At 36.1% G+C, this 72,089-nt stretch overlaps 1 protein-coding gene across 1 annotated transcript; it reads left to right on the forward strand.

Annotated features, from left to right (window-relative positions):
* Positions 1 to 23,084: 23,084 nt before the first annotated feature.
* On the forward strand, positions 23,085 to 47,954 carry LOC141301369 (spondin-1-like). Its single transcript, XM_073831610.1, has 6 exons — positions 23,085 to 23,774; positions 25,369 to 25,475; positions 37,362 to 37,495; positions 44,211 to 44,284; positions 44,598 to 44,714; positions 47,734 to 47,954. The coding sequence occupies exons 1-6, from the start codon at positions 23,546 to 23,548 to the stop codon at positions 47,952 to 47,954; spliced, it is 882 nt and encodes a 293-aa protein (XP_073687711.1). The 5' UTR covers positions 23,085 to 23,545.
* The last annotated feature ends 24,135 nt before the right edge of the window (positions 47,955 to 72,089 follow it).

Genomic DNA, 72,089 nt, shown 5'->3' on the forward strand with positions numbered 1-72,089 from the left:
AATTGTGAGATATAAACTCACAAATACCTTTTTTTCAGTGGTGGAAATGGGCTTCCATAGAAAACAGATTTGCAAGATTTAAACTAAGAATTCTGAGAAAAGTCATAATTGCAAAATGTAAACTCTGAGTAACCAGTTGCAATTGCAGTTGCAGTTGGAAAGAGCTTACTATAAAAAAGTTATTTGAAAGGCAACAAAAATGCAAGCATCTTATAATGCAAAGACAAACAATAAAATCTACTAATTGTAATAAAAATGAACTGCTAGGACATAAAAGTGCCTGAAGTTAAAGAAACCCATAAATGCTTCCTTACTGAGCCATAACATTGTGCCAAGCTTATGAATAATAGACAACATAACAGAATGTTTTCATTTCTGCAACAATTTAGGAAGTATTAGTAAGAATCAGAAATAACAAGAAAAAAGCTATCATAAATCCAAACAAAACGCCATTCCCATTTGCTGAGCATTTACTGTTAAAAATAGAAAAAGATTTTCTCATGCAATTGGAAAATTGCTTCACTTTTGAGCTTTAGTGGCTTCCATTGGGGTTTGTTTATTGTTTCTTGGCAGTGTTAGGGCCAAATTCAATAGATTATGAAGGGAAACGTTTAATCATTTATGGGGGGAGAAATTGCTTTTATAGCTGCACACAGTTAAATGAAAATGAAGCAGGAGACAGCCTGCACAATTACGTCTTACTTAAGAGGCCAGATATATAATCATACATTCGTAAGACATCCAAACGAGAAGTAAGAACTATCAAGGCGATTAGTAAAGAATAGCATAAAATATACCTTTTCCCCCCAAATATGAAATACATGCCAAAAGTCTGCAAGCCTTATGTATTGCCAGAACCTCCCTAGTATTTTTAAGGCAGGTGGAGTTATCTAAACTCAATGAGTAATGATTGTTGGCTCCGTCACAAAAATACTGCAGACGTGTTTGTTTAGCAGGAGTCATCCCGTATAAGTGAGTGCAATGTAACAAGTCACTTAGGATGAGATTTCCACTTATCTATGAGAAGCACCGTAGTCTAAAGCTCAGAATGTGACGGCAACAGAATTTGTAACTGCCATTTTTCTTTTGTGTTCAGATATGGGATGTTTTCAGAAGCGTAATTTAATGACAAAACGTTTGGTTGTTTCAAAGTTTCTCTTGCAAATTTGTGCATGTGTTATAATGATAAAAAAAATGGCCCTATCAAAATGCATTAGACACAAGGTTATAGTAGCCTCTATGGGTTTCCAAGTTCATCTGTGGTGGTGGTGAACTGAAAACCTGCTTTATAACAAATGTTTTTTTAATTCTTCTTATGAGAAGATTTTGCTTTGAAAGTTAAAGGTTTTGTTTGTAATTTTAAGTTGAAGGGCAACAAGAGAAGTGATGTAAGTCTTTGCTGCTTTCCTAGCGATAAGAAGTGGAGAAAAGAATGGGAATTGTTTAGTGGTAGTTGTTCATGAGTCCCTTGTTTGTCCTGAACAGCTAAACTGCCAGCTGTTCTTTAGAAAAATCCTTTAGGTCCCATAAATTCTTAGGTTTTAGGTGCACTGTAACAAATTGCTGTAAAAATTACAGCAATATTTTACAGCAGCAGGTTGTATTTCTTATAATACAGCATATTGCTGTAAACCGCAATGCATTCTGGGGTGATGCAGTGGTTTGATGCAAACATACAGCTTATTGCTGTAAAATTTCAAATCTAAATAGGCGGGATTATCTTCAACGGTCGACATTCGGGAGCAGCAAGAAGAGCCATTCACAACTGTGGTAAGTGACTTATTTCTGTTTTATTTTTCACATTTCATAACTGTAGTGGTATATTAAGGTGTTATAAACATTCGCGGTAACCGCAGATTAACGAATCCTCCGTCCGCGGAGCGCGAGAGAGACTTGTGCGGGGATTCGGCACCGCGGTCGCGGGAGGTTTGACACATTCCCCGGCCTTATATCGGCTATAGGTGTAACATCTCTGGGTTCCTACATTAAGAATTACAAGCTTCATTGACAAAAGTTATGATTCACGGCGACGTCGTGCTGATCAGCACACTTTTTCATGATTATTTTATGATGTAAAACAAATTTGCACAGGCAGGCATCTGTTAACATGGGCGCCGAAATAAAACGCGTACTGAAGGCTCGCAACTCGCAGTCAGCCGCTCACGGAGGATGTGTGTGTCACGTAAACTCTGAACGGTGCTGTTAAAGCGGTTAACGTAAGCAGCTAGATGTGCTTGGACCTTTGATAACTTGCTAATTCGCTTATTGTTTGAATGTAACGTTAATGCTTTTTGCTAACTTTTATTTAAAGAATGAGTTAATCCAGCCTATCTTCCTGTCTGGCCTGTTTGCAGCATATTACATATCCTGGACTAACGTTATCAAGAGGAGACAGACGGAGCTTTGGAGTTCATTCAAAGGTAATAGTTGCATTTTAACAATCTGAGTACCTGCATTTTACATGTAGATAAGATTAGGGTTACCACTTTTAATACAAAAAAATAAGGGACGCATACTGCAGCGGGGGCCACATCCCTTGGGGGCCAAGACTACAGTGATCACAGGCCCAATGGCATGCCAGTGGTGGTAAATCGCAACTTAAAATATGTTTTCAGGGAAAGTATGAACACTTGGACTTTATAATAAACAGTCTTTCATTGAAAACTGTGTAAACAGGTGCAGTCAGTCTTAAAAGACCCGCCCTCCTCACTGGACAGTTAAAAAGACCAATCAAACTAACGATGACATCAAGTATTACCCAGTCAAAATTAGGAAAGGAGGCATCTTCATAAAATGCATGTGGGATGATTTGCATGAGACGCTGCTTTAAAAAAAGGATAAAAAATACGGGACAAAACCCGTCCCGTATTGATTCAAAACGGGACGCGCAATTTCGTTCTCAAATACGGGACGATTCCGTATTTTAAGGGACGGGTGGCAACCCTAGATAAGATAGAATATGTTTCTCAACTCAAGAAGAGAGATGTTTTTTTAGGGAGAATAATTCAGATGTACAAAAGCTAAAACTAATGTGAATAACATATTGTCTGCTTCCTGACTGTTTTGTAGATATTTATCCAGAGAGAGAAACAAAGAAGTTGAAAGGCAAAGACCCATCTAAAACGACAGGACACAGAAGAAACCAGTTAAAGTGAGCCCAAGTTACCAGTCTTCTTTGCAATGCGAAGGATTTTCTGACATGTAAGTACACATACACCAAGATCTTCTTCCTTTTATTATTTTCTTTTATCCTTTATCTACACTAGCATTCAAAAGTTTGTGATCAGTAGGTTTTATGTTTTGAAATAAGTATCTTCTGCTCATCAAGGCTGCATTTAATTGATCAAAAATACAGAAAAAAATATAATGTGAAATATTATTACAATTTAACATAATGTTTTATCTATTTTAATATACTTTAAAATGTCATTTATTTCTGAAATTTCAGCATCAATACTCTAGTCTTCTAATTACTCCAGTGTCACATGATCAATGAAATTATTGTATATGCTAAATTATTATCAGTGTTAGAAGCAGTTGTGCTGTTTAATATTTTTAATAACCTGTGATACTTTTTTCAGGATCCTTTCATGGATAAAGTGATTGTAAAGACTTACATGTTTAGATAAAAGTTACTGTTCTCCTTTTTTGATCAGAAGTTTTGTTGGACTCACTTGAGGCCTTGTTGTTTGGCCATGTTGGACTGTTCATGAAGTTCAAAATTCATCACTGTCTTTGTGGTCAGGGGCGGAGTGGCAATCGGGACGACCGGGACTTTTCCCGGTCGGCCGGCCGAAGGATTTACACAGCGGATCACAAATTGAGTGGGCGCCGAGGCGAACGCGACCGGCCTGAGCTTATTAGAATCATTGACGTTACTAAATTCTCCGCGAATAGAGGCCAAATACTCCCACATACTCCCCCTAAACGTCCAACCAATATTTATATCAGTTGCTCACTCTCTATCAGTGCCGGCCCTCCCTATAGGCAAACTATAGGGAAAAACAGCTATATATAAAATAAATAAAATAAAATAATTTTCTAAATAAATTATGAATTAACAAAACGAAAGAAAAAATGTGAAACAATTAGCAGCCTATATCAACCTATGCAGAATTTAGTTTCATTTTTCTGATGCGCTCTTGAGGCATCTTGTTTGTTTCCTTTTTACAAAAGCACACTGTTTGTTTTTATTGTGAATGTGCATTAATAAAATAAATATTTAGAATAGTTTGGAACAATGTCTTACTCTTATATGACCACAAACGAAGGAGTAGGCTATTGTAAGTTGTTTCCACTTTTACAAGGGGGAAAAAAAAACAAATGATCGTGTCGGCGCCTCCTGCGCGCAGTTAAGCATTACTACAACGCAGCTTCATTGTCATAATAAAATACAGTCAGCCAAACATATTGAAAAACTATGTATGTAAATAGTAAATAAATAAATAAAATAAATAAATGCTATTTCCCCCTTTTATTTCAGAACAAACCCTTTAAATTTAATGGAACAATACTCATAACACAAGAAGAACAAAAATATAAAAAGCTAACAAGCCAACAAGTTGAAAAATGTTGTACTTATCATTTCAATATACACGTAAAACAAGATCTTCTTAACAAAATGAATGAATTTTAACTTGCAACGTAGCAAAGCCCCTTTTCTCTACAAAAAAAGTGTTTCCAAACAGATTTTTGCGACATTTGAAGTATGGATTTAGAATTTATGCGCTAAAGTTAAACGGAAAAAGATTATGTCGACACATGATATATTTTATCGATAAGACATTTCCATCAGCTATATTGGTAAAAATTCTGAAGCGCTAAATTGTTTTGTGTTTTTTTTTTTTTCATCCAGATAAAAAAAAAAAAGATTTAGTATTATATTAAAAGGGGGGCGGGCCGGTGCGGTCAGAATTTTCCCGGTGGATTTTAGTGCCCCACTCCGCCCCTGTTTGTGGTATTTAGAACCATTTAATTATGACCATGTTGGTTAACTTGATGTTGGTTAAACTTTGGCTAAATATTGGTTAAACTTAAAGTTTTGCAGGGTAATATATGTTTCAAGTAAATATTTTCATGCCCAATTTATTTTGGAATTCAGAATAATACTAAATACACTGCTCTATGACATTTCTTTCATGCAAATTTGAGAGTTGTTTGTTAAATAAAATTGGACCTGTTTTTCAAGATTAAGATGTGTCAAATTATTATTATTTTTGTTTTTATTAAGTAGTAGGTGCACTGAGTTTACATACTATACAACACTTTATGCAGTTAAATAGTGTTTAAAGCTTATGCAGTTAATAAATTGTTTAAATTGCTAGTCATTAATATTCAGCAATCTGAAAAATAAATACTGCAAATACAGAATACTCAAATTAAAGTAGTATACTGTAAAAAAAACTCAACAATGTAAAAAAATACAGTTATTTGGTGTAATCAGGAAATACAGGATGATGCTGTAAATTAAATTTACAGCAATGCTGCTGTAAATATTACAGTAACCGGCTGGCAACCTTGCTGCCAGTATTTTACTGTAAAATTTACATCAAATTTTTTACAGTGTGTGTACATGCCTTTTATATAAAATATCTTATTCAGATCAGTACTAAATAAAAAATAACATGCATTTTGTGTGATCCCTCTTGCTTTGGTCAAATAATCAACATTTTGCAGATTCTGCAAGGTGTATGTAAACTTTTGACCTCAATTGTATAACTTCATATTATGTTATATTACTTTTTAAAAAGATACTAGAGTTTACCTTGTTTGTGGAAATTGACAGTTTTCTTGCCTGGGGCAGGAAACAGACATTTCTTGCTTAAAAATAAAAGGCCAAGTGTCAATTTGGCATATATTAGCTGTGGAGCGCAAGACATATTTTGTTTCATTTGACCAAATTAATATCCACTCCATGGAATTTGCATATATATTGGATGAGGCCGCAAAACTGTCCAATTATGACAAAGTATTTTTTAGCATCATTATTTGGTCAATTTATGCACAAAAGCTTAATCAGGATACTGTCTGCAGTTGCCATGGAAAATTTTTGGCAAATGAGGACTGTTGGCATTCGTGAAAAAGATTCAGTGACATATTATCATATAACATTCCGACACTGAGCCAACCCAATACTGATGCGAATTAATTGCATAATAAATTTGAATTAATTTTTTTTTTGTCTTTAGGGACAAGACCGTGCCTCTGGGATTCTGCCGAGCGCCCACAATCCGGATTTAATTAAAAGTCTATTCTCCATCTGATATCCAATATACATTTAACCACGTCTGTTTGGTTTGCAGTTTTGATTAGTCTTCCATCCAGGCTTTTTGTCCGTTCCTGCATGATTCCATGCTTCATTGAGATGGATTATTCTGCTCTTCATTGAGGTTTCAGTACTTTGTTTTGTCTCTAAGAAAATTTAGATTAAAATGATGAAGTGTGTGTGTGCATGTTTTAGTTTTGCTTTTAGAGTATAACAATGTTAAACCACTAAAACACTGACATGCTCAAAGCTAATTTATAAATTTGTTTTTAATAGGGTAAGGTATATTTCATGTTGGCTAAAAAACATAGCTGATTCATCAAATTGGAGATGCAATTTAAGAGCAAAATGTCTCTCCAAATAAAAATTTGCACTATATACTGCACTGCGATAGATAGTTTACAGTTTTTTTCGTAGGGCACTACTAAGTATATCTGCTGTAAATCAAAGAAACTTGGCATACAAATTCGTCATATATACTAATGGAGGTGATGTTGATTTTCTTTTCTGCTGTCAGTGGATTTTCCTTGCACTTATCCGCTCAACACAATTTGTGCCATTTGTAGGTGCCATACGTTGCTTACATTACAGCCTTGACGCTTCATTTCTCTGAAGAATCTTTCCATCTCACCCTGAACTGCCATTAGATGGCAGACCATTTAGAAAAATTATGCATGAGCCAAAATACTTCAAGCAAACCGACTCTATCTGACAGTGTGTGTCACATGCAGTGCAACGTGTATATTAGGTAAGCATCTGTTATTTGTTTTTGTATGTGTACATACAAATATATCTCTGAATTTTATTTCATTTCAAATACCAATTTTTAGAATTTGGAACACTCCTTTCTCTTTTTTTGAGAGTGAAAAAGAGCAAAGATCTGGCAACCCTAACTGGCTGGTCCTCTATGTCTCTGTTGTGTTGTTAGTATGCACTCTGATGTCTGATGGAATAAACACTTAAGCTTTGGCCCTTGTTGCATGTTAGAAGTGTGTCCTGCATCAAGGGCGCATCAAAGCGTACTTCACAAGCACAGAGTGCTCATTAATTTCCTTCTCTCTTGTCGGATGCAGTTGCACCCAAGCCACACTTCTGAGTTAAGTGTCATCCTTTGGCTGTGTTCTACTGACCCTCGAGTCCTCTAGAGTTGACTATGAGAGGAAAAGGTTTCAGTTGAACCACTGTGCACATAGGAGTTGAAAAGGAGTGTTTTTGAAAGCTATATTTTATAGCGGTTCAAGATTTTACAGTATATAGGTGGCCATACATTTTTATGGTTGTCTTTCTTATTTGGCATTAAAGCAGTATCACATTTATTTGAATTACTTTTTTCCCCACTGAGCTGTGTTAAAATATCAGTTTCTTAAGATTCAGTATTCTTAAGATCCCATGATCAATCTTTAACTCTTAAAGGGATAATTCACCCAAAAATGAAGATTACCCCATGATTTACTCAACCACAAGCCATCCTAGGTGTATGTGACTTTCTTCTTTCAGACAAATACGATAAGTTATATTAAAAAATGTCCTGACTCTTCCAGGCTTTATAATGGCAGTGAATGGGTGTTGAGATTCTGAAGTCCAATAAAGTGCATCCATCCATCATAATAAGTACTCCACACAGCTCTGGAGGGTTATCTGAAGTAAATCGAAGAACTTAGTTCTTGCGAGACTTGTATATTTTTACTGGAGCTTACGTTACGTCTACATTTTACATCATCCACTGGAATGCCACTCTCTCGTGAATGCGTGTACGACAGTTAGCAGAAGGTAGAGATAAAGGCTTATATACAATAAGGTTCATTAATTAAACATTAGTTAATGTACTAACTAACATGAACTAACCATGAGCAATACATTTGTTACTGTATTTACTAATCTTCATTAACGTTAGTTAACGAAAAATACAGTTGTTCATTGTTTGTTCATGTTAGTTCACACTTCATTAACTAATGTTAACAAGATTTTAATAATGTATTAGTAAATGTTGAAATTAACATGAACAAAGATTAATAAATGCTGTATAAGTGCAGTTCATTATTAGTTCATGTGCACTAATGTGGTTAACTAATGTTAACTTAAAGAACCTTATTGTAAAGTGTTACCTAGGTATATTTGGATTATCTATGGATATTTTTCTTACACAAACTCTTTATCTCTTTAAGTTCAGTGGCTGCATAAAAACGTCTTTGTACTGATTCAGGAATGATAAATGATTTATATAATTTGGTACTTTATAGTGAGGCAGTATGGAAGCCCGTTTTCACCACTGAATAAAAAAATAAAAAAGATAAGTAACTTTCTGTCTCACAATTCTGACCTTTTTCTTGGAACTGCATCAAAGAAACTCACAATTCTGCCTTTTTTTCAAAATTGTGAGATATAAACTCACAATTGTGTGTTGAAAAGTCAGAATTGCAAGATATACAGACAGATTTACGGGATATAATCTCACAATTGCGAGAAATAATGTCAGAATTGTGAGATATAAACGTACAATTCTGACTTTTTTCTCACAATTACGAGTTTACATCTTGCAATTCAGACTTTTTTTCTCAGAATTGTCACAATTCTGACTTAACTCGCAATTGCAAGTTTATATCACACAATTTCAGACAAACTCAGACTTTTTTTCTGGGAAATAAAGACACAGTTGCCTCGCAATCTCGCAATTCTGACTTTATAACTCGCAATTGACTTGACTTTTTATCTCACAATTCTGAATTTATATTTCACAATCCTGAGGAAGAAGTAGTCAGAATTGCGAGTTTATATGAGTCAGTTCCTTATAGTGGATTAAATACATGCATGCAATCAGTGTAGCCTGATTCCTGAAGAAAGTTATTCTTTTGAGTTATTTTAAGTGAAATAAATACATGCAGGTACAGTGCCTTGCGATAGTATTCATACCCCTTCATTTTTTTTTCACGTTTTATTTTGCTGCCTTATGTTAAACTGTTTTAAATTACTTTTTTTCCACATCAGTCTACCTCACCTCTTCATCTCTCAATCTCTGTCAGCTTGGATGGGGTCATTGCTCTGTTGGAAGGTGAACATTCTGCCCAGTCTGAGGTTCTGAATGATCTCGACTGGGTTTTGATTAAGGCTTTCCTTTAAACATGATGCTTGGAATTGAAGTTCATCAGACCACAGAATCTTGTTTCACAGAGTCTGAGGGTCCTTTAGGTGGTTTTTGCAATTTCCAACTGTGTTTTCATGTGTTCACTGAGAAGAGGACCATAAAACCCAGTTCGGTGGAGTGTTGCAGTGATGTTTGTCCTTCTGTAAGTTTCTCCCATCTGCATATATGATCATGGAGCTTAACTAGAGTGACCATTAGGTTCTTGGCCATAACTCTAGCCAAGGCCCTCCTCCATCAATTGCTCAGATTGGCCAGGAGGCCAGCTCTAGGAAGAGTCGTGGTTGTTTCAAACCTCTTCCATTAAGGGTCACAGAGAATACATGCTTCTGTGAACCTTCAATGCAGCAGAAGTGTGGCTTGATGCAATCCTGTCTCTGAGCTCTACAGACTGTTTTTTTTTTTTTACCTCAGGGCTTGGTTTTTGCTCTGATAGGTCTTTTTGCTTAGACCTTTTATTAAGACGTGTGCCTTTTCAAATCATACTCAATTAAATATTCAATTGAACTTGCAACAGGGTTGACTTCACTCGAAATGTAGTAACATCTACAAGCAATATGAATGCTCCTCAGCTAAATTTAAACTGTCCTAGATAAGGGTATGAATACTTATGCAACAAAATCATTTAATCATGTTTTTTTATTTTTTAATAAATATATGTTCATGTTAAAAACCTGTTTTTGCTTTGCCATAATGGTGTATGTAGTGTAAAATGATTTTGAAAAAAAAAAGTAATTTAAAGCAGTTTAACATAAAGCAGCAACATAACATAATGTGAAAAAATGAAGGGGTATGAATACTTTTGCAAGGCACTGTATCATTGATAACAATAACTGACTCTTTCAAAGAATAGTTCAAAAAGACAAGTATTTAGACACCATTTAATTATATATTTTATTATAGACACTTCAGTTATAGCTTAGTGTATGTTATTACTAGGCAAATAGTAAAACTAACCACTTCTAGTACATGTGTTAAAAGTGCAAAAAGCAAAGAGTTCTTCTGTTCTATCCTTATCTCATGCAGTTACACTGTAGTTAGAATTAATAAAATTTAATTTGAGTCATATTTCCTCTCGACAGCACATTTATATTCAAGAGATACGATTTGCTGTTCCAGTCATAATGGACTTTGATTGTATTCTGCTGCTTGGAGTCACAAACACAAACCGAAGCGAACGGGGGCAGCTCGTCTAGTTTCATTCAGAATATTAAATCTTTCTGAACACAATACTAAAAGCAGTGTCTGCTCAGACCTTGTTTTTTTGTAACGTGACATACAAAGTGGCTGTTTTAGCAGAAGGAAATGGCCTAAGCCCTTTCTTTTCAGATAAGAGAGGTAATTACAGTGGTTTGGACAAGGCCGGCGCTGTCGGGCGAATTCAGAGCACAAAATGGGCAGATTAGAATACGCACAAAGCGCCACTGGGATTTCAGATTACAGGTGGTCTCGCACAAAACCACGTTATTTCAGAATGCATTGTTTCATGTAATATTCTGACAGGTTTTGCAAGAGCCTGCTTGCATCCCATTCTTCTTTTATCATCACTTTTGGGTCTCAAAACTCTTGTTTTGTTTTGTTTTTATGTTAGGTAGCTGCTTCATCCCTTCTTAAAATCAGCTTTCTGGAGGCTGCAATATTTATTAGCTTTTTAAAACACTAATACGACGTTTAAATTACATCCAGAGCTCATTATTCTGACACATGGTGCATCAAACGGATATATCTGAAGCAGTTTCCTCAATGATAGCATGAGTACATTAAGCTCCAATTAAAACAGGAAGGCGAAATCTTGCGCCGTTCGCCATGACATCATTTGGAGTCAAGTGGCTCTGTACATCAGAAATCAACAAAACAGGCTTGAATTTACTGCCCATTTTAAAACAATTAAACTGGATTTATGGGACCTTCAAATTGCTTGCAGCTTTTTAAAGATGTTTTAGCAGCGCCATAAAAAGCACTCTCGCAAATAACAAAAAATAACTTTGGCAGGGAAATGCGGTATTAAACTTTTTATTGGCTTGTTACGGTAGTTTCCTCGCACCCTTTTGTTGTTTCATATTAAAAGAATGGTTTGCTCTTATGTCGTTCCAAAGCTGTTTGACTTCATTTCTTCCGTGGAATATCCTGGCCGCTCGCTTGCGTGTAATAAAAGTGAATGAATCACCATAAAAGTGCACTATATTCCATCCGATAGCTTTCAGTGAGGAAAACTTAAAATTTGATTCGTTATTTATTGTGTTCATGATGTCTGATTCATGAATCATTCTTTTCAGTGAGAGCTTTAAAATGAATCCTTAAATTTAGTTCATAAAACTTGTCTAAATGATTCATTTGCAAATGATTCATTTATGAACTTACTGAATCAAAGATCCAGTTTCAGCCGTTGACAGCTAACTGGAGGGAAAGATTTGCATTGATTGCATCTGTTTATCATACAAAGCTGTTATTTGATTATTATAACACTTTATTGGTGTTTTTTGTCTCTTTAGAGCTTGACAGTCTCACAAATTCACCTTTTGTGTTTTACAGAAAATTGTAAGTCATAGAGATCTGAAGCAACGTAAGGGTAAGTAAATAAATACACATTTTTTTCTTATAATTTATTAAGTTTGTCTGGGTTGCAATTACTTCAGAACTGTTTGTTTGAATAGAAACTTGGCTGCTTACATTTTTAAAACTACATTCATTTCTCATGACATTTTTCATGAGTGCAGACAGTGTACCGAAATGACTTTTCAAACCAACTTTGATTAGAAATTTATTTTAAAGACAATTTAGAGAAGGCTCCATCCATTCTTGATAAATCAGAAGAAAGCAGGCAGCACACTCATCAAGTGCAAAGTAAAATAATGACTCTCTTTCTACAATAGATGAATTTATCATTGTCAAAGCATATTCATTTTGCCATGCTTTGACCTCAGTACATGTTGTTGACAGTCTAAAATGATGATTCGGATGAGAAACAGCAGACATTGACCCTATTTGTCACTGCACATTTCTGCCATGCATGATTGCATGCTTGTACTGCAGTTTTACAAGGCCATATGACGGACTGGAAGAGGAAATAATGGTTGTTTTTTTGGGACTCAAGTCTAACATTGTTTGTCAGGGAAACTACCACCATCTGTGACACAAATTGCACTAACCTTTTCCTGAAACTATTCTCATACATTCATGATTCACAGTTAGCAAAATCTATGAATATCATGTTATATATCAGAAAATATCTGCAGCAAAGTTTTCAACCAACTTTTGTACAGAAACCCTGATCCATAAGGTAACAATATATCATAAGGGCTGTTTCCTCCAAGGAGGCAAGGGAGCCAGTGTCTTCTCAACAAATTGGATGAGAAAAAATTCATAGTACAAAAATAAAATAACGCAAATACTACAAAATATGACATAAAAAAGCGTATAAACAGATCCCCTAAAGTGTGCGGTAGGTTCGGTGGGGGGTAGTTGAGCTGTGATCCGCTGTGATTGGTTCATGCGATAAATCCCCGCCTCTTGTGTTTGTGCGTGTTCTGCGTTCATGAATTAGTCTGAATGAACAATATAATGGCGTTAATGGGTAGACTGATTTTAAAAAACAAGTAAACAGCTCACTTATACACACTTATATGTTACCACTTTGTCAAGTCAAAATCAAACTTTAAATGGCCTGAAAACATGATCTGTGTGTTTTTCCAGTGGTATTACCAGACATTTTTAGGTAATTTTGTTTAGAAATGCTGTTTAGGAACCGTAGCAATGAAGCAGAAGACCACCGAAAGTCACAGAGTGGGGTACCAAATGCTGAGCCTTGTGGTGTGTAAAAGTCACCAACATTTTGTTTATTCCATAGCTGAAGAGTTTCAAACTTGCATTGGCACTAATATCAGCACAAAAACTTTGCTTTATGGAATGGGTTTCCATGGCTGAGCAGCTGTATGGAAGCCTCACATCACCAAGTACAGTGCCAAGCGATGATAGAGTGGTGTAAAACGCCACCACTTGACTCTGGAGCAGTGGAAACCTGTTTTGAAACAAATCACGCTTCCCTGTCTGAGTTTGGAAGATGCCAAGAATTTGTTACCTGCAATACCAAGACATTTTGGACATTGCTAAACAGTATGGGGAAAGCCCTTTTCTATTCCAGCGTGACTGTGCCCCAATGCACAAAGCAAGGTTCATAAAGACATGGTTGGATGAGTTTGGTGTGGAAGAGCTTGACTGGCCCACACAGAGCCCTGACCTCAACCCCATTTAACACCTTTAGGATGAACTAGAAAGGAGATTGCAAGCCAGGCCGTTTTGTCTAACATCAAGGTCTGACCTCACAAATGCTCTTACTGGATGAATGGGCAACAACTCCCACAGAAATGTTCTGAAATCTTGTGGAAATCCTTCCCAGAAGAGTGAAAGCTGTTAGAACTGCAAAAGTGGGAGCAACTCCATTGTAATGTCAATGTAGTTAGAATGTGATGTCATTAAAGTCCTGCATCTTTCTTCTACAGAAGTTTTTACCCGCAAAACCAAGAGATTTTGGACATTGCTAAACAGTTTGGGGAAAGCCCTTTTCTATCCCAGCATGACTGTGGCCCACTGCACAAATCCAGGTTTATAAGACATGGTTGGATGAGTTTGGTTTTGAAGAACTTGACTGGCCCACACAGAGCCCTGACCTCAACCCCATCCAACACCTTTGGGATGAACTGGAACGGAGATTGCAAGCCAGGCTTTCTCATCCAACATCAGAGCTTGACCTCACAAATGGATGGATGGGCAAAAACTCCCACAGAAACACTCTGAAATCTTGTGGAGACGTCTGCATTTACATCTGCAAGACGTATTTTTTAGAGTGTTTGCTCATCTGCGATACCTATCAGATGTCAAGTAGATGTTTATTAGATGTCTTTAAGATGTTTATGATTTAGAATGTATGTAAAACTGACATCTGAAAGACGTCCCAGATAGCACACATACGTCTACAAGATGTCTATTAAAGATCACTTGATCTGGAAAGCATCTGCTGTGTACAAACGTCTGAAAGACATCTTTCAGATGTCAGTTTTACATACATTCTAAATCATAAACATCTTAAAGACTTTAATAGACGTCTATTTGACATCTAATTTGGAAACGTCCAATATACGTACTAGGTGTGCTATCACACAAACAAACCCTGATAGCACATACAACATCTATTTGACGTCTGCATTTACATCTAGAATACAATTTTTTAGAGTGTTGCTTATCTGCAATACATCTATAGGACGTTTCCTATTAGATGTCAAATAGACGTCTATTAGATGTCTTTAAGATGTTTATGATTTAGAATGTATGTAAAACTGGCATCTTGCAAACGTCTGTCAGATGTTCGTACAAAACAGATACTTTCCAGATCAAGTGATCTTCAACAGACATCTTGCAGACATACATGTGCTATCTGGGATAACACCCTACCCTGATAGCACATGTACATCATGGAGACGTCTATTTGACATCTGCATTTACATCTGCAAGATGTATTTTTTAGAGTGTTTGCTAATTTGCAATACATCTATAGGACGTTTCCTATCTTTATAGATGTCTTTAAGGTGTTTATGTTAATGCAAGTAAAATTGACATCTTACAGACGTCTGTCAAATGTTTGTACAGCAGATGCTTTCCAGATAACGTGATCTTTAACAGACATCTTGCAGACATACGTGTGCTACCTGGGTAAATTAAAAAACAAAGATGTTTCAGTACTGACAATTTTAGATACTTTTGAACCTAGGAATATTTTCTGATCATAAATGTAGGGATGTAGTTAGCATGTGGTACCTACTTCACCCACTGGGGGCACATTGTTTTTCTTTATTTGCAAAATGATTTAAAAACATTAACATTTAGACATTTTCATTTTATAAAATGAACACATGATTGTATTCCTTTTTTCAATTCTTATTTGTAACACAATAAGCAGTGATTGTTGACTTTTTGCTCTGAGATGCTTAGGAACAAGTTGTTTCATTGTTTCCCTTTGGAAAGACTTTAAAAGGTCAAGGAAAATAAGTCAATACAATTACGAGACTCTTCTGTTTGTTTTATTTAACTGAAATCTTGTCTCCAGGTTCAGAAAGCCGCTCCAGCAATCTGTGTTCAAATGTGTTCCAGTTGTCCGAACTATATCTGCGCCGGTTCCCAGACGGCGGCTTATCAAAAGAGTAGAGGCAGGCTTTAAATTTCAAGCCAGAAAGCACAAAACACCTTGTAAATCAGCTACAATGAAAGTCTAAAACCATCACCTATACGAAAAAGCCAACTGAGGTAAGAGAAAACGCAGACCTCATGGTCGTTCTTCATAGCTACGCCTACTAATTATCAAGGGAAGGTTCGAGGATAGAGGGTGTGTCAGGGGAAATGGGCATATGGACTTTCTTTGCATCACTTGCCTCTCAGTCAATTAGAATGCTACTAAGAGAAAAAGTCCCCAGCACAGTACATTAGCCACCAGTGATTTGAACATTTATCACTTTAGGACAAGAGGCCACTGCGCTTGCCTGCATAATGGTCCTTACCACTTTGGGGGCCAAGCACAATGCTCTGTGTGGACATAAACACCCCTGTGCTCATCTAGTACAGACAGCCAAAACTTTGGATAATAAAGCCAATAAAGGCATGCGTAGGTGCCTCTCCTGCAGAGTGACATTGTGTATTATCATTCTAGATAATGTGAGCTGGTTAAATCTAGGGATGCACCAAAATGAAAATTCTGGGCTACAAAGCAAACCGAAAATTCTGGATGCACTTGGCCGAAAACTGAAAATGCTTTTTAATAATTATTTTACATTTTATGAAATAATGGCACAGTTTCATAGACAGGGCTTAGCCTAAGCCAGTATTAGGCCATAGGTCAGTTACAGTTCAGTCAAAAACCGAAAATGCCATTTTTCGACCAATAATTTCCAGTGGCCACAATTTCTGTGCATATATAGTTCAGTCTGTTTAGATGAATGTCTAATATTTCTCTTATTCACAATTGCGACTTTTGACTATTCGTAATTATGACTTTTTTCAAATGTACACTTTCTCACATTCGCGATTTTGTATTCAACTATTGCAACTATTTCTCACAATTGCAATTTTTATATCTTTTCGACTGTTTCTCATAATTGCGACTTTTTATCTCACATTTTCAACTTTTTCAGAATTTCATGCTTTTTATATCTAACATTTACAAACATTTCTTACAATTGTGACGGATTTCACAGTTGTGATTATTTCTCGCAATTGGAGCTTTATATCTCACATTTGCAACTATTTTTCACATTTATTATTTTTATATCTTTCTTATGTCTTATGACTCATAATCAGTCGTAAGGAGCACGGGTATATTTGTAGCTATAGCAAAAAATACATATTAAGGAAGTTTGCTGCAGTAACATGGCCGAAGCAGGCGCAGTAATATCACGCAGCACATCGTGACCAACTGCATGCACAGGGAGCGCTCCTCGTTGGAAGTTACCTAGCTGGGAACTAATTTCAGGCGCTGCGTGATATTACTGCGCCTGCTGCATCCATATTACGGCAGCAAATTTCCTTGACTATTACACTGGAATGGGAGTGTAGTTCCTAATCTTATCAGCCTAGAAAATTGCATCTTTACATTTTCCGCCGGTCTTAGTACACGATATAACTGCAGAAGGGTCAAGTTTTAAATAGGACAAATACCGAAACTCGTTGGTCATTTTTGAACGCGATGCTATTGGTCTAATAGGATTCAATGATCTATACTAAGCTATGCTAAAAGTGATATTGCCAGAACAGGAGAAGGGCTGAATGGATTTCAAAACAGTAAAACTCAACTTATTCCGGGGGAGTTGGAGAATGAGCCTATTTCCAAAAAAAGTTCCTTTAAAGCACAAAAAAGTTGAATGAACATCCAAACGTATTTTATTTCAACCACACAAAGACGTCAATACACACAATTTTTCAAATTTAAGTCCGCCGAAATTGATGTACTCTCCTGTCTGATCTGTTTGTCGGACAAATTGGTGGATTAGACATTCCAATTGGTCAGATCGCCTGTCAGTCAAGCTGTTTGCGAAGGGTCAATAGTGTTTTTATGACGTGGCATCAATTGGCGGCACTGAACGCAAACAATGCCACTGAACCGAACAAAACTCACATATTTTGCTATTTATTGTTGTTGAAAATGGTCAAATATTGTCATGTTTTGGGCTGCACTACTCGGTCGGACAGGGAAAAACATTTGAAGTACTATAGACTGCCAGAAGTTATAACAAATCAAACAGAAGTGTGCAAAAAAACTGGAACAAAAGGCGTTTGTGGTTAGCCAGACTGAACCAGGATTTCCAGGGCAAAAATCTTGACAACATTTATGTTTGTTCTTATCATTTTAGTTAGGTAAGTTATATATTAGGCTGATATCTTAATTAACCCTTTGAGCGGTACGGTCCCACATATGGGATTCTAATTTCTGTGCCCCTGGGAGTACGGTCCCACATATGGGATTTAGAACGTTCGGTGACGTCACACAACTGTAAAATTCAAACTGCGCTTTGGCGCGCTGGCTGGTGCTAAGCCAGAGACGGACGAGCTCTGCGCTTGTCATATAATCACAACTATGCAGTGTTTTTAACCACATACCGCTTATTTTAGGTTTCAGACATTTAAATACACATAAGTACTAGTAAAACGAGACATTTAGAGTTTGTAAAATACACACGTCTATGAAAGCAGCAAATAGCAATCTATTCAAATATAATTTGCCGTTGTGTTTTATTCATATCACATACACATAGTGTAAGTAACTAAAAAGTTCACTTTATTCCTCTTCTAGTTCACCAGCCACTTACTTGCATGTATTTCAGGAGAAACGGATGAATTTACGTGCTGTAAATCTGGCCGACAGGACTCTCTGAACGGCAGCGTGAACAAACATGGCGGCACCCATCTCACATTATAGATCACGATCCAGATCATTTATATAGGGTTTTAAACGACGAAACACACTAATTCACACATATTTGTGAATCGGAATATCAGATAGTTCATGGCATGGTAAGCAAGTGTGTGAGTATTCTGAATAAAAAAGGAAAAACGAAATAAAAGCGATCTGTCATACAGTGTTATTGTGTCTGCGTTGTGTCACGCGACAAGCTTGACGCGTTGCCATGGAAACAGTAAGGGCGAACGTTCTAAAATAACGGTCGCTTAAAAAAAAAACTCACTCTGGGGGGTCCGCTAGAATATTTTAAACTCACCAGTGAAAGGGTTAATACTGCTCATACATATCTTTACCACCTATTAACTGTAGTTTGTCAAAATATTGTGCCCTTTCCTCCTTACTAAGTCCTTCGCTCTATGATTTAGCAGCTTCCACACATTTTTTCCAGTGGTTTAGACAGCATAAATCAGCAGAACAACATATTCAGTAGTAAATGAACTATGCAATCTATGCTGTTGTTTACATCCGAGTATCACCGATATGGCCGCACATCCGGGTAACTAACCAGATCGTAACGTAAGAGCAAACCCTCTATTCCTGTACTTGTTTTGCACAGCAGCAAATCTTACTTTTTACCCCTTAATAAACTATGACAGGTGATTGCGACACTGTAAAGTGAGGAAACTATGATGCCATGTGCTTTTTAAAACTATTTTCTTAGGTTTAACATTAATTTGACTAGAAACGCTTGAAATTGGAAACGTATTACAGAAGCGGTGAATAGATCTATATCTAAACATTTACAACTAATTGTTAGTGTTGTTAGTGTCTCAGTATGTGTCCCCTAAAAGCATTTAAAAACTGCAAACTGTAAGGTTCTTTTACTTAAAACAGAAATAAGCAACAAAACACAGCATCACAAGCCTTTTCAGCATTTTCCAGCCAGCTGTCAGTCAAAAAGACTCCTCCTGGGTCTGCATCATTTGGGATCAACAAGCACCACAGCCTTATGATGTGTTATTCATAATGCTGAGAACTGACTAAAACACTTTGACTTGAAAAGCGCCGAGTGGCTTTTAGCTCTGCAGGTCCACTCCTGCCCTGTTCTCCAGCTGTCTTAAAGTCTGCTGACGCAGCATGCGATTAACATATACATGAGAGGTGTTTCACACCTGAGTTTTTTAAACAGCGGTTCACTGTGCCATATGTGCCCAAAAGTAATTTTCTATTAGCGTTGCAGCTTTAGAATTCACTGTGATGTCTAGGGATCAACAGAAACATCGTATGATGTACTGCATGCCGATGTACTCAATGACCCCGTTGGATATCTAGACTGTCATGGAAGTTTTTAAGCACTTAAAAGAGAGCTTCCTGGCAACCTCAACCATTTCCTTAAGTAGTAAAAGCTGTCTCTGAGACATTAAATTGCCATCTGGCTTAATCACCGATAGGTTTGACTCAAGTCAGTGTTACCAAAATGACATCTGGACGCAAAGCAGTTTCATACTGCGATAGTTACTTAAAGGGATAGTTCAACCTCATGTATGCTGTTATTTTTGTTACACTACTATTTTTTTTAAGCAAACTACTGTATCCTTTTAAGAAGACTAGCATATTTAAATAGTCTTGCCAGCAATCAGTCAGACCGCAAACAAAGTCTGTGATTTATCTGGTTGAGCTGAAATGTTTCACTTCTTCCTCTATATTTAACTGACTTATAAATATATACTTCTGAACTTCGTGTCAGTGGATTCCGTGGGTGAAAAGCTGCACCAAACAGAAACTTCCTGGAATAAAAAAGTCAGTCCTCTTGCCATTCCCTATCCGTCTACCCTCTCTAAACGTTCTTTTCTCATCTCTCTCTCAAGTTGCACAGCCTTTGCCAAAGATGAACTGAAGCATTAACAAGCTCAAACGCTGCTGGTGTGTTTCTCTCACACAAGCCCCAAGCTTACTGGGGCAATACAGCCAAACAAGCCTTCTGCCATATTTCACAGCCCCTTGAGTTGTCGCAGCCCCAGTCAGATCAATAGGTCGGGTGACAAGATCACACACAGGTTAGTGAATGTGCGAGGTGCCAAACTAACAACTCTGGCTGGAAGGTCGTCCTCTGTAGACATTTATGGGTAAGTTTGGCCCTTTGTGTTGTTAAAAAAGTAAGTACTTTGGTTTGCCCTTTTGGTGAAGCATGCTGTTTTGTCCTTGGAGTCTGAACCGTTGTGTCTACAGATGGCTTGCCACAAACCAAAAATAATTCAAGAAATAATTAATCACTGGAAAAATTACAATCCAAAACATAATGATCCAAGACACACAAATTATTTAAAAACTCCATACAACCAGCTGTTTCATCACTGAGAATTTTTTAAAATTAATTATCTATGAAATATCCTACTGAATAAAGGCCTTTTACTAAAACTAATGATGTAACAATATTAGAAGTTGACGCAAGGAGTGTGTATTTTAAGCTTATTTAAATAACCACATTTGTAAGCGAAGTGAATCACGTATGGGAAATCATTTTTATTACTATGGCATATTTCCAGTGGGTATTAGTGCAGTCAGTCAGGATGCGTTAATGACATCTGCTGGTGTGCTTCTCTAACTTCCCTCTGATCAGACAGATATGCAGAGTATGCAGATGTTCCAAAGTTATTCTTGTTCATCAGTGATTCCTAACCAGGGGGTCGGAGCCCGCTAGGGGGCTTCAACAAATGTTCAAGGGGGCCACAAAATGATTTTAAATGAGATAAAGCTGCCTTAGACTTGGTTTAAAAAGAATATGCTGAGACCAAATTGGTGCAAGCTCAAAAATTATGAATAAAATACATATTTACAAGTAATGAATAAAAAAGAGGATCGTTTCTCTCGCAGTTCCAAGATATACAGTCAAACCAAAAAATATTTAGACACCAGATATAGTTTTTGACATTTTTTTTAGTGGATGCACTATAGTTCATTTATGTAAGTCAGGATAGCAAAATAAAGTAAACTGTGACATATTACATCCAAAAATTCTTCATACAGTGGACTACCAGTAAAATTTGGGACCAAAAATATGACCCTGTACCACAAAACCAGTCATGAGTAGCACGGAGTATATTTGTATATTGTATATATATAGTATATTTATAGCCAAAAGGACATTGTATGGGTCAAAATTATGACTTTTCTTTTATGCCAAAAATGATTAGGATATTAAGTAAAGATCATGTTCCATTAAGACATTTTGTAAATATTCTACTGTAAATATATCAACACTTATTTTTTTCATTAGTAATATGCATTGCTAAGAACTTCATCTGCACAACTTTAAAGGGGATTTTCTCAATATTTAGATTTTTTTTTTGCACCCTCAGATTCCAGATTTTTAAATAGTTGTAACATCAATGGAAAGCTTATTTATTCACTATTAGTAATCTCAATAAATAAAAAAAAAGACCCTTATGGCCGATTTTGTGGTCCAGAGTCGCTTTGACCTGACCATGTTTTGTTACATACCTTTTTATCAAAGTTATCTGATATTATTAAGATGACTTTGTTCTGACACAGTTTAACTCGGAGTTCTTATCATATTTTATTACAATTTTCTAAACTATAGCAAATAAACTGTGATAATTTGAGAAATGTTGAAGGTATCTGAATAAATTTTGGTTTGACTGTAAACTTACAGAATAGTGATATGTAAACTTGAGACTGTTGGTGGAAGTCTGAATTTTGACTTTATATTTTGATTATACATTTTTACATACTAATATTCCCAAAAATACATTATAGCATGTATATTCCATTTAACACTAACTTAAGTTTACTGTAGCAATTATTAAGCAATTATTTAAATATCCACCTTATTTGTCCCTTAAGAGCGGCTGTGGCCATTTGTAAATTTTATGGGTCTGGCTTCCGTTCTCATCTGCATCCAGCTATTTTTAGCTGTACAAAACAGCTCTTTTTGCTGCTTGATATTGCAATCTTATCACATTATTTTAATCTTAATTATTATCTTAATTATGAAAACACTGGTTTGTAGTGCAAACACTTATTCTTTTCGTTAAGCCTCACCCGTAGGCTTGAAAAATACGTGGGGTACATGTTTATAAATGTAATACTACAAAATTGGCAGTATTTTACAATATTTCACTTTAATTTTTTAGGTACTTGTAATAACCCACACACTGCCTGAGAAAAACGCATTCATGTTTATAATAGAAGTTGACTGACTTTTGAAAGTCTAAGATTCAGTGTTTTCTTGGTCCGGGATCGTTCGGAACGGACTAATCTCACTATTGTGAAATGGAAAACCCGAAATGGAACTAGAACAGAGCTTGATTACAGAACGCTTCAAGCAGAGAGAGAAAATCACTTCTTTCCACTGATCCAGTCCGGGTTTCAGTGTGTGTTATGTTTGAAAAATATGTTATCCTATAATAATTACTTTTATAGAACTGTTGTTCATGTTTATGTTGCATTAGGCTACTGAAGATCAGCACAGTTTGTGATTGCATACAGATATTCAGTACATCAACACAGTGGGATACTGCTTGATTGTTATGTAATATGAAGGGGAAAAATCTTCTTTTAAAAGACTGTTGGACCAGAAATAAACATGGAGTTAATTCCTCATACTAAAAGCATGGGCCCTCAAATCATTCCCTTGCATAAAGAAGCATAACAGACGGAGGAGTTCCCAAAATCATCCTCCATGTCTCCTTAGTGCGCAGCCCCCTGTGATTCTTTTCTCCTGCTGCTGCAGCTCACGGCTGTTCAAACATTCGCGATCTCTCTTTCTCCTCAGAGCGTCTCACCAAGAATGTCAGCCGTCTATGTCTAGTTTTTTTTTAAGTCTCCATCTATTCTCTTTAAGTCCGAGCTCGGTTATCAGGGAGACCAAAAAGGTATTTCTCAGTGTGAATATCCTTTGAGTAAAGTCAACATCTGAGTCTTCTGTCTCCGCGCTCGCCTTCAATCAATCTCGCGCTCCGCGGGCACGGGACTATCAACGGTCCGCAATCTCTACATCTCCTCAGAGGGAATGGATACGGCGTCCGTGCTCTCTTTTAACCGTGAATGGACCCCTAAATAGACAAGTTTGGTCGATTTATGCTTCTGTTTGTTTTGACCGTCTTTTCCAATTCTTTGGCTGCGTTTTCTTGCTGGTACTAGACTGCAAACTTGTGTTTGGACAGGCAAAGAAAGGGAAATGATGGACAGAGACGGAATGTTTGTGCTGTTAGTTTTCTTAAATGTGCTTTTCGTCCACACGGATGCGTTCAGAAGAGATACCGCAGAGAGACAGTCGAGATCCGAAGGGGGTTTCTGTCGGATCTTGCGGACGCAGACGCGGGGCGCTCAGAGAAACGGACAGAACGAGTTTCGCCTCAGAGTTGAAGGAGACCCAGAAACTTACCAACCCGGGAGCACTTACCGAGGTTAGAGGTCACAAAATGTTGCTTTATGGCCAATTTAAGCCTTTTTAATGCACGCCTGGGAAAAAACAACATGTGTGGAGTTTGTAAACATTGGTGCGTAAAGCGTCAGCTTTAGTGCATCGTCTACAGGTAAACCAGGTTGGCTGACATTAAATGCTGAAATGCAGGAGTATATATTGGAATAAGTTAAAAAAAGCTTATTTTTGTAGCACTAAAACCTAGTATGTTTACAAAGAGGTCATTTGAATTATGGAGACCGGGAGTTTAGTAACACATTTGGTCAATTTTTAATTGAATGCCTCAAATTTTCGCATATTTAGCTGCTTAAAGTAGGTTAAACGTAAAATGTATAACTTAAATTAGCGTCAAGTATAAAGAGTGCTATACAACACTGCTATACTTTAACACTAATATAAATGTTATATTGGATATTTTGGCCATGACTTTATGATAATCACATTCATGTGTTCAGATCTTGCTAACATTTAATTTAAAATATTTTCATTAAAAATACACAGTTCTTATTCAGAACAAGAACATTAAATAACAAAAATGTGACCCTGGACCTAAGCTTTTTTTTGATGTATGGTTTGTTAGGATAGGAAAATCTGGAATCTGAGGGTGCAAAAAATCTAAATATTGAGAAAATCACCTTTAAAGTTGTCCAAATGAAGTTCTTAGCAGTGCATATTACTAATCAAAAATTACGTTTTGACATATTTACGGTAGGAAATTTACAAAATATCTTCATGGAACATGATCTTAATATCCTAATGATAATTTTGACCCATACAATGTATTGTTGGCTATTGCTACAAATATACCAGTGCTACTACTGGTTTTGTGGTCCAGGGTCACATAGAAATATATTAAACTCTACAAGTCTAACAAGTGTTGCAAATGTACTTGTTCAGTCCCTTTTTAGTATAAAAGTGTGTTGCAACCTGCATGTCTTTCTAGTTGGCATATGTCAAATGGAACCTGCTGATTCAGAGGAAACCAGTTTAGCAATTTCATGTCCATTATAATTGGGCTTTCAATCATAATGATATGAAATTATACTTTCAAAAATGTGTTTTTGTCTTTTAAATCCTGTGTTTTCCCACAGCTTCTACTGTCACCACAAAGGATCATAGTCATTTTCTAACTGGTTAAACTGTTAAAAACCACTGTTACTAACCAGCCCTACCTAAACAAGTGAGAATCTGTACGAATTTTTTTTTTTTTTTTCCAATACAACCTGGGTGGTATTTGAATGTTTACACCATAATTTACCTGTCAGGGTAATTTAAATATCAAAACGCTCCCTAACCTGATACTCACTGCAATTTGGATTCATGTAAGTGGCCTTCATTAAGCAGCATATGCCTTTTTTATGAGGGTGTTATGCCCGGCGTGTTTGTACATGCATATGCATTCACCGCTCCATGTGAAAAGCACTTGCACAACCCACACGCTTACACGCAAACGTACATGCCAAATGCGAGAGCAGTTTGCGACTTGCCCTGGCACACTGTTGAGATCTGACCTACTGTTAAGCTCATTTCTGGTACCTCTGACCTATATTTTGTTCTCTCTCTCTTTCTCTGTTCAGTGAGTTTGTATGCCTCCAGCCCATCTTACTTTCGTGGCTTTACCCTCATTGCTCTGAAGGAAGGAAGGGAGGGCGTCACTCCTGACGATTACGCCGGCACTTTCAAGGTGAGGGATTGCAGTGACCCCGTATAACTGCCTTGAACTGTGGCCGTCAAAGATGACAGTCTAATTGCAGTTTCTGCAAAATGATTTGCAGTTTATGTCGGGTTGCATCTGCACGTCTGTATTTAGACGTGGTACGTTTAAGGAAGAAAAATGATCATTAACCCTTTGATGAAACAAAACAAGAATGTGATCATACCCCATTTTTTGTTTTCTCCACCCAAAATGATGATCTCAACACTTTTATTGGTAGTCTTTGTTTATGTATGTTGTCATAAAAAAAACCCACTAACATATGGTGACAAAAGTCATGGAATTATAAGTAAAGGTCAAAGGAAATCACCCCTGATTAGATAAAATGGCTGTAGGGGACATCATGCATGAGAGGGTTAAGTGTTTTAGGGATTTAAAATCCATGTTTTGCCAGCAAGCAGAGCTGTGTGAAGTAGTCTTAGACATGCTGCTCCTCATTGGTAACGCACTGACCGTCTCAGAGCCGTGTCCTTTCTGAAAGACAGGACCCCTATCATTTAGTGCTCTCCACATCAAGCCGCAGTGCTTCCCAGACTGAAGCAGGAAGGCTGTTAGCGCGGCATCTCTCCCCCCAGATCTCATTAGCTGTGGTTGCCGCTCAGCACTCCTTACCGCTGTGTTTTTGAGCGCTAGATTGCCTGGCGGATGTTAGCAGACGTCCTCTGTTGAGGTCTTTAACTGGGGATTCTCGTCTTGACAGACTAAATTGAATGAGCGAAAAACACAATAAAGGCAGCTGCAAAAGGACAAGAGACCAAATAACAAAAAGCTGTGCTTTTGTCCTAAACATTTCGGGAGCAATGAAGAAAAATGATCCTTGAGATGTCGAAAATGAAAATACTTTTTTAAATGTAGTTTAAAAGTGCAGAGTTTTACATTTACATTTATTTATTAGGCAGACGCTTAGCGTTGAGGAAAACAAAACAATTCATCATAAGATGGCAATAAACACGAGATCGTCAAAACAATAAAAGCTAGAAGCTTTTTTTTTAAGAGGAGGCAGTTTTTTAAAATATAGGGCCAGTTTTACTAACAGCTTGCGCCAGCGCAAACCGTCTTTTGGTGTTAAAATAGTACTGTCAGGATTTACTAAAGACACGCAGTGAAGAATTAGTTCTAGAAAGGCGTGGAAACAGGTATTTTTGCACCTCTTCTTATTGATTATACATTTGTAGGTGTTTCCTTTCAGATGCAAAATTTATAGGAAGAGAGTATTAAAATGAATCACGCAACTACATTTAAAAAAGTATTTTCATTTTCGACATCTCAAGCATCATTTTTCTTCATTGCTTCCGAAATGTTTAGGACAAAACCAGAGCTTTTTGTTAGAACATGTTTTATTAACGTTTGCACTACTCAAAAATACTGGTTTTGCGCTATTAATTAACACACAAAAAAGCAGGCGGTAATTTGCACTGCTCTTGGTAGATTGCTCTGGTAATATTGAAAATGATCTGGCTGCGTCTGTGTTTTTTTATGTGTGCATTGTTAGTAAATCACATTCAGAAGTTTACCTGCTTTTATGGAATTGCGCTCTAAGGCTAATTTGCCCTGTTTACTGAAACTGGCCTATAATCTTTGTATTCATTTCTAAAAATTGGCTTTCAGACACTACTTATTTTATTTTTTTGCAAGTGAATCATATATTTATCTGAGGGTTACACCATTTGATCTTGACTTGCATTTAAATAATTTGAAATATGATTACATACTGCCTACAGGGGTCTTCTCTGTAAAATAATTTAGCGTTTTATAGTTTTCTTGTCTCCCTGACTTTCATTTGGCAGACAAATATATCCTTTAACCCCCTGGGGCCGACGGTCACGCCGGCGTGACCAACCTACTTTTTTTAAGATCAGCGCAAAAGACACTAAAAATGCTCTGTCGGTTTAAGTCATACACATTAGAGATATACATCAATGGAAACTGTAAAGCGTGTACTTTTATTTGGGCACACTCAAAAGAACAGCAGAAAGTTGTGTTTTTTTATTTAGAATAAAGAAAACAAACAGGGTGATTTCTGTTTTCTCTGTCTCCGTGAACTGCTTTTAGAAATGCGTCACTTATATCATTCAAACACGGTGAATATTTAGCACACAAACATAAAAGTGGTATCTACTGAAAGCTTGAGATTTATGCTTTTAAACAAAGTAAGTTTTATCAAAAACAAATAATCTGTGATAAATTAATCTATATGAAACCAAGGAGATGTCTAGTCTATCCAGTTCCAACTAATTATCTCTAATGTGACCGCGCCCACTATCGCGAAATCTTTTGCCATGCAAATTAGCCATGTGCTACTAGCGCGGCAAGGACCGGAGTATCTGTACGCGAGGAAACTCCCACATCACCGCAACAAAGCAACATGACTTCAAGTTCATCTTGGTTACAGTTTGTTACTGAATGAAGACATGCTGTGAGGAATAAGACTTATATCTACCTCAATCCTAAGAAGGACGCGATGCGACGCAAACCCAGCAGGAGGAGACATTTACATGAGTAAGTTTTACTTTCATTTTCCTACTAGCTTTCGCTGTTATTTACTTTGACAAAACGTGTACACATTTTACTAGTTAGACTTATTCCAAACTAAAATTCCTGACTTTATCAAATGAAACATTATGAAGTACGTTTGATTGCATTGCATCTCTTACAATGGCAGGATATTTATAATGTTCTAGAAAAACGATGTGATTATGACTGTGAGATTTATCGTCATTTATGACGATATCTTTATGAATGTAGAATCATACTTTATTTATTTATTTTATTGTATAACAGTGTAAAAGTAATATGAGTGCTTACACTGAATGTGTGTTTACATCACGTTTATTAGTAATATAGTGCTAAACGATAATTATTAGTTTCTTAGATATTACATGTCCTTTTTTTTACATTAGTACAAATTCTAGAGTATAGACTGTATTCTGACAGATGATCCTGATATGATTTTTGGTTTGTTTTGTTTTTGTAGTGATCTCAAACCTGCTCAAAAGATGAATCCTGCCCTCTTTCCCTTGAGTCCCTTCAAACTGTTTTCCTCTGAGAGCACTAGAAACTTGAGATGTTCAACTACACTGATATTCTAGTGGAAAACAAGTTTTTGACTTTTTTTGTATTTTTTTAAGGGCACACAAAATAGCAGGTAAGATTTGTTTCATTTGTTGAACAGAATTCAGAAGAAGTTTTCAGAAATGCCACAAAGTCTGTGCACATCTGTGTGGTAAGATGAGGGAGCTCAATAATGTGTCTTTGACCTTCATTATGTATGTTTTGTTTATACAGTGATAGTAAATAAAATAAAAATAATCTAAAACTCCATTCTCTGAATCTTCTCACATTGTTTCCTATAGTCAAGTAAGACATTGATGGGGCCATTAGGGAGGGCCCTTTTGTCTTTCAGGTGTGAATTGCTAAATATTCATGGGCCATTGCCACACCTATGAATAATCCCTTTCGATCACAAAACATGTTTTATAAAATTTAAATCAATATATTGTTTTCTCTGAACGAGTGAACGAGATGATTTTCACATCATTTGGTTGAAAAAATTCTAGCCTATGACATCCAATTATCTAAAGTCTTGTAAAGAAATGTCCTGTATGTGCTTCATGGCCTTATTTCAGTGACTTCAAAACTTTAGATTTTCAATAACCACGCATAAACATAGTTTTCTCAAAAACACAAACATGCACATTAATGTTGCTTGCATATTATTGTAGCCCAATATGTGCTGATTACAATGTAATCTGACTTTAACCATTCATATGTTTTTAAGATACTGAAAAAAGCACAAATGTCAGGGCATGTCAAAACTTCTTCAGGGCCCCAAAACACCTCAGGCCCCAGAGGGTTAAAGGTCCACTGAAGTGCCTTGAAACACGCAGCGTTATTCTATGTGGTGACGTACTTTTAACTGAAACAAAAACATATCGCCCAGCCCCGCCCACTTATTTTGAATAGCCAATAGCGTTCCATTAATATCTGCTCGGGCAAGAGCCGTTGAGCTCGGTAAAGCCGCATTTGTAAGCTTATGACAGCCACAGAGTAATAAATTACCGCACAGATTCAATATGAAACTTGCTAAAACCAAATAGTGATCATAATCATGCTGAGGCTGTGTAATTTAATACATGCCGTCCGTGCTCCCGGTTAATGCGTCTTTGTGTAGGGGGCGGGACATTACGGACTCTAGAGAGCATTTGATTGGACAGAACGTTTGATGAGAAACTGAAGTGCACGGTGATATCATCCAAATCCTTGATTCATATTGGCGGAAGTGACGAGACTGTAAGTTTTGAATGTCCATATCTTGTAAACGCGAATTTTGTCTTTGTTTTGCAGCACACTAGCTTATAGATAACCTTAAGGCTAATATATTCATACTAAAAGCCAAAAAACTTTAATTTTGATTTCAGGGGGACTTTAAGGAGGCAAGGGAGGCAGGGCCTCCTCAAAATATTGGATGATAAAAAATTATAGTACAACAATAACACAACAGCAGTAGCCTATTACAAAATATAACATTAAAAAGTGTATAAATCACTTGTTTTTCTAAAGAAACATCATTCAACAATGACAACAGCAGTTAAACCCAGCAGGCACCGGATGTCAATATAACATCAGGTTGATGTTGGACCAAACGTCGGACAGATGTTGCATTTTGGTTGAGAATGAAAATCTGGTTGACGTCAGTATTTGATGTCAATTTGATGTTGACTTAAAGGGATAATTCACCCCAAAATGAAAATTTTATGTTTATCTGCTTACCCCCAGGGCATCCAAGATGTAGGTGACTTTGTTTCTTCAGTAGAACACAAACGAATACTGTTCAGTTTTTTGCACAGACCGAATGTTTTGTGCCTTAAGATCTCAATGTATCGTCACAAGCCACAAGGTTTAATTTGGTTTTGTCTGTGTATGTTTTTTTGACTCTTAAAGATTTGGTAACCATTGACTGCCATTATATGACTGACAGACTGCAACGGTTTGAGTTAAAAATCTTTGTCTGTGTTCTACTGAAGAAACAAAGTCACCTACATCTTGCATGCCCTGGGGGTAAGCAGATAAACGTCAAATTTTCATTTTTGGGTGAATCCCTTTAATGTTAGATTTCGGTTACACAACCTAAAAACAACAAAATATCAATGTAAGCTGACGTCGGTATTAGACATCAAATTAATGTTGACCTTAGATGTTGAATTGACATTGAATATTGGTCACCCGAAGTGGCGACCAAAATGTAACCAAATATCAACGTTTTATGGCATTGTGTGCGTCCTGAAAAGTTACAGCAGTCCATGTCTCTCTCGCCTCCCCTGAGCCCATTGAGTTTTAACAAACCGCCTAAAGCATGCAGTGAGTTTGGTCTAAAATAAAACAAGATGTTTTGAAATAAATGTAAAATGCTTAAAAACTTGATGAGATTTATACTTGGCTTTACTGAATAGAATTTGTGATTGGGACATAAATTTACATTTGATTAAAAAAAAAATTGAGGACTTTGCCTCCTCATTTCAGAACACCACCGCACACCTATATATAGTGTTTAATTATATATTTCCGTGCAGTGATATTTTATTTTAAACCTGCTTTTTAGAATTTTGTATAGAAATGACCATGAAACTACAATTTTTAGACTTTTTTTATTGAGAAACATTTTTTACTTCAATTAGAATTCATAAATGTCTAATATTTTCAAACATTTCTGTTTCAAGTTGTGTATTTTAGTGAAGCCCTGTTTATATTTTTTTAGTATTTTTGAATATGTGACCCTGGACCACAAAACCAGTCTTAAGTCGCTGGGGTATATTTGTAGCAATAGCCAAAAATGCATTGTATGGGTCAAAATTATTGATTTTTCTTTTATGCCAAAAATCATTAGGAAATTAAGTAAAGATCATGTTCCATGAAGATTTTTTGTAAAATTCCTACTATAAATATATCAAAATGTAATTTTTGATTAGTAATATGCATTGTTAAGAACCTAATTTGAAGAACTTTAAAGGTGATTTTCTCAGCATTTTGATTTTTTTGCACCCTCAGATTCCAGGTTTTCAAATAGTTGTATCTCGGCCAAATATTGTCCTATCCTAACAAACCATACATCAATAGAAAGCTTATTTGTTGAGATTTCATACGATCTCAGTTTAGTAAAATTTAACCTTATGACTGGTTTTGTGGTCCAGGGTCACATATAATAAATCAGTATTTAAAAAATAAGCATCATCGCATGAACCCTTATTAATTATTTTAGGAATGTTTGCTATATAGCCTAAAGTGGGCGGTGAGTTTAGTGGGGGATAATTGAGAATGAATAAGTGAAAGTCTTGTGAGAGAAGGCAATGCCTCCATCGCGATATGACTGGTTATGTTCGGCTGTGATTGGTTCATGTGATAAGACTAATTTTAAAAAGTAAGTAAACAAATCACACACTTAGATACTACAACCATTTTACATCAAAATAAAACTTAAAATGACCTGAAAACATGATCTGTAGTAGTTTTTAGTGAAGCTAAATCAGCTTGGTGAAGTTTAAAGTAAATCTCTGTGTCTGTGAGCAATATTTACTGAGCTTTGATCCAAAAAATTTAAGAAACTTTTAGAAATTTTAAATATTTATATAAAGTTGTGTATCTTAGTAAAGCCCTGTTTATGTTTTTAGATCAAGATTAAAAAAATGAGCATCATCTCATGACCCCTTGTTCATTTTTTAGTAATGTATTATATTATACAATATATTGTGTGCTATAATGTCTGAGAGAAACATGAATGTGTCCTCTGTAGTATAATGACACAATTTATAACATGGGAATCTATTTTTACAAGCCCAAGTTTAGCAGGGAGCTTGACCCATTTATTAGGTTGCTCTTGTGTAATGTAATTTTTGCCTATTGAAAATGATTGCAGACGCATTTGCTGGGTGCAGCTTTAAATCTATGAGTAGTTCAGTTCAGTCATTTGATCAATGACCCTGACCGTGACCTGCATTATCTACAAAATAAAACCGTTCTGGATGTTTGCCGCATTACGATTTGATACATTGAAGATGTTCAACTCGTAAAAGTTTTTGTTTGCAGACATAACCTCATTCCAAATTGCTTGCAACCCGTGTCTGTTTACCGTGCCTTTCAAAATATTCATATTCATCAGTCATCGTGACAGTTCATATACAAAGCTGTTGCACTTTTTATGCTAGCACGAATTGACAAACAACTCTCGGGCCAAACCAGCATGGTTGAAATAAACATCGCGACATCTCGCCATTCGTTTCGCCTAATCTCTCCAAGGAACCTCTTAAAGATGAAACATCCCCAATTCCTTCAGGAGAGGTGGTTATTCACTCAAGCCACGGAGTTTTGTGCGTGCGAGAGAGACAAACTGAAAGAGGGAGAGTTTGAGAGAGCAAACAGAAAACGGCTTTCGCTGTCCCTCAGGAGCAGGGCCACACAGTCTCGCCAGGAGCCACAATTAAAACAAACACGCCTCTCCTCTCCTCTGTTTTGTACAGCTTTCCCCCAGCTGGTTCGCAGCGTTTTTTAAGGCAGCCACTTACAGCCCCTTTTTACCCAGGAAACAATGCACCGGGCTGCTTGGCCCGCATGGCCTCTTTTAAAATAAACACTTGGAGAGCGACTGTTGCACAGTCCTAGGGCTCAAGCATATCTTTACAAAGTTTAGCCTAGTTTCCCTATCAATTCAGAAGTTTCCGGTTCAATGTTTTGTTTTTAGTCTGAACAAGGGTGCGACAAGGTTGCTTGAAATGCCAAAATCCTGCAGAAATGACAGACAGAACCAGAGGATACTGGGTGCAGCTTTGGGTTTGCATGACTGTATGTGTGTGAAAGAGTGGGAAGTGGAAACGGAGAGAACGAGAGAGTGAGAAAGAGGGAGAAAGAACTTAATGCACCACGCGCATGGATTTTACTCTTCGATGGACATTTGGCAGCGATTTCGCTTTGAAACATGCAAACAAAATTGTACTTTTCCATCCCCACTGGAATTTTCCATCACTTGGACAATGTGATTTTACAATCAGTAGCAGTAATATATATATCTAGAAGATAAGAAGACATATTTTTTACTTTTTTTATCAATTCTAGGGTGCATTTACTAAATGGTTTTGTATGAGGTATTTCAGGTGCAAAAACCTGCTTGTTATTTACTAAGCACTCAAAATCTTTAATCTTTAGTTTAAACTTGCTGTCATTCTTCTTAGCATAAACACGCTACTTTTCTTTGTAAATTAGGCTTATTATGTCACTTTCTTTTCACAAATCTCAGTGCTATTTGCTTGGCGCAATTAACTTTGCAATATTACCGCCTGGGGAAAGCGAGTGATTAAACAATGTTATTAAAAATGGAAGGTTAAATTACATTTTAAGTTATTATGGAAGCGGTAATTAATCGAATGATGACCAAATGTTGAGGAAAAGCATTATAACCAGGCGAGTAATCAGCATTTTAAAAAGCCAATCTGTCAAAAGCCAATATCAATTACTGATATTTTCCCCCAAAGATCCTAGATCCTAGTAGTTAAGTGTGTCAAAATGTTAACCCTCATGGGTTAACATGAGCTCTAGGTTTAAGTAGCACAGAACCGTCAGTTACAAATATTTGTCCTCTGCACTGAAAAGGGCTGTCATGTACTGTTAGTCATCTTGGCCCACAAAACGAAATTTGATTCTCCATCACTGAGCTCATTTACGGTACAAGTTTACTGTTTAGTTGGAAACTGTTGCGGAATCGGACTAAAAAAAGAAATTGATCAGATTCTTGGAATTTTGTGTCCCATTTGTTTTTATTTTATTTCCAAGGCTCTCTTAAAAAATGAAAATGATTTACTCATCCTTGTTTTGTTTGAAAATGTGTTTGCTCTTATCCTTAAAGTGGAGCACAAATGTGGACCACAAAACCAGTCATAAGGGTCTGAAAGCAGAATAAATAAGCGTTCCATTGATGTATGGTTTGTTAGGATAGGACAATATTTGGCTGAGATACAACTATTTGAAAATCTGGAATCCGAGGGTGCAAAAAAATGAAAATACTGAGAAAATCAGCTTGTTGTTCAAATGAAGTTCTTAGCGATGCATGTTACTAATCAAAAATGAAGTTCTGACATATTTACGGTAAGAAATTTACACAATATCTTCATGGAACATGATCTTTACTTAATATCCTAATGATTTTTGGCGATAATTTTGACCCATACAATGTATTTTTGGCTATTGCTACAAATATACCTGTGCTACTTAAGACTTGATTTTGTGGTCCAGGGTCCACAAGTTTTTCTTAAAAATCTTTGCCATTAGTTATTCTTCAATGTAAAAGTAAGCCATAATAAGACACACCTATTTGCAATATTAAGCAGCAAAACAAGCTGTTTTGTACTGCTAAAAATATCTCTACAAAGCTAGACCCGTCAAATTTACAAATAGCGGCACGTTCGATCTTACAAGTGAAATAAGGTGGATAACCGCCTGTATAACATAAAAGACAAAGAAAATATATTTTTTAAATAAAATAAGTGGTCCATATGACTATATGCACTATATTTCAAGTGGTTTAAATGATAATGTACTAGCACTTTCAAAAGTTTAAGTATATAAAAATACAAACATTTATTATGTTACCTAAAGATTTCTATTTCAAATAAATAATGTTCTTTCTACCTACTCTTTCCTCAAATAATTCCTAAAGAGCAGGTCAGATGGGTTTTCGAAAAATATGTAAATAGTAAACAGTCTGCCAAGTTGTTAATCAAAAAAGTACATTATACATACACTCTGACCTGCCCACAAACACTTCCGCTAGTTAGGGTGTTTACATCATGTCAAGAAGACGCTGTGTTTCCACGCTGTGAAAGCAAGTTTGTTTTGTTTTTATTGCCAACATATGATGATGTGAAGAATCAGTGGTTAAAATTAATTTTTTTCCATAATACCACAGCAATACAATTTAAACCTTTTGTTGTGTGCTCGTCATTTTACAGAGGACTGGCTTCTATCTTCTTTCTTGGCTTTTTATCTTCTTTTGCTTCTAATCTTCTTTATTGGGACTACCAAGCGTCTTGAACCACAACCTATAAGTACGATTGATACGTTATGTGTACATTTTCAAATGAGCGCTCAAAATATCTAGTTTTTTTGTGCTAATATGTGATGTATACCTAGTGCAGCTGTAGGTTTCCAGGTAAACCACAATATTACTGTCTTTCTGAAATAGTTCTGATATTTCCTAAGAATGTGTCGATTAATGTAGACTGTCGTTGTTGTAATTACTTCATTTAATAACAAAGAATGAAACTTAGACATATTTTGGTTTACAAACTGTGTTGTTTGATCAGTTAGTTACATTAGCACTGCCCTACAAAGGCAAAGTGCAGTAACTACGCCAGCACTGAAACTGAGAAAAATGCCTTTAAAGTGTTTACAGTTTAGCAGCTTAAATTTAGCTGTGGGCATGATTCGCTTGCATAAATGTTAAAATGTTTTTATGTCATTATTTTAAGAACAGATTGGACCACTATATTATTGTTTTATGTAAAGGTGTGGGTTGCCTGGTTTTCACAACAAAATTCACCCAGTTGCTACTCAAAAGTTGTGTTCTGGGGTGTAAAATATGCGCTTTTTGTCAGGATTCCCCTGGTAAATTTGCATTCCAGTGGCTAAATATAATGTTATTGAGGTCACTTCAACCTGCGAACATCAAAAACAACCATGAACATGGCAACACTCCCCTTTGTGCCAATCGCAACAGGCTTGGCCAGCTGACCAATCAGAACAGAGTAAGCTTATGCTGCCCTCCAAAGGCAAAGCGCAGTAACTACGCATTTGGTCAAAATTGAGTTAAGGCTTAAAATGGACATTGTAACAACTGTTGTCTTGTGGCAAAGTCTCCTGGTTCAATTTTGTCCCGTTTCAGAGAAACCAGAGTGTCTACTAGCTGGTGTAAAAACTTTAAAGGCATTTTTCTCAGTTTCAGTGTTGGCGTAGTTACTGCACTTTGCCTTAGGAGGGCAGAATGGAAGGGAGGGGTTAACAGACATTTCGCTTAAAGCTGATTCAACTGAACCATTTCGAAATCATAGACAATTGACTCCACGTATAAATGGATATTGTGAGAAAATGACAATGTTTTCTGACCTTGCATTTAAACCGGTTGTAGGGGACTCTAACACAATATTAGGACACTTTTAAAACCATATGACCTGCTTTTTAAAAAAGATAAAGTTTGCACAAAATATTTAACAGCACTACTCAGGGATGTGCCTGAATCTGAATACCATGTTCCGTAAGAAAATATTGTGTACTACGCAGCATCTAAAGGTAAATATGAGATTTGAGAAAAAATATGTATATTTCAGTGCTTTCTCTTACAAGTTCCATGGTTTGGTAATTATACTGTGTATAAATTGCAGGGCATTAAAATCGCTTTTGAATGCACTTTTTACAATCACTTTCGAGATTCGTGATCACACATATTCTGTGTATACCACGGAGTGGCAGTACTTGCCACACATTTTACAAGACTAGATGTTTGTCAGTACTGCTCAGGATCTGCAAATCATTCGAAATTGTCAATCATCTGCCCTTACTCTGTTTATGTGATAAGTAAAATTTTATGTACTGTATTGTAACAGGCTACCGCTAGCAAGTGGCTAACCATGTCCCTAGTGGCTCCGTAGAATGCATTATTCATTTTCCATGTCTTTCTAAATAAGGATTCATGCTGTTACTGTTTTTATACTTTTAATCAAATTAATGCAGCATCAGTAAGCATACGCTTTTAAAAACTTCTTTTAAAAACATTAAATAATCTTATTTAACCCAGCAACAATGTTCACTGTTCCACAGCTCATCGATGAAAGTGACACGCAGTTCATGACCAACTGCCCTCCGGCCGTCACAGAGAGCATTCCCAGAAGACGCACAAGGATACAAGTGTTCTGGACTGCGCCACCTTCTGGCAGTGGTTGTATCACTCTTAAGTGAGTTTTTGTATTACTTTTATTTTTGTTGTTATTCTGGTCTTGAATAGGAATAAATAAATGTGAATCCATGGATTTAGGCTGATATATATTAGTCTGTGCTACTGAACTGAAAGATTTTTGAATAAATAGAAAAGAAAAAGGAAAGGGGGTACAGTCTGGGGCTCTATACTGAGTTTGGTGTCTAGAATACAATACTAGTTTGAGCACTTGTCTCATTTAGTAAGTGTTCTATCAGTCACCTTCTGGAAAAGTTTTGAAAAAGAAAAACAAAGTCTTTTTCTATTATATTTAAAGCTGAGTAAACAAAAATAAATTTAGGATCGTCGATAGAAGATGTGATTATGATTGATTGATGTCAGGCAGTTATTATATATTAATCTCGAGTCATTGAAATCGCCCTTGAGTGTTCCCATCATCTGGAGGAGGCTGTGAATCAAAGACGATTATGAAAATTAAGAAACTTTGAAAGCTTTAAAATATTCTGAGAATCCAAACAACATCCTCCCACTTGAGTTTCCTTTACATACAGCACACAACAGTGGTCTTCAACCAAACAAAATCTGAATTATCTGTCAGTGTTGTGGTGTCAGTGTTTCCACTCCACCCCCTCATGCTTTCATGCTGTCTTTGTATCTTTATCTCTCTTTCTCCCACTCCTTTTGAGGTTATAAACAACTTTAAGTGTGTTTGATGCATTAAATACATCTGAAAGTCTCTCTTTTCGCTCCAGTTGGACACGGTGTGGCACGTATGTGCATTTTTCCACATTATGGGTGCCTACTCTCAAAACACGCTTTCCAACAACTCTCACTTTCTGAAAGCCTCTGAATGCCACTCTGTTGGCCTGTTTTTACTTGTTGTGAACCAGTGAGGTCTATAATACCAGGAGAAAGCTATCCGTTAGCATTCTCAGTCTTTTTTAAATGGAAGTATGCCGTTTGAAATCATCCAGGTTTGCTCATGGACACTTAGTTCTGGACTGTTTTTGCGCAAATCATCTGCAAGGTTTCGCAAGAACTAATGAGGTTTGTTTTCGTATGTCATGTAAGCATGTTTGAGGTGTTTCAAAAATCAGTGAGGTTTGTTCTCGCGTGTCAAGTATGGTCATGTAGTTGTGTCTCTTCAGAAGATCTGCACTGTTTCCAAATATGCCTACTTTCATACTAGTAGGTGAAAATAGTATGTCTGAGTGTATATTTGAAAAACAGGTGAAAAGTGTCCGGCTGACCTACTACTTTTGCTGTGATTCTGAAGTGTGCATGGATACTCAATAGACACTCTACCCATTCATACTACCCATATTAAAGGGATAGTTCATCCAAAAATAAAAATTCTGTCATTAATTACTCACCCTCATGTCATTCCAAACCCGTAAGACCTTTCATCTTCACAATTTCTGATTAAATCCAAGAGCTTTCTGCGTAGACAGCAATGCAACTGACACGTTCAAGGCCCAGAAAGGTAGTAAGGACATTATTAAAATAGTCCATGTGACATCAGTGGTTCAACCTTAATATTCTGAAGCTACGAGAATACAAAAATAATTACATTATTCAACCATTTCTTCTCTTCGGTGTCGGTCTTTCACGCATGTTCATGAGAGTACCAAGACAAGTGCGTGTGCATTTCTCTGCAAAAGTCGTTATGTTTGTTTTCTTTGCACACAAAAAGTATTTTCGTTGCTTAATGAAATAAAGGTTGAACCACCAATGTCCCAAGTACTATTTTATACCTTTCTCGGCCTTGAACGTGTCAGTTGTGTTGCTGTCTATGCAGGGTCAAAGAGCTCTCGGATTTCATCAAAAATATCTTAATTTGTGTTCCGAAGATGAGCGAAGCTTTTTCAGGTGAGTAATTAATTACAGAAATTTCATTTTTGGGTGAACTATCTCTTAATAAAACTGTATAGAACATATTTAGCGGTTGTGAAGCAAGTTTTAAATAAAATGTAGTATCTACTAGACATTATGCAATTAATAACGCATAATGCAGATTTGGATTAAACCAATGGAGTCATATGTATTATTTTTACAATGTCTTTATTAAGTTTTTGAAGAGTTTTCAGAATTGGAATTGGACTTCTAATGGATCAACAGAAATCTCTCAGGTTTAACTCTTTTGCTACGATAGTTTTTGAAAAAGGTTGCCAGCCAACACCATCTTTTGATCATTTTCACTAAATTTCACTAAATAAGTATTTTGTTGTGTGAATATCTGAACATGCAATACATCTGTTTTATTATAGCTTTAACGCTGTGTCTACACCGGACGCAAGCGACCCATTATAATCAGTGATGCTGTCTACACAGGATGCGGCACGACACAACAAATCCCAGACAGTAAACTGATGCCTCGTTCTATTTATGACGTACTGATGCAGTTTAAATAATTTTCAATGGTTGCATCTTTAGGGATTTTATAATGAAAGAGTTTTTGTTTCTCAATTTGAATTATTTCGTTTAAAAATAATAATTCAAAACTTTCTATAGATATATTTATCAAGTCAGTGAGGCTAGTATTCGCTGAGTTGCGGCAAACAGCAAAAAGCGCATCCTGTTTTTTCTTCTTCTTTATTTTATAAAAGCACAACGTTTTGTTGATATTGTGAGTGCACCCAGTAGACCCTTAAAAGTAGACCCTATACAGTTCCGAACAATGTCTTACTCTTACCTTTATGAGCAAAAGTGATGCCGTATTTTAAAAATGTTTCCAATGCAAGTGATTGCGCTGGCGCCTCCATGTCCTGCAAAGCACACTTCAGCTTCCATTCTCCACACAAACAATTGGATATGCATCTAACAGCGCATATTTTTGTATAGGTTAAGCATTTAAACTAACATTGTGATATGCTTGAGCTGTTTCATATCAATGATTTAATTTTAGGCAAGTCGTGATGATTTGAGAAGGCTAAATTGACCAAACATAGGCTATGATCCACTCACTGTCTGCCGCTGGCTGCTTGTTTGTTACTTAAAAAATCAAAAAATGACATTTAAGGATTAAAAAAAATGCTTCAAATGTTTTTCTAAATTAATAAAATTACGAAATAAAATACAATCACCTTGCCATTCCATACAAAACCAAACTTTTTATAGCTGAAACAGTAGTTTTTTTGGGAGAAGAGGAAAAAAAGGAAAAAAAGATGGGCTTGGGTCGAGAATTCTGATAAGCTGTCGGACAAGGGGCGGGCTAGGGCCTGAGCATCTCAGGCGTCTCGTCTGAGCATCTCAGGCCAGGCTAGGGCCTAGATTTTAGGCCGATGCAGGGCTCTAAACAGTAAAAACACAGAAAGACGTAAAATCTCGTCTTTGGTGGGGAAAAATGGAAACATCATCATGATGAACTATGCTTACCAACAGAACACCAGAAGGCACAACTTTAAGAGGTCATTGCTGGTTAATAATGTCACAGAATTTACCGGTATTTTGAAACGGATGTGTGAATGGTGTTTTACCGGTAAAAAGGATGGAACATTGTTGCCTGTGTGAATGGCGCATTTTTGTATTTACCAGTAAAGTTGTTCCGTATAACTGAAAACACAGAAAGCCATAAAATCCCGTCTTTGGTGGGGAAGCGTTTTCTCATAAAAGATGAGCTATCTTGTCTTTGGCATGGAAATAGTTAAATATAGGGTTTATATATATTTATTTGTGTTTTGAAGATGAATGCAAGTCTAATGGATTTGAAATAACATGAGAGCGAATAATTGATGACAGAATTTAAATTTTTGGGTGAACTGCTAATTCATAACTATTACTAATTGGTGGCTAAATCATAATTTGTACAAACTCATTCATACACTGGGATGATCTGCTTACACTCGAGTGTGTACAATTTCATTTAATGCTAATACAAAATCTTCTTGTCTAGTTGATCTGGTTGGAGCTAAACCTTTAAAACATTTGTTTTATTGCAGTGGATGATTGACAGTTGAGTAGGCGATTCTTAATTCAAATACTCTCGCAACTGTTTCAACAGGTTTGTGGATTCAACTTTTTTCATGTTTTTTCGCATGCAAAGGTGATGCAGTTTCTTAAATGAGCTCCTGAATGTCTTTTTACTTCACTTAGTAAAGCAGATTTTAATCTGCTTGTGTAGCAGTTGAGAAATGAAATTGATGTTGAGACAATTAAAACCTTCACAGTGTAAGTATTTATGAGCTAGTGTCCTCCTGTACGCTTAGCTCATTCTCTCCTGTTCTCTTTCTATCACCCACTTACTCATTCATCCCTTTCATCCTGTCTCTGTCCTCCTGTCCTTTCTCCTCTTTTTTTAACTTCTCAAAAAAATATAGCAGTCACTCCTTCACCTCACTAAGAACCCATATCACCCACCCAGGTCTCGTCTCCGTCCATCTGCGAACTTGAGGAATCATTATTGTAGCTTTTAATTCATCCATCTGTCTTGTTAGGGCAGGAATGTCTGTTTTTTTTTCCAATAAACAATTTCATGGAAGCATCTGCTGTGCCAACGTGTTGGATCTGCTGTCACATTGCCTTGAACCGTAAAGACATTGCACCTTGTAGCATCGGGACGAATGCCAGCACTCAGGCTCCAAAGCACAACTGGCAACGGTGCCCAATGAACATCAAATAAAAGTGCAATTACATCTGGAATCCCTCCAGCACTTTTCTAGTGAAATGTTGCAAGGAAGTTTTGATCTGGATTTTGTTTCCTTTGATTCTCTGGTGCCATCAAGCTGTGGAAGGCAGATAAGATGCGGTAAACGTGATGGTTTTGTTGACAAGCTTTGGGACTCTGGAGATAAATGACTTTCAGGTGCTCAGATGAGATGATCAAGACCAAATACGAACAGAGGAGACGTTTTAAGAAGTTTTAAGAAGAATGGATCACGTCTTGAGCAGTCATACTTTGTTAGCCACTGTTAAAGAGATAGTTCACCCAAAAATGAAAATTCTGTCATTGATTACTCACCATCATGTTGTTCCAAACCCGTAAGACCTTTGTTCTAGCCTGGGTGTCCCCATGCTGCCTTCCGCGCAGCGCGATTTTATTCACGCTGGAAGGTAGCATGGAAACCATGGACCAAATTTTCACCTCAGATAGGGAACCAATCACAGAACGGGGAGGGAGCAGCAAGACGATGACGCCTTCTATGCGACTCACCGAAGCAGTTTGTTTATAACTATGGATCCAGCATGGCAGCAAGTTATCATTCGATGCAGCCGTTCACATGTCGCACCTAAAAACGCGTGGAAAACGCTAAAATGCTGTACTTTTTTCTTTTTATATATCAAAGAATCCTGACAAAAGTTTTCACAGATTCCAAAAATATTTAAAAAACTTTTTCCAATATATCATATATCAATATTAGAATCATTTTTGAAGGATCATGTGACACTCAATACCAGAATAATTATGCTAAAAATTCAGCTTTGCTTTACAGGAATAAATTATGTTTTAAAGTATATTAAAATAGAAAGCTGTTATTTTGTAAATTGCAATAATAGTTCATAATATTACTGTTTTTTCTGTATTGATTGATGATGAGCATAAGAGACTTCTTTAAAAAAGCAACAAAAAACGTTCTGATCCCAAACTTTTGAACGGTTGTGTCATTGTTGAAATAGTCCATGCAACATCAGTGGTTCAACCGTAATATTATGAAGCTATGAGAACACTTTTTGCATGCAAAGAAAACAAAAATTTAACAACCGTTCAACAATTTGTTGTATACAAATGCTAAATTGTATTCAAAACTGCAGAAATTACATAACTGATGATAATTCAGAAGTACAATCAAACCTGTAGACTTTAGTTTTGATGCTAACTTAAAAAAATGAATTTGGCAGCAATCCACTTAGCTGTTTTCACACAGTGTTTCTTGTGAAAGGACCTTGAAGAGAAACAGCATTTCGAACATTTTCTGTCAAACAGTGCGCCACTCGGCAGTAATTCAATAATACGAATACGTCTTATGATTTGATCCCACTTTATTTACTTTATTTTTGCCACTAGACCTAACAACAAAATTGAGTGGCAATTTGTTTTGTTTCTTTCGCATTGCCATGCAGGGTGGTGAAGAGGAACAGCATTCAAGGATCTTTTCTATGTCAAATAGGGCGCTACTCAATTTCTGAAAGCCCAGATGAGCCAAAAATGTGTCATATTGCAGACACCTTCACATTTTGATAAGGCCAGCACCAGATTCTCTTGTAAACCACCCACATAAAACATGTGGGATTATTCTCAGGAGGGCAGAGCGTTATGGTCAGCCCTACCTCGTGCCACATCCTTGACTGACAGCAGCGCCAATAGGCTCTAGTGGGACAGTAGCCATTGATATTCCACATGGGTCGATCTAAGCCGAGTGTGGCTACTCCATCAGCGGCAGGTTTAATAGAGAGTCGAACATCTACCTAGATGGTTCACTTGAATACATTTGCTTTTTTCTATAACTCTTGCTAAACATATTGACATCTCTATACTGTATGGGTTCATTTTGAAAGCGAATTGTTTAAAGCATTCAGGATGCTGACTGGAGTCATTGAAATACGTTCTCGCATAGTAGCATTATGCAAATGTGGAAGCCTTTGTTTGAAAAGATGCATCGTCTGTTCAAACCACAATACAATTTTGAATGCAATAATGGCAGTAAGGTAAATGTAAAAGCGCACTTTCTTAGAACTATATCTGAAAGACAGATAAAAGGCAGAGGAGTTGGATGAACATTGTAATGTCTTCATTACAGGGCCAGTGTTGTGCAGCGAAGAATCATTTTCTTCCAAGACGAGGGCTCACTTACTAAAAGACTCTGCGAGAAAGGTAATTTTAAAGCTGGGGTTCTCATGCACATCCTTTTGATAACATTTTTACATCTGCAAAATCTGTTTTTTTTTTCCCCCTGCTCAGTGAAGCGCTTTTCTTGTCTTCTGCTTTTGATGATTTTTACATGAAATGAGCATTGTAAATGGTTGTGTTTATGCATGCCACATCAATTTGTATATGTTTAATGTTTGTGTAGAGTGTTTGTGTAAGGAGGTTCTCAGCAGTTGGGTCAAAATCAGGATGTGAAATGGAAATAATAGACACAATGCAAGTTTAATAACTGTAATCTTCTGAACGCTGTGCATTGCAGATCCAGTTGCGACGACTGAAAAACCCATTCATGAGTGCTGTGCTTGTGGAACAGCCAAGTATAGAGTTACTTTCTATGGTAACTGGTCGGAGAAGGTGCATCCCAAAGATTACCCACGTAAGAGCAAACCCTTTGTGATACATAAGCACAATACTCGCATCAGTATTGTTATTGTTAATTAAAACTAAAATGATTTAAAATAGGTTTGTTTATTGAAATTAGATGTATAACTTATATATTAGATGAAAACTTTAATTTATCTTTAAAATCATTCCACTGACACTGAAAATCCCCCTTGTGAAGTGCATGACTGCTTTGGTTGCTTGATAAAAGTCAGCTCTAGTCATCAAAGTGCTAGAAAACAAATCAATCTCCTTTATTGTCTTTGGTCAAGAAAGAGCTTATTGTAATTAAAAGCTATTTCTTCATCTTTTAGCTGATTCTGAGGCATATAAAGTTGAATTAAGGCATAACAAGACTCGTTTTAGTTGTGAATGACTCAGTGATTCAATGATCAATTCAGTGAGTCACAATAGATGAAAAGACATTTGTCTCAGCCTAATGATATCATTTAATGAATCTTATTGGTGAATGGAATCAAAAGATTTGAATCACTTGGATTAATTAAAATCCCCAGTACTAGAAGTAACTTAAACATCAGAAATGGTACTAGTTAAGTACTAAAAAAGTACTGAAATGATTAAAGTTAAAACTAAAATGAATATAAATTAAATCTAAAGAAATATTTAAAAAAAAAAACTAAAAATGACAAAAGCACATAACAAATTTACTTAAAATGAAATAAACTGAAAATATAATAATTAGCACTGTCAAACGATTAATCATGATTAATCGCTTCCAAAATAAAAGTATATATTTATTATGTATATTTAAATACACACACATACATGTATGTATTTTAAAAATGTATTTATATGTGTATATATATTTATATTTGTATATAATTAAATTTATATATAAATATAAATATTTCATATATAAATGTAACATATTTTTTCTTAATATATACATGTGTGAGTATCTATATCTACATAATAAATATACACAGTACACACACATATGTGACCCTGGACCACAAAACCAGTCTTAAGCAGCACGAGTATATTTGTAGCAATAGCCAAAAATGCATTGCATGGGTCAGAATTATCGATTTTACTTTTATGCCAAAAATCATTGGGATATTAAGTAAAGATCATGTTCCATGAAGATGATTTGTAAATTTTCTGCTGTAAATATATCAAAACTTAATTTTTGATGAGTAATATGCATTGCTAAGAACTTAATTTTGACAACTTTAAAGGCAATTTTCTCAAGATTTAGATTTTTTTTGCACCCTCAGATTCCAAATTTTCAGATAATTGTATCTCAGTCAAATATTGTCCTATCCTAACAAACCATACATCAATGGAAAGTTTATTTATTTAGCTTTCAGATGCTGTATACAATTTGACACTTATGACTGGTTTTCTGGTCCAGGGTCACCTATAATATGTAAAATAAACTTTTATTTTGGATGTGATTAATCGCGATTAATCGTTTGACAACATTTACTAGTTTCATTTTGTCATTTATCTGTACTATATATCAAACCAAATGTAGATGTGATGTTGAAAATGTAGTGATTAAGAAGTTTTCACTATTTGTGTGACAAAATATTCTTTGAAATATGCTTACATTATTAATTATCACTAAATTAAGTTCAATAAAGTATGAAATATCAGATTTTGTGCGGAAAATGACACATCTGCTTTTTATTATTAAATATTTATTTATTTTTTACACAGACATGTATGTGTGAAATGTAATTATATGAAAATTAAAAGTAAGAAATTTGCTATAGTATTGAATAATTGTTTGTAGGGCTGTCACTAACGATTATTTTGATAATCGAGTAATCGGTCGATTATTCTGACGATTAATCGAGTAATCAAATAATTATAATTATGTTTTTAGCCTTTAAAATGACCTAAAATGCATATATAATAGCAATGAGGCAATAATAATTAGTTCAAATAAATATCAAAAGCAAGTATTATTGAACAAAACTGTTAAAATACATAATGTGTTATAAACAATAGAGCTCATGTACATTACGCATTATAACAAATGACTGCAGAGGGCGTCAACAGCCTGACGATTGTTTTAAACTAATCCTTGTTTAATACTGAGAGAACAACATTTAATTAAAATGTTCACACAATCTTCAATATTTAGACAGGCTACAGCCACTGTCATGGTTGGGGTCCCAGTTTTGGTATCAAAATATGTCATTTTTATACCAAAACTACATATTTTACAGTCACCGTTATGCAGATTGATCATAAACACAGCTAAAAAGCTTCCTACCACAGTGGTCATCCTTCACAAAACTAATATCTGCCAGTTTTATCACAGGTAGAATGCAACATGTTTCAATACAAGCATTTCAGTCAAATGAAATTTATGCAATGTTTCAAACTTTTAACCGACAGGAGAAAATTAACCCGCCCCAACAGTTTAAAATCAGCCTAATTCCGTGGGAAAAAATGCAGATTTGGCAACCCAACACGATTTAAATACTCCGCATTTTTAACAGTCAGGTGCTGCGATTGAGTTTTAAAGAACACTGAAAACACGTTGTTGATATATTTTGATGCCACAATGATTTCCCATCTCAGACTTGAAAATTTGAACAAAGTGGCTTGCAGAAAGAATGCGAATATTGGTAGAGGTGGGCAGCAATATCTTTTTCCTCCAGCTTTAGCTCTCGGGGCTGGTTTGCTAATATAGCAGTCAGCAGGAGAGCTGGTTCATTACCTATGTGTGTGGCAGCAATGATCCAATCTGTTATTTACTGTCTGGCAAGCAGGCAAGACTACAGCCTGTGCCGCGATACTTCGTGAGATAAGAGAAGCCGGGCAAATGTTGTCACACAACACACTGCTACTAGTTAATGGGTCTGTGGAAACAGACATTGATGTATGCGGTAGGCTCTTTAAAGAGAGAGATGTGTGAAGATACACGCTGGCGAACAAGTTACTTCAGAAGTGCAATTAACTGGGAGGATTTAGCATTACATAAAGCTGCAGCTTGAAAGATCTGTTATTTGTTCACCCCTGTTGTTTCTGTCCCAAAGGACGTGCTAATCATTGGTCGGCTCTCATCGGCGCTTCTCACTCGAGGAGCTATGTGTTATGGGAGTATGGAGGTTTCGCCAGTGAAGGAGTCAAGCAAGTGGCCGAGTATGGATCCCCCGTCAAAATGGAAGAGGAGATTCGACAAAAGGTAGGCCTTCTGGCTAAGTGCGACGAGATGAGATATCAGGATCAAACAGATAAAGTTCAACTTAAAAGCTAACGTTGTAGTAATTCCTTGACTTTCTTGAGATTAGCAGCTATTTAGAGATAGGGATTGAATTTAAACGTTTTTCGTTGACCAGGATTAGGCTCATTATATTTTTGATGCTATTTCAAGACGCGGTTTGTTTAGGATTATTTCAAACCTTGACAAAAACCAATGAATCTGAAGGAATTTTAAGTAAATGAGTGTGTGTTTTTTAACAAATCTTTTTAAAGGGATAGTTCACCTTAAAAAGACCCTCAAGCCATCTGAGGTCAAATGACTTTCTTTTAGATGAATAAGTTTTATAAAAAAATGTCCTGGCTTTTTCAAGCTTTATAATGGCAGTGAATGGGTGTTGAGGTTTTGAAGTCCAATAAAGTGCATCCACCCATCCTAAAAAGTACTCCACATGGCTTTTGGGGGTTAGTAAAGGCCTTCTAAAGTGAATCGATGCATTTGTGTATGAAAAATATCCATATTTAAAACATAGTGTAATCTCCAGTGACAGTATGCTAGTCTCGCGAGAACCAAGTTTTGTTTACAGCAAAACAAACAAACGCATCGATTCACTTGAGAAGGCCTTTATTAACCTTTCAGAGCCGTGTGGAGGACTTTTTTGGGCTTCAAAATCTCAACAGCCATTCACTGCCATTATAAAGCTTGGAAGAGCCAGGACATTTTTTAATATAACTATCACTTCAAGTGGATGATTTTCCCTTGTGAAGTGCAAAACTGCTGTGGTTGCTTGATAAAAGTCGGCCTTAGTCGACAAAATGGAGGAAAACAAATCAATCTGCTTTATTGTCTTCGGTGGAGAAAGAGTTTATTGTGCTTAAAAGCTATTTCTTCATCTCTTTAAGAGATTTGAAGGCATAAAGTTTAATAAGGCATAACCAGACTCGTTTTGGTTGTGAGCGACTCAGTGATTCAATGATTGATTCAGTGAGTCACAATAGATGAAAGGACATTTGTCCTCAGCCTAATGATATAATTTACAGAAAGGATGAATCTTGGTGAATGGAATCAAAAGATTTGAGTCACTGGGGTGAATCAAAATCCCCAGTACTAGAAGGAATGCCCCCGCTGAAGTTTTTTCCATTTAAAATAATTGATCTAAAGTTTTGTCAGCACCCACAAAATCAAATTCCATTAGCTTACTTATTGCTTTCACTTCATCAAAAGTTGCTTGGCACTCATTTTATGTTTCTGAAGTTCCCCACGCACTCAGAGCGTCGGAAATAACATGTCAAAGGTTGATCAGTTAACGGAGGGCTCTGCCTAGCATCTTAATTAAACACATTAGTCAGTATCAGCTAATCTTCACATTGCTGTAATTTAATGTTAATTTCCGCCTCTTGAAAGACATTTTAACAATCGCATGCAGTCTCAGACGGAAGGTCATTTAGAAGCTTTGTAGGAAGGTGTGTGCAGTATAATTCAGCGTTAACACGACGCGCCGCCTCCATGAGGATTTTAAAGGTCACCTGGGAAAGGTTCATACCCTACATGTTCCCATTTGTCTTTTGCACAATGCACTGTAGGTGGATTTGCAGTGCACATCTTGACACATCTCAGATTGATGATCACAGACTCTCTTTGGCTTCACCCACATGCAAATAAGACAGGCATTCTGTTTTGGGGTAAATTAATTTCTAATTAAGTTTTAGGCGTGTAAGTCTAGCGATTTAGGTTTAATATAATATACACATGTCATACACTCATAAAATATTTTTGCAGAATCTGCAAAATGTTAATTATTTGACCAAAATAAGAGGTGTCATACTTTTTTTTTTTTTTTTTTTTTAGTACTGATCTGAATAAGATATTTCACATAAAAGATGTTTACACATAGTCCACAAGAGAAAATAATAGCTGAATATATAAAAATGACCCTGTTCAAAAGTTTACATACACTTGATTCTTAATACTGTGTTTTTACCTGAATGATCCACAGCTGTGTTTTCTATTTGTTTAGTGATAGTTGTTCACGAGTTAAACTGTTAAACTGCTTGCTGTTCTTCAGAAAAATCCTTAAGGAAATTCTTTTTTTTTTTTTTTTTTTACATTTTTGTGTATTTGAACCATTTCCAACAATGGCTGTATGATTTTGAGATCCATCTTTTCACAGTGAGAACAACTGAGGGACTCGTATGCAACTAGTATAGAAGGTTCAAATTAAGAGGCAGGGGGTGAAAACTTTTGAACAGAATGAAGATGTGTAAATTTTTCTTACTTTTCCTAAATATCTTCTTTTTTTTCATTTAATACTGCCTTTAAGAAGCTACAAAAGATATCTACATGTTTCCCAGAAGACAAAATAAGTTCAATTTACTCTGATCTTTCAAAGTTTTCACCCCCCCGGCTCTTAATGCATCGTTTTTCCTTCTGGAGCATCAGTGAGCGTTTGAACCTTCTGTAATAGTTGCATATGAGTCCCTCAGTTGTCCTCGGTGTGAAAAGATGGATCTCAAAATCATACAGTCATTGTTGGAAAGGGCTCAAATAAACAAAAATGCTGAAAAACCAAAAAATGTATGCGACCTAAAGGATTTTTTACTAAAGAACAGCAGGCAGTTTAACTGTTCAAGACAAACAAGGGACTCATGAACAACTATCACTAGACGAGAGAAAAAAACAGATGTGGATCATTCAGGTAACAACACAGTATTAAGAATCAAGTGTATGTAAACTTTTGAATAGGGTCATTTTTATACATTTCTCTTATATGACTATACGTAAATGTCTTTTATGTGAAATATCTTATTGAGGTCAGTACTAAATAAAAAATACAACATGCATTTTGTATGATCCCTCCTATTTTGGTAAAATAATTACCATTTTGCAGATTCTGCAAGGTGTATGTAAACGTTTGACCTCAACTGTATATAACATTTAAAGGGATAGTTCACCCAAAAATGAAAATTTGATGTTTATCTGCTTACCCCCAATGCATCCAAGATGTAGGTTACTGTGTTTCCTCAGAAAAACACAAACGAAGATTTTTAACGAAAATCGGTGCAGTCTGCCAGCCTTATCATGGTAGTGGATGGGCACCAGACCTTTAAAAGTAAACAAAAACATGCACAGACAAATCCAAATTACACCCTATGGCTCGTGATGATACATTGATGTCCTAAGACACGAAACGATCGGTTTTTGTGAGAAACTGAACAGTATTTATATCATTTTTTACCTTTGATACACAGCCACGTCCATCTGTCATGTGCATCAGTCACGTCCATGGTCACGTCACATTAGCACGCGCTCTGGCGTAGAATACGCAAACGTCGTAAGGGGAAATCAGTGAAAAGTCCCGGATGAGTTTGCGCAAACTAACGTAATCTTTTAGCTTTAAATCGGTTTAAACAATCAGGATACGCGCAAGTAATTACCATTTTGAATAGCCGCTATACACACAATCTCTGTGCACTGTGTAAACAATGAGTGTCGTATACATGCGACAGATCGCTTCCGGCGTTTGCGTATTCTACGCTAGAGCGCGTGCTCATTTGACGTGACTGATGCCAAACTCGTGCACATTACAGATGGACGTGGCTGTGTATCAAAGGTAAAAAATGATATAAATACTGTTCAGTTTCTCACAAAAACCGATCGTTTCGTGTCTTAGGACATCAATGTATCATCACGAGCCGCGGGGTGTAATTTGGATTTGTCTGTGCATGTTTTTGTTTACTTTTAAAGGTCTGGTGCCCATCCACTACCATGATAAGGCTGGCAGACTGCACCGGTTTTCGTTAAAAATCTTCGTTTGTGTTTTTATGAGGAAACAAAGTAACCTACATCTTGGATGCATTGGGGGTAAGCAGATAAACATCAAATTTTCATTTTTGGGTGAACTATCCCTTTAATTATTCATAAATAATATAGTATGAATATATTTGTAAGCAATCAAAAAGTATTAGTATTTTTAAAATTAAACGTTATTCTATTTGTATAAGGAATTATATTATGTATAAAATGTGTGATGTTTTACTAAATCAAACTTCTGCATCATTGCAATATCAAAAGTATAAAGATTATTCACTTCCTCGTACTAGATCATAAGACGTCTCATCAGTTTTCATTTTTCACATACAGTATTCCTAGAGGGTCTTTGTTTTTTGTTGATTGTCTTGGGGCATGGCTGACGAATTTACCCACAATTATTTATTGATTTGTGCTACAGGCACTTTCGTGCTGTCAACATTTGTTTCGTTTGGCATCGCAAACAAGTATATTAAAAGTCCTGTCTACACAGTTCTTCCAGCAAACCAGAAAATTCACAAGTAGTCTAAACAAGTTCAACAATGAAAAATCAATATAAAAAAAATACAAAGACACATAGTGCAAGAACACCAAGACCCAATACAAAAGTGCAGTACACAAAGCCACCGGCCAATAGAGCTGCTGTTAATTATTCCTTTTTGGAAGCCGTCAACTGTCTGTCATTCCAGAATTGATTTTGTTTTCTTCTATCTTGTCCATTTATTTTACAGCTCTTTTGTGCTTTCAGGGCTTTTTCCACATGCTTGATCTCCGTTCTGATACTGTTGATTGGTTTTGCCTGACATGATCATTCATCTTTTGAGGTGCTTTGGACGCTTTGTAACACCAGTTAAGGTGAATCTGTGTACTGGGGCCCTTTGAACTGATTCGCTTTGTGGCATGTTTTTTACTTAGTTTTTTAGCTTTTAGCAAATTAACTTCATTCAATATCTCAAAAGATTTGATGTGCACTTTGTTTGACTGTTTGACTTTAAAGAGATAGTTCACTCAATTTAATGAATTCTGTCATCATTCAATCACCCTCATATTAATCCAGACCTTTGGATGTGTAGCACAATGTTCATGCTGTTCTTTTCCATGTAATGAGAGTAAATGGGGACTAGAGGGTGACAAGCTTTAAAAATGACAAAAATCCCTATAGAAGTATCATAAAAATGGTCTTGCAATAAAGTAATAATGACTTTTATGATACTTTTATGGTACCTTTGGTGGTTCTTGATAGCCCCTGGTCACTATTCACTTTCACTGAAAGGAAAAGAGCATTATGGACATTTTTCATTTTTTGGGTGCGCTATTCCTTTAACATGTTTACATTTGTATTGCAGCATACGTCTCATCATTTTAAAGCTTTTAGCATAAAATGGTATTTCAGACTTCTTTAGCGTATAATTTCCCCCGCTATTCGCCTAGAGGAAGCAGCTTCCAGAAACACTGCAGCGCTACTGTAAAAAATCAGTCATCAAAGCCTTCTCCAAAAACCATCACAGTCATTTACTGTCATTTTTGGCAGGCATCATTTCACCATTAGGCACATTGCTTTCGGGAAAGCAATCGCAGAGCATTCTCAGCCGAAAAGAGCCGCGCGGATAAATATTTCAGTCGTAGATCACGTCGCTGCAGCTGAGTCTCTTCTGAATGCCAAATTGCGACAATAGACAGGAGCCAGTAATGGGTATTCAACAAAGCTCACAAATGTTCTTTTGTAAGTATGGACTAGCACACTTTCCCTCAGTGTTTCACTAGAATCTTAAAGCCTGACCTTAAAATGTGGGGGGAAATAATCCTATAATGAGCTAACGCTTATAATAGGCTAAAACAAAACAGCCAGAAATATCGCTCTGGTGATAAATTATACTATTATCTTGTTTACGACTGCTTGCTCAGTGGCTCCAACCTGTAAAACTAAAGTCAGGTAGTAGCACAAAGTCAAAAGGTCTTTTAAAAGCTGTAATTTTCTTTTCTGTAGCTGGCGCGTGGACAGAGATGTAATCTTTTTCTAGTCTTTTTTTATTGGCAGGCCGCGGAATTCAAATCATCTTTTTTTCCCCTCTTTTTATGATGATTAAAATATGTAATTTTCGTTTCTCCCAGAGTCCCCTGGCGAATTTTGACCTTGAGCTTACGGTCCACATTTCCACAGACACGTTTAACTTGGAATAAAAATTTGGAATAGCATTATAACATGCTTCAGTTAGTTAATGAGGTGGACGTCATGATTACAGAGGTGTCATAAAACTGACTCTGGGAAGGTCAGACTGTTTTCAAGCTTTTGGAAGATCTCAGATATCAGGAAACACAGTAAGTTAGGAGGTTCTGAGGCAGTTTCTTAGCATTTGTTGTGCCAATTTAGCTGTTATGTCATTATGAATCTTATTATCATCTCATCTCGGTTGATGATATATTTATCCCGCAATCTATCAAAAGCACAGTGTGAGGCAAATGGGAAAGTGAATGAAATGTGTGTTGCAATGAAGGAGAGGACAGGATGCTTAATGCTGTTGGAGCACTATGATGTACATAACTGTGAAATTTCCATTTGTACTAACAGTATGAAGCTGTCTATTTGCATGCTAAATATGCTGCGAGAATCTTTATTGTGCTGTGTAGGTGTGTGTTTGTTTCTGCTTCTTAGCAGTCTCTGTTAATTAGTGTCTGTATGTGCTAATTAAACATTGCAGCATTGATATGAAGTTGATGTTTAGTTTTTGCTGACCCACTGAACATGAAGTGCTTCCTTCCTCGCGTTAATTGTCAGCTGAAGCTGTTAACCCTCCGTTGTCATAATTGGTCTGTTACCCTGTGATATACAGTGCTGCTAACAAAATACTGTATTCAAGTTGTGAAATTGTCATTGAGAAATTCAACGTCATTTAAAGCTGAAATGTGTCATTTCAGTGCCACTAGTGTCACCGAATGGAATATATATGCACTATATACACAATGGAGTGTCTTTAAAACCCTCTTTTTTGTGCAAACTTCTTTCTTCCAACATGGATTTAAACTCAGTTTGACAGTTTAACAGCTGAGGCCAAACCTCTGTTACTAATTCGAAAATGTCACTTTAGAACTAGTGATGAAGGAACGTTGAGTTGCTTTATTAAAAGCTTATTGTATTACTGTTTTAAAAGAGAGATGGACTGAGCGAGTGTGATTATCTGCATCTGATACAGCATTTATTTCTCCTCTCAATCTTGTTTTCACAACAAAACATTAGTTTGAATGTCCGCTGAGGAAAGCGATATCTCTGTCGTACTATCCTTTCATTTGTTAAGGGTCGTTGAAAGTGTTGCTCAGTGCGTTTGTTGGCTGCGACTTACAAGGTGTTTTTGAAAGTAAAAATAACTTCCTTTTTTCACAACCCTATTTCTGATTCTGACTTACTTATAAAAAGTCTCTTTTTGCCATCTAATGGTGGAATAATGTAAATAAAATCACCATAATGAACACACACAGTTTCCCAATACTACTATTATTAAATACTACTGTTATTTATATAAAGTGTAATTTATTGAATAATAATATTTAATAAACAACATCCGCCTTCATAAAAGTTCCTAGGCAATTGCACAAAGGCACATTAAATTTACATAAAATATAACATGATGAGATTTTGCCCTTAGCCAAAACTGTTAGCTCTAGAACAAATAATAGATTAATGACACCAAAGACTCGCTAGATTTAGGCAAAACGAATTATACCTTATGTTTAACCACTATAGAGAGACATCAGAGCCACCGGCAAATTACAGAATATCTGGCTGAATTAAGGCTGCTCTCAGCGGGTTCATGAGTGCTGAATCAGAGTCGGAGAGCTCACATCTTCGAAAACATTTCAAATGTTCAAATAGATGTTATCTTTATTTATAGTGATGGAACTTTGAGTTGCTTCATTGAAACATTATTGTATTACTGAGCTGCTGTTGAAACTAACAAATAACTTCAGTTTCTAACATTTATTTTTCAGTGTAAAAGTCCTTACTGCTGATTTGTAAAACATTCTCTTGTTGCCTTCTATTGGTGGAACAATTTATCTAAATCACCATCACAAACACTGTTTCTCAATACTAAACACTTTTAAATACTAAATTTTTTTTACATAAAATATTATTTATTGAATTATAATATTTAATTAACCACAACAACAACTGCAATCATAGAAGTTGCTATGCAATTTAGTCAAATATACAAACAGCACTCTGATATATAGCATTGAATGATACGATTTTGCCAAAACTATTTGCTCTGGAACAAATAATATTTTAATGAGACCAAAAACTGCTCATTAGATTGATCAAAAATGAAATCTCATGTTTAACCACTACAGAGACAAAAGAAAATTCCAGAAGATCTGGCTGAGGTGAGGCGCTCTCGTGCGGGTTCACGAGTTCAGAATGGTCCGGAGCTCTCATCTCCAAAACATTGACGCAAATTAAAACTAATTCCATGACTCAAAAACAGTAATATTTATAAAATAATACTGGATTTGGGCGTCCACCATGACACTCGCTGTAAGAAGTACCAAGCGGAGTGATACGATTACAAACTGTGAAACGGCTGTTGGAGTTCTGATATTGCTCTAATATCGCACTCCTATCAGCCAATCAGATTTGAGGACCAGAAAAGAAACTGTAGTAAGAACTGTTGTATAAATATAAATACATATATCAGAGGACTGTAACATCACAGTGTTCACTTTTTTTCTTTCTTATAATTTTCTGTGCATAGTACACACTTCAGCTTCAACTTAATTAATTCATTTGATGCTAATTCTTAATAAAGACACTATGTTTTCTCTTACTCGGTTTCTCAAAAAGAACTGCAACTGATTTGCATTCTTTTGAAACTGTTAATGACAGCAATTTTGAATTTGTATGTGTGCACATTGTGTTAGCCTGAGATAAGTTTCTAGCACAGAAACTCTCAGAGTTCCTCATTAGCAGTGCAGGTCATCAACAAAACAACAAATTTCTACCATTGCGCTGTTCAAACCAGCAATTAAAGATGAAGTCAGTCCCCATGGAAACTATATTTAGAGTAGACAGACTGATTCTTGCCTATCTGTGTGATTTAGCTTCTCATTTTTCTTTTGGATGTGCCTTGCCAGATCCAACGAAAGACCTCTTTAGAATAAAAAGCACCAAAGGGAAAATAAAGAGCTGTGCTCGCCGTTTTGTGCCCGTCTGCGACTCGAGCTGCGATGACAACATTCCTAATGCCTAATTCCCACAGGCTGAGCTTGTGGGGCTTTGGATGTTATCCATCGGATTCTTCCACACCAACCCAAAACTTCTGCTTGCTGGTCCCATTGTCCGTTTTAGCACGACCTGGCCCTGCAGACGGTCGCACTGTTTAGAAAGATGTTTTAGTGCTTTAGCCAAGAACAATTGTCTTGTTTCAGCCGACTGGCAGGTTTCAGGTTGCCTGTCAGCTTTGCTTTGGATGCTGCACTGAGACATCGTCGTATGAAAAACAAAGCTAATGCTTCTTCTGGCGGTGCTTCCAACAGGCATTACTGATGTAAAAAAAGAACAAGGTCCAGCGAATTGTTTCAAGGCTTTTTGCGGCTCTGTAAACAGCGTAAATGTGTTTTAATGTGTTTTTAGTGCTTGAGAAGAATCAACTGGAGGTGTAGCACTGCAGTTTGTTTCCAACTGTCGTGTTGTTTTTCGCATCTCGCCTAGGAAGAAGAATTGGAGTTTATAGTAGCTAATGGGAATCTCACCAAACACATGAATAAGTCACAACTCAAGGGACCCAATGCTCACAGTATAAAAAATAGTTCTTATAACAGAAAAAGAACATTAATTATCCATCATTTGGAATTTCTCCCAGACATCCTCCAGACTTTGGGTGTGTTTGACGTCAAGGCTTTATAACCCTAGTGTTTTGAGGGTTTAGTAGTCTTAAGTTGGGACTTTGGCTGTGCAAGCACAGAATGAACCCTCTATTGATGTGCACAAAACTTCTGTCATTTTCACTTCGGTGTGTGTGGCAACCTGCGTAAGCGCCACGGTCCATAGGTGCTCTGGTCATGTGTTCCAGTAATCCTTGGGATCATGATGGAATGTGAAACATCTGGGGTGGACTTTGCTGTGATAGCAGGGACTCAAAGCCTAAGATCTCCATACAAAGCTCTGTGTCGCAGCTTAGGCTTGGCAGCCGTGTCTCCCAAGCACCCCCAGGTGTTTCCAAAGCTCCTCTTCTAATCCTGAGAACCTCCAACGCATATCCCCAACAACAACCTCCCTGAAAACACCTACCAGTGATGGGAAAGGTGCTGAGCTACTGTTTTTCCAAGCTATAAGTTTAAGCTACTTATAGTTTACAGTTTTTTTCAATCGCTAACAAGCGCTTACCCATACTTCAGATACTTTTTCTAAACTCTTAACACAGACTCACACCTACAAAACACAATTGGCCAAATGGATAATTTTCTTCTCAAAAATACATTTTGTTAAATATATACTAACTCTTCATTTCGAAATAGAATACATCTTTCTCTGCACACACTAACTTTACCAAAACACTGGAAATCTGACTCAAAATGAAATTATTCTGTCAAAGAATAACACTTGTTTTCACTTCAAAAGGTACATGCAGTCAATCAAAGTACACCAGGTTTCAAAATACTGGCTATTGTTGACATTACAAAAACTGCATAGACTTTTTATGTTTCAGTTTTACAGGTATTTGCATGCAAAACATGCAATCCACTAGCCTAGAATCTAGACGCGCCCCTAGCGGCAGCAAATTACATTTGCTTCTAAGGTCAGTCTAGTTACTCTCAATTCACTTAAATTTCCGAAAAATCCAAGATGTACCGGGCCAATCACGAGTCGGTGGGCGGGCTTAACATGATGACGACTGACCTGCGACCATAAGTTCAGTCAGACATGAATTCCTGGTTCCGTGAATTAAGCGTGGAAAACTGAACAGTATTTATATATTTTTTTACTTTTGATACACAGCCACGTCCATGTGTCCTGAGCAGGAGCTCGTTACATCTGAACGCGCTGTGGTGTAGAATATGCAAACACCGGAAGCGATCTGTGGCGTGTATATGACACTCATTGTTTACACAGCACAAGAGATTGTGGATATAGCGGCTATTCAAAATGGTAATTACTTGCGCTTGTCATGGTTGTTCAAACCCATTTAAAGCTGAAACTCAAACTCATCCTGGACTTTTTTTTTTTTTTACATATTTCCCCTTTCGGTGTTTGCGTATACTACATCAAAGCGCGTTCACATGTGACGAGTCGAATCATAGATATGCTAAACTCGTGCTCATGACAGATGGACGTGGGTTTGTATCAAAGGTAAAAAGAAAATGATATAAATACTGTTCATTTTCTTGCAAAAACCGATCGTTTCGTGTCTTAGGACATCAATGTATCGTCACGAGCCGCAGGGTGTAATTTGGATTTGTCTGTGCATGTTTTTGTTTACTTTTAAAGGTTTAGTGCCCATCTATGTCTATTATTTAGCTGACAGACTGCACAGTGCACTGATTTTTGTTAAAAATCTTCGTCGCTCTGACTACGTCACCTGACCGACTAAGTCTCTGATTGGTTGTAGCGCTATCCTATTGCGTGGAGAGAAGTTTGAAAGACAACCGTTTATCCCACCCCTCCGGTTGAGCCCTGTCTATGGAGAGTGCCCAGACCCTACATTTATGTGGGTCTGGCTTGCCAGGCTAGCAATCCACCATTTTGACACTAAATTTCTTGGTTGGGAACTGTCTGTCCACATGTGCAGTAATGTTCACATTCAAAAGCATTCCAGTAAAAAGCAAATAAGTTTCTTTTTATGTTTATTACAGGAGGTACAGTAGAAACACGGTATGATAGAACAGAAAAAGTTTTACTGTATTGCTTACAGTGAACAAAATATCCATGAAACACACAAGAGCATTCTGAACAAAAAAACAACAACAGCAAAAAGCCTAGATAAAAAAGGGGGGGGGGGGTCTAAAAAAAAAGCACAAAATTACTGTATCTAATCTCTGCGATCTTGAAATGAATTGAATTGAGAATGAATGGTAAATTCCAATTCACTTCCTGGAATGGAATTGGATTTGGAATTGGAATGTCAGGAAACAGAATTGAAATCAAATAAATTCCAAAAAATTCCACTTGAGTTGCTAGTTTATAGTACATTACATATTGTAAATCACATAAACAACAAACATATAAAAGAAATACAAAGTACTGTATGTTTAGTTGGTTAGGTAGGTAAGCATGATCATTTCACATGCCAAATTTCAGGAAATGATGATAATTCGATGCAATAAAAATGAATGAAATACATGAATGAACATGACCAATCTTTTTGTGAGTTGAGACATATATTATGTGGTAATCATATATTGAATGTATAGTACATACAGAAACTTATCACCACTGTCATTCAATTATTAATTCATAATGTACAGTTCTCATTTTTATTTACTTGCATTTGATCAACTCTATTTCATACATTACTTGGTATTTGTAAAGCATCATAAATAAAGTTAAAATGTTTGTCTCTAAATGCAATCACACATAGATGCTCAGAAACAGCAATAAATGGAATTCAGTGGAATTTCCCTGAATTGAATTCCACTTCCTGTAATTCCAATTCAATTCCAACTCTGTTTCCTGTAATTGTTGTTGAATTCTAATTCCAATTCCAAGTCCTTCTTTGAATTGGAGTTGTTGAGTTCATTCCTGAATTGACTCCAACCCTGTTTCCAAAACTTCACTCCTCAAAGTCCTCATTTTACTGTATAAGTGTAAATGTAATAAAAAAAAATAACCACTGCCTCTGAGTCTAAGCCAGACTGGAATCAGCTGTGGTTGGCCCAATTTACCCAACATAAATCAGCTGTGTGTCAATTATTCAATTGTTTGTTTATTATCAGCTGAGATATATTTTTGATATTGATATTGTTTTTGAACTGATTTCAATGCAGAAGCAGAGGTTTTTATACTGTATCTAAGGTTTGGAATATTGTTTTTGCTATTGTGGGATGTTGTATGTTAACATTCGTAAATACTACAAAAACAATCCATAATTTGGTTGGGAGGTATAGCTTGTCTGTTAAGAAAATGTAAGCATTGTGGAAATGTGTTCACTGACTGCATATTGGGTGAAAACGACATGAAATGTGTGAATGGTATGGCCACAAAAGACCGATGCTGTGCTAATTGTGTTTAGAGTTTTGAAAATGTGACAACTGATTGGACAAACGCTTGTTAGTGACTGAAAAAAACTGTAAGTAGTTCAGTTACACTGAAAGTACATAGGTACTTCATATATATGTTTATATGTTTTTTATATAGCCATGCTATATGGCTGTATATTAGCACAGCTGTGATTCAGCCGTAGACACAAGGCCGCAGGTAATCACAGCATGCTGATATAACCTGATGGAATTTTGCCCTCTTTACCCTTTTTGCTTTGAAACAAATAAGAGATTTATGAGACCAAAGGTTGCCAGTTAGATGTACCCAAAACTAATTATAACCACTACAGAGACATCAGAATCAGCAGCAAATTCCAGAAGATCTTGCTGAGGTAAGGCTGCTCTCTGCAGGTTCATGAGTGCTGAATGGCCGCTGACGCCCTGAAGTGTCGAAAACATCAAAGCTAATTTTCAAATAGACGTTATCTTCATTAACAAACTGCATATTTGAAGTCTAAACAAGTACATTCTCACCTAAAAAACTCTTAAAACTCTAATTAATGGCAGTGGAGTGATACAAACAATGAAACGGTTGGAGTTCTAATATCTCTAGAATATCGCATTCCTCTCAGCGAATCAGATTCAAGATTCTCTCTCTATATATATATAAAGTTACATTCTTACTTCGGTAAGTGTTTTTATGAGGGAGTCACTGATACATTTATTCAACAAACTCATTCAATTATGCTGATTGACTCAAGAAGGAATCAAGTGTCTTTCTTTATGTATGAGTCATTGATTCATTTACTTAACAGATTTCTTGAAAAACTCTTATTCCTTCTGGCATTTAACTCCACTGTTGTGCTTGGATGCATGTAATCATTCATTCTTTGGTTTTGTGTGTTCGGGCCTGTTTACACCTGGTCACTTCATGCGTTTTCTCTGATCGGATAGACATTCGATCATGAAAAGACCAGTTGTAAATGCCCTCTGAAACGTTTTCGAGCCGCATTTAAATCTGATCGCTTAAACCATTTTAGGAGGTGGTCTGGGCCCCATTCCAGACAAAACTGGACAAGTGTAAATGCATCTGGTTGTTAAAATCACATGCAAATGTTACTCCTCTCTCTTGTTTTGATCTTGAAATTAGCGTTTAATGAATAAAATGCAGCGTTTATTGGTTGCTTTCACTGATGTGAACTGATGTGAACTCGGTTGCTTTTACTGATGTGAACTTCACTGATGTGAAGACACATTTATGTGGCCAAGTGTAAATGGAAACGTTTAAAAATATAAATCAGATAAATATCCGATCAGAGAAAATGCATGAAATGACCAGGTGTAAAACAGGCCCTGTGTGTGTGTGTGTGTGTGTGTGTGTGTGTGTGTGTGTGTGTGTGTGTGTGTGTGTGTGTGTGTGTGTGTGTGTGTGTGTGTGTGTGTGTGTACCTGGTATTCATCACGTTGTGGGGACCAAATGTCCCCACAAGGATAGGAATACCAGTAGATTTTGACCTTGTGGGGACATTTCTCAGGTCCCCATGAGGAAACAGGCTTATAAATCATGCACAATGAGTTTTTTTGAGGAAGTAAAAGTATGCACAATCTCCTGTGAGGGCTAGGTTTAGGTGTAGGGTAGGTGTAGGGCCATAGAAAATACGGTTTGTACAGTATAAAAACCATTACGCCTATGGAATGTCCCCATAAAACATGTAAACCCAACATGTGTGTGTGTGTGTGTATTTTATTATTTTTTTTTTTATAAAATACATTTATATAGTTTCATGATTTAATCATACAGTATTTAAAGGGATAATTCAACCTCAAGCCATCCTAGGTGTATATGACTTTCTTCTTTCAGACGAATACAAATGGAGTTATGTTAAAAATGTCCTGGCTCTTGCAAGTTTTATAATGGCAGTAAATGGGTGTTGAGATGTTGAAGCCCAAAAAATGGCATCCATCCATCATAAAATGTGCTCCACACAGCTCTGGGGTCTTAATAAAGGCCTTCTGAAGTGAATTGATGCGTTTGTGTAAGAAAAATATCCATATTTCAACTTTTATACCATAATCTCTAGCATGTTCACAAGAGATTGGCGTTCAAGTGGATGACGTAGGACGTAGGCGATTGTGGTGACGAACGCGGAAACACAGATGAGAGACACTGGATTAAACATGAATTAAAAGTACAAAATAGGGTTTTGATATAAGCCAAGAGGTGACTGGTTTTTCTTTTATGTAAACAAAACTTGGTTCTTGCAAGACTAACATATTCTCACCAGAGCTTACGCTACACCTACATTTTTTTGACACAGATTACTTTACATACAAATGGATTTACTAAAATGAATCAGACTGCGTAGCGCTACATATAACCCATTAAAACATTTTTAATTCAATGAACCGATTGGAATAATAATTTTTATTCTTTTATATTGTCCAGATAGAGACCTGTGAAGCATTTTGTGCTAATAGAGTGGTTTGTGGATATGTAATTAACAGTGACACACTCTGGATGTAGGGGTCAATGGAGCGATGCTGATTGGGTGTATTACATGGATATGGAGCTGTGCTTTCTTTGACAGCGATGTGATACCTTGCTGCGACTCAGGAAAAGATTATCCCTTGAGCCGCTCCTGGTGGCTTCATGTATAGATGAAATTTGACTTCACTAATTTCCTGTGTAAATTAAAAAACGAACAAGAGAGCGAAAGAAAGATGATTGTGTGATATAGATAGAGAGACTGATTCCAGTTCATTATTACCAGGTGATAATTAAGTCCAACCTTCAACTATAATAAGAAGCGATAGAGATGGCAAGTGAACTAATGACGAGTACAAAATAGCGCACAAGGGTATCTAGAGCCTAGATAGGTAGATAGATAGATAGATAAATAGATAGAGAGTACATCTTTATTTTTGGGCGCTCCATTAGAAGCCTGCCAGACCTCTTCTCGTGAGATGAGGCAGGACCGCCTACCACGTCCTCCTTCACTTTCGTCTGAACCCCAGTTCTGCGTTTGAGAGGAAATTGCTGCGAACCACTCGGCCCCAAGTCTCCCAAGTCTGTCAGGCGAAAAAAGCAAACGCTAAGCACTCACATCTGACATGTTACAGGATGTGCTCTCATTTTTTTTTCCATCTCTGAGGCAACAGACTTTAAAGGGAATCTTAGCCACCATACAACCCTTCAAAGCCTACAGCTTCTCTTTGACTACTTGAATTGAAAATAGACATTTAAAATTGGGCTCCAGCTCTTACCACACTGGAAAAAAAAAAACTTTCAAAAGCAAATAATATTGAAAAAAATCATTTTAGTTTTGTTTTTTTGTTTGTTTGTTTGTTTACTTACTCTTTCAAAGCTTTCAACTTTCTGGGGCACAAGAAATGCATTTTCTGTTACTACATACTTTTTTAATGTCAAACAAAAAAATATATAGCAAGTGAGTTTGATTAATGCATGTTTTTGGGTTCAAATAGTCCTTTGCAAACAGTCCCATTTGTCCTGTCCCAGCATGCACTGCAGCATTCGTTATTAATATGGTTGCACTAGTAGATTGTGCTTTCACATTGAGCAAGTTCTTGTCTGACTTTGTCATTATTTGACAGTGATTTATATCATAATTCATGTCAAATATTGAGGTGACAGTTTAAGGTATATCATAATTTTGCCTTTTCTTGTGAGTATTCATATCATGCACAAGACGAGCACAGAACAACACCATTTAGAGTCCCAGCCTCAGCAGTACGATGGTGTTTTAGTGCCACGTTAATAAAATCTAAAATTACGTTATTAAAGTCGTAATATTTGAGAATAAAGTAGAAATATTTTGAGAATAAAGTTGAAATTATGAGAATAAAGTCTAAATGTTTTGAGAATAAAGTCAAAATTACGAGAATTAAAAGTTTTAATATTTTGAGAGTAAAGCCTGCGCATGCAAATGCATAGGCCACTGGAATCTATTTGAATATATGTGGGATTATTAGTATAAATCATACCATGTGTTGTCTTCAGATTTCACATTTTCGATTGCATTCATTAGGCCTATTTGTAGTGTGCCCGCCTTTCAATAATAGCAATAAGCTTTGTGCCTTTTGGTACTTTTTATATAAAACAGTCTCAGCTTTCAAAATCTGTCCATTTTATAGTGAAAAACAAACAATGTGTCTTGCAATAATGTGTTTACGCTCTTTAATGTGGCGGGACAGATCGCTGTATTCATGTGAATCAGTCACCTTTTCGATTACAATGAGACATTTTGTTTTATTAAATTATACTGTTTTCTTTGTGAAAATTTCTCAACCTACTCTACGAATACATCTTTCATTCCTCACATGTATTTAATTAGAAACAACGATAAAACGTTCTAAAGGTTGAAGTGAACTCCAACTCGTTAACATAAGTTATATTGTTGTCTTTTCTGAGGTATATAAGTGACTATTCACAAGCTGTTTTAGTCACGCTATAAAACAGTAAATGATTAGAAATAATATTTAACGTCTTCCATTCATTTTTTGTAGCGCGCCAGCCACCCAGTAATCACAATAATTTTGTGTTTTGTTGCTTTTAATATAACAGCAGCTTAGCTTTCAAAATCAGTTTTATCCCAAAATACAAATTATAAGTTTATAGCACGATATAAACATGAAGGAACATCAAATCGGATTCACATGCCATTTAAACAGAGGCGAATAGGGTGAGCCATATTAAAGAGCGTGTAAAACACATTATTGTAATATACATATTGTTTGTATTTCACTATAAAACTGACAGATTTTGAAGGCTGAGACGTTGGAATATTTCCCGGTGCTCCCAATCGATATGTAATTGACCATGTTCATTTCCTTCATTTTTACTGTACAATTTTTCTTAGAATTATTTTGTTTAACATTAAATTACATTTAATTACATACAGTGATGGAAAAATTATTTGATCCCCTGCTGATTTTCTATGTTTGCCCACTGACAAAGAAATTATCAGTCTATAATTTTAATGGTAGGTTTATTTTAACAGTGAGAGACAGAACAACAACAACAAAAAAATCTAGAAAAACACATTTCAAAAGAAGCTATAAATTGAATTGCATTTTAATGAGTGAAATAAGTATTTGATCCCCTATCAATCAGCAAGATTTCCGGCTCCCAGGTGTCTTATATACAGGTAACAAACTGAGATTAGGAGCACTCTCTTAAAGGGAGTGCTCCTAATCACAGCTTGTTAACTGTATAAAAGACACCTGTCCACAGAAGCAATCAATCAATCAATCAGATTTCAATTTCTCCACCATGGCCAAGACCAAAGAGCTGTCCAAGTATGTCAGGGACAAGATTGTAGACCTACACAAGGCTGGAATGGGCTACAAGACCATCGCCGAACAGCTTGATACCAAGAAAACAATTGGTAACACACTACGCCGTGAAGGACTGAAATCCTGCTTCACCCACAAGGTCCCCCTGCTCAAGAAAGCACATGTACAGGCCTGTCTGAAGTTTGCCAATGAACATCTGAATGATTCAGAGGAGAACTGGGTGAAAGTGTTGTGGTCAGATGAGACCAAAATTGAGTTCTTTGGCATCAACTCAACTTGCCGTGTTTGGAGGAGGAGGAATGCTACCTATGACCCCAAGAACACCATCCCCACCGTTGAACATAGAGGTGGAAACATTATGTTTTGGGGGTGTTTTTCTGCTAAGGAGACAACTGCACCGCATCAAAGGGACGATGGATGGGGCCATGTACCGTCAAATCTTGGCTGAGAACCTCGTTCCCTCACCCAGGGCATTGAAAATCGGTCATGGATGGGTATTCCAGCATGACAATGACCCAAACACATGGCCAAGGCAACAAAGGAATGGCTCAAGAAAGACACTTTAGGGTCCTGGAGTGGCCTAGCCAGTCTCCAGACCTTAATGCCATAGAAAATCTGTGGAGGGAGCTGAAGGTTCGAGTTGCCAAACGTCAGCCTCGAAACCCTAATGACTTGGAGAGAATCTACAAAGAGGAGTGGGACAAAATTCCTCCTGAGATGTGTGCAAATCTGGTGGCCAACTACAAGAAACGTCTGACCTCTGTGATTGCCAACAAGGGTTTTGCCACCAAGTACTAAGTCATGTTTTGCGAAGGGGTCAAATACTTATGTCACTCATTAAAATGCAAATCAATTTAAAACTTTTTTTGAAATCCTACCATTAAAATTATAGGCTGATAATTTCTTTGTCAGTGGGCAAATGTACAAAATCAACAGGGGATCAAATCATTTTTGCCCTCACTGTATGTTGTTATAACTTTTAAATTTATTACGTTAATTACATTTAATGTAATGACATAAAATATTTTAGGTGTTTTTTCATTATTAAATAAGAATACAACTCTAAAAAGTCATGCATATTATTTCCTTCATATCTGAAATGTTTTATGCACACCAAATATTTATAGTGCAATCAATATAAAGGGTCAAACTAGAGCTGCGGTGAATGACCAAAGCATAACCCTATTGTTCCTTCAGAAATTAGCATGCTGTGAGCCATAGCAGTGGCGTATAGATGTATATAAAAGACCGGCTGGCGATATTTCAGGATTCAGTGGACACACATGGTGTTTCACAATGTTCATTCCCCAGAGGAACAAGAGCTAGACTCTCCATTCCAATATCCAAAGAATGCAAAAGAATGGCTAGCGTTCCCATATTGAGATTCAGAGGGTACGGCCTGGTCCCCTGACTCCCGGTACAGTCTTCATAACCCGGCACTTGGACAAAACACAATAAAGCCACATTATGCGATGCACTTTCTTTAATTCATGAGGGATCCCTCATAAATCCGTTTTCAATAATGGCCCCTTTTCCCTGCCTTGTTTTCCCTATGTAAATGAGACCTCGGCGGCAAAGGGCCGACTGACAGTAATCTTCCGTAATTTGGTTTGCGCGGCTCTGCGCTAGCGCTCTGGGAGGCCTGAAAGAACACATATCATTCAGAGGGAGGTCAGACAGTGCACAAAACAAACTGACAAGGCCAAAGCTCACACACACTGCCTGACTGACAGCTGAGAAGCCTGCATACTCAAAAGGCCAGCCGAGACAGCGAACGATTAAAAAAAGAAATCTCTTACGATTCTAGCGTGCGTGTCTGAAGAGCTGATGCTCGTTGGAATGGACTGTCTTTAGGATTGATGGCAGTTCAACTCACCTGTTGCACGCTGACGTCAGTCCTGAATTTTAAGCAGATTTGAAAAATTAAGCTTAAGAATTTGAAATGCAAAGGCACTTATATAATATTTTGTGTTTTATTGTTTTAAGTAGTTGTAGCGTTATACCTTATATATATATATATATATATATATATATATATATATATAATATTCCTTTGCATGACTTATAGCAGCACATTATAAATAATATAATAAATTTATAATTTATTTTATTAATGGTAACTAAGTAAAAATTAGAAATTTTGCTTTGCCAACTCATTTTAAAAAAACATTGTTTTTGAAGTATTTTTCTATATTATTTAATTTTAGTTAAACTTTATTTTATTTCACGTAATGAAGTTTTTTATGGTTTTAGTTTTAGTTAACTATCATAATATATAACCCTGGTGCATATAAATTTTGGTTAATATTATTGGATGTATAATTTCTTTCTTCTTTTTTTTTTTTAATTGTGCATTTTTTGTTATAGTAATTTAATTTACAAATAAATTACAGTTATATTTGATGTGAAAATTACATTACATTTACATTTACCTAATTAAATGAATTAAATAATCTAATTACATTTTATTATTTATTTCAATTGTAGCATTTTTACATTTTATTTTATTAAATTATTTAGACAAAATTGTATAGAAATGTAATGTGAGCATGTGTGATATAGATAGAGAGGCTATTTTTTGATATTATTTCATTTTAGTTAAAGTTTACTTGATTCCTTTATTGCTTTTAGTTTTAATTAACTATAATAATAGCTTTTGGTTGATATTATTGGATATTAAATTCATCATTGTTATTTCCCCTGTTTTTATTGTACATTTTTTTTTATTGTAATAATTTAATTTTAAATTAAATTACACATAATTATATTTGACATGAAAATAAATTACATTTACATAAACTTAAAATTAAAATTAAGTAAATTTATCATTTATCAACATTTCATTCCTTTTTTCAATTGTAGCATTTATTTTTTTTCTTTTATTTTAAAATGATTTAGACAAAATTATATAGAAAATTAATATCAGCAATTTATTAGTTAGCAGCCATAATTTACATAAACTATAATAAACTGTATTTGTTAAAATTTTAATATTGTGCATTCCTACTTCAAAATATTTGATACATTTTACAATTTTACAATTTCTGCTTGGTATTTGGACATTTTATCACAATATTAAATGATTTTAATGGGTTTTAGTTGTAGTTAACTGTAATAATAAATGACTCTGGTGCATATAAATTTTACTTGATATTTTTGGATATTTCATTCATCATTCTTACTTTCCTAATTTTTACTGTACGTATTTTGGTTTAATAATTTAATTTAAAATGAAACTGCTCATAATTGTATTTAACATTAAAATTATATTACATTTACATTGACTTAAAATTAATTGTACTAATTAAATTACATTTCATTACTTATTTCAGTTGTAGCAATATATATTTTTTTCTTTTATTTTGAATTATTTGGACTAAATTGTATAGAAACTTAATATCAGCAATTTATTAGTTAGTGGCCATAATTTACATAAATAATAATAATCGGTAGTAGGTATATAGTCTATATGGCTATAGTTTTAATATTGTGCATTCCTGCTTTAAAATATTTCATAAATTTAATTCACAATTTCTGCTTGGTACATGGACACTATATCATGATACTAAATGATTATCATCTTCCTGGTATTAGTCACCCCTCCCACCCCCCATTCCCCACAAAAAAAATGGTACTTCCATAGTGTTGTAAAAAAAGGAACTTTTGTTCTTGTTGTTAGTTTAAGCTGTATCGACCATTACAGATCAGGCTTTCAGCACTGTTTGCCTTCCAGCAGAAACTCACATCCCTTGCCGTAATAGTCCCACTGCGGTCCTGTCAGACTGAGAGATGATTGGCTGTAGAGCTTGGAGACGAATGAGAGAGAGAGTGACAGGTGGTGGAAGACAGACTTCAACTGCGTGAAAGGGAAGATGTGGACAGAGGAGATTGTAAAGGTCTTTCATTTGGTCTATTTTGAAACATGCTTCACTGGATTCACTGCTGAAAGTAATGGAAGGAGAGGGACTAGGAACTTTTCAGTTGAAAAGCTCAGACAGCTCAGAAAAAAAGGATTACTCTTACAAATTGTCACAAAATCTGAAATTAAATAACTGAAGAAGACATATAATCATTTTGAGCATTCAGTCTCACTTCAGTTTCAATAATGATACGGTACATTAACACTAAATCAAGTATGACAGTCGAAATAACCGGAATTTGAAATGATTCGTCCAAATTAGGTCCATTGCCTAAACTGAAATGTTTCCTGAGATGTCTTTACTCAAGGATTGAGGGACTGAGCAGTTTGGTTTGCGCTGAGCCACATCTGTCGGGTCAGCAGGTCCATCGCAGCTCTTTTTTCAGCCTGTCTTGAAAAACATGAGGAATGAAAGCTGCACGTCAAAGAAACAGACTTTCCCGGAGGTGTCAAATGTCTTGAAGGTAGTGATGGCACTTCAGTTGTGCTGTACTGTCTTCACTTTATGAGCCATGCCAGACGCTAGGGAGGAAAACTCACTTTATAGTGTAGCTATATGGTCTCCACAAGTTGAATACAACCAGTGCTGTGTGTTGGTGTTCTGAAATGAGAAGGAATCCTCAAAGTGTTTTTTTTTCTGTCTTTTTTTAAACAAATGTAAATTCCTATCCCAGTCACATTTTCTGGGTTAAATGGACATTACTTACACTATATTATATTTTTACATTAACAATGTAATCTATATTCGGTTTACTAAACCCAAGTATAAACCTCATCCATTTATTCCAAAAATACCTCAAGACAGTAACAATTGAAACAATATCTTTTATTTGTGAACTTATGTTCAACTATTCTTTATTTTTGACTTTTCAGATCATCAGTAATCAAAGTTTGGTAAATATTGGTGACAGAGAGATTTACTTTTCATTTCACCAAGCTGATTACTCATTAAAAATTAAGATCATGTTTTCATGCCATTTTAAGTCTTATTTATCCCATTCATTCTCAATTATCCCCCACGAAAGTCACCGCATGCTTTAGTTGGTCTGTTAAAACTCAATGGGCTCAGAGGAAGCGAGAGACTCCCGCTATAACTTTACCTGCTGGTGTCACTGTTGGACAAAGTTACTTTAGAAAAACGAGTGATTTATACACTTCTGAATGTTATGTTTTGTAATATTGGCTTTGTTTTATTTTTGTATTGTATTATTTGTTTTCTCATCCAGTATTTTGAGGAGGCACTGCCTTCCTTACCTCCTCGGAGGAAATGTGTTAATTTTAACAGCAAATTTTTATTTAGTCTTAGTCATAGTCTTTTGAATAAAATACCATTTAGTTTTAGTCATATTTTAGTTATTTGAATTGTTTTAGTTTATCTACAGTAGATGTAGTTGGCGAAAATCTAATGGGTTTAGTGACAGTGTAATGCATTTATTATCCTTTCATTAAAATTTCCAAGCTCATTCTATTAAGGTTTAGTAATGATAGGCACATATTTAACTGCTGTGACATGACATTAAAAAATGAAATGAAACCACATCTCATAATGAAACCTTTATTTAGAACTATAACTATTTATAATTTATTTATAACAACTTGTTTACCACATTCTTCATTCTTTCAAGCAGACATATTTATTTATATAAATACATTTAGATTGTTATCTTTATTAGGGCTACTAAAGTGATTCAATCAGGAGCAGTGAGTGATTTTCTGCCTTTTTTTTTTTGCTTGATTAACATTAATAACACAGACAATAGGAACTAAATTAGGCTGCTGTCCCTTAAAAATCGAATGCAAGGATGCAATGTACTGATACACGTCTGATATTATACCAACTGTTTACATTCACCTAAGACATAGCTGAGTGTGTTTACGTGAATACTCATCAAAACGGAAAATTCGGCTTTATTTTGTTTAAATTTCTCCGTTCATGTGACTTGAAAGAGCACTAGTGTGTGTAACCC

Source organism: Garra rufa, chromosome 25 (assembly GCF_049309525.1).
Source record: "Garra rufa chromosome 25, GarRuf1.0, whole genome shotgun sequence".
NCBI classification, from domain to species: Eukaryota; Metazoa; Chordata; class Actinopteri; order Cypriniformes; family Cyprinidae; genus Garra; species Garra rufa.

Excerpts from the sequence above, each read along its gene's own strand:
- LOC141301369 (XM_073831610.1), top strand. The coding sequence starts at position 23,546 with ATGATGGACAGAGACGGAATGTTTGTGCTGTTAGTTTTCTTAAATGTG. Across the intron at positions 23,775-25,368 it reads ACCCGGGAGCACTTACCGAG|TGAGTTTGTATGCCTCCAGC; the intron begins GTTAGAGGTCAC and ends TTCTCTGTTCAG. Across the intron at positions 44,285-44,597 it reads TAAAAGACTCTGCGAGAAAG|ATCCAGTTGCGACGACTGAA; the intron begins GTAATTTTAAAG and ends TGTGCATTGCAG.